General features: G+C 45.6%; 2 protein-coding genes across 4 annotated transcripts; both read left to right on the top strand.

The window, feature by feature from the left end:
• The first annotated feature begins 5,116 nt into the window (after positions 1-5,116).
• Positions 5,117-13,151, top strand: tbx3a (T-box transcription factor 3a). 2 transcript variants are annotated; one of them, XM_067258570.1, is made up of 7 exons: positions 5,117-5,508; positions 6,410-6,677; positions 7,110-7,256; positions 8,142-8,218; positions 8,655-8,812; positions 9,534-10,168; positions 11,282-13,151. In XM_067258570.1, exons 1-7 carry the CDS (start codon positions 5,117-5,119, stop codon positions 11,708-11,710), a joined length of 2,106 nt encoding a protein of 701 aa, XP_067114671.1. In that variant the 3' UTR covers positions 11,711-13,151. The 2 variants fall into 2 exon arrangements, with proteins under 2 accessions (XP_067114671.1, XP_067114670.1); XM_067258569.1 differs by having other exon boundaries at positions 6,410-6,692.
• Positions 13,152-28,461: 15,310 nt separating this feature from the next.
• On the top strand, positions 28,462-43,287 carry tbx5a (T-box transcription factor 5a). 2 transcript variants are annotated; one of them, XM_067258575.1, is made up of 8 exons: positions 28,462-28,605; positions 29,242-29,336; positions 30,905-31,024; positions 32,214-32,361; positions 36,671-36,823; positions 40,458-40,549; positions 42,237-42,454; positions 42,692-43,287. In XM_067258575.1, the coding sequence occupies exons 1-8, from the start codon at positions 28,462-28,464 to the stop codon at positions 43,285-43,287; spliced, it is 1,566 nt and encodes a 521-aa protein (XP_067114676.1). The 2 variants fall into 2 exon arrangements, with proteins under 2 accessions (XP_067114676.1, XP_067114675.1); XM_067258574.1 differs by having other exon boundaries at positions 42,234-42,454.
• Positions 43,288-52,286: the final 8,999 nt, after the last annotated feature.

Here is a 52,286-nt window from a genome sequence, read left to right as displayed (position 1 = left end):
GAGAGAGGAGAGAGGAGAGTTGTGACGTGTCGGTGTGTGTCTGCTTGCGTGTGTCTGCTGGCGTGTGTAGAAAACGGTCAGGAGAGTATGTGGCTGTTGCAGAAGATGTTTTATCAATCGTGATGATTCATGATTTGGGAATTTGCTGAACGTTGTATTATCTACTTTTGAATACTTTTGTTCAAGAGCTACTTTAGGTGTCTCAATTAGGCCTAGCAAATGGGTTAGCTACAGAGCTAAGTGTATGAGTTAAGCCTAGCTTACGGGTTAGCTAGAGAGCTAGGTGTCTCAGTTAGGCTAATGGTTTGGAGCAAGGTGTATGACAGGGGCCTAGCTAACAGACAGCGAGGGCTGGCCTCTTACACATGTTTCAGATGTGAGACATTCACCACCGGCACCCAGCTCAGTCACATCCAGGCCTGGGGCAAAACACGCTGCAGCTTAAACACTCCACCACAACGCAAGGTACAGTCTTTCAAAACACAGTTTGAACCATTTCTGATCCTTAACTTTCTGCTGAGCTTCCTATACGCACTATTTGTGTATGTCGCTTTGGATAAAAACATCTGATAAATTAAAATAAAAGTAAAAAAACAGATTGTCTCAGGGATGGTGTTTTGTTTGTGTGTGTTTACTTTACTGTGAGATGTGTATTGACTGTGTCTGATTGTTGCTACTGAAACCTGCAGTACTGTTCTAATGTGACTAAATATGCATTCAGCTCCCTTTCAGCTGAGATGGTACTTTACACCGTTTCTAGTAAATTCAGACCATTCCTTAACTCTGACCACCGAAATACTGTTACAACTTCAGATTCTTGATCTTCTGCTGTTCTTTCTTTACGCACTATTTGTATAAAATAATCAGCTAAATGAATAGCATGTAAATGTAATACACCTTTTTGGGGAATTTTACATAATTTACCATGAAAGGCTGGTGCAGTGAGTCCGTCTGCTGGAGAACAGCCTCGGCCTTTACTCTGAAACCTCGTCAATAAACACATCCCCTAATTAACTAAAATTGTTTTTCATCAATACCTGTTACAAGGCCCTGCAAGAATTGATGAGAGCAAGGGTTGACTCGCATCCAGTCATCGACAGGTAAGAGTTTATCATGCCGTCAACAGATTGACTGTGTGCTCAGGAGTGGTTTTGGAAAGTGCATGTTGCAATCTCTGCATTCGAGCCGATAGTCTAAAACAGATCCACTTTGGAAAACCGAAACATTTCTGAAACCATCCGGGTGAGCGTGAGCTTTCCTCCCAAAACCTCCTGAGTTTCAGATGTCATCAAATGAAATGTCAGTCATGGCTTAATTAGATTTTGCTAACCTTGTGATGTTTCCTTTCCCAATCAGATCCGGTTGTGGGTGATTACTTCAACACAACAGCGTTTTCCGTCCTCCTCTGGTGCCACAAAGTCTGACCCGCTTATCATTTACAATCTGCAAATAAACATGCAAGCACACATTACATCATTGGCAACCATGTGATCAATTCCAAGAATGTCTTTGAAGACAGGCTTAATGAACGTACGCAGAGAGTACACACTATTTCAAACTCACCTAGACTCTGACATTCTTCAGTATTTCGTACATATTGTCACCATTTAAGGAATAGGGTAGTGAAAGTGTTTTTGGTGAGAGACGCCTCTCCTAAATTAAATGAGGTTTGGTCCTTGTCACTCTCTGCAATTACCCAAACGTAATTTATCAATTACTTTCTTCCTGTAACGTCAGATATTTAATGTGCACACCTGAGCTGCAATACAAATCAGAGAGACCAACTAAAACCCCACATCTAATCCAGACTGGACCTGGCTGTGTCAAACAGCTCCACAGACCAGCTTCCCATCAGACACTCAGAGGGACAGCCCGACGCAGAGTCTAGACAAGTAAATGACGATTTCCCATTTTCATGCACATTATCACCGTAGATATAAAACAACAGTAAGCAAGCCTCCCTCATCCATCAGCAGTGTCAGTTGTTTTACTGCAGTCTTCTACCCTGGAAACCCCCACCCTGTAAAAGTTTATATAGTGTATTGACCGCCAGGTCTCTGAGGGTTGCTTAGCTAATGAACCCAGGGTCCTGGGGCTGGAAAGGGCTGGCCCCTGTGTCCACTCTGCCTTCTATTTGGTGACACCTTCCACTTAATTGAAATGTGCTGCTAATAGGCCGGAGTGTTTAAAGAAGAATAAGGCTGTAATCTGCTTGGGGCTTGGCCTCCCACACAGCGGCCAGGGGCCGCGGGGCTAAAGGAGAAACCATGTTCCTGCCAGAGTCTGTTTTGTTCAGCTTTCACAGAACACTGAGGGTCACAACATTACAGCCAGACATTTGACTTTTACAACTATTTTACATTGTAATATTAATTTAAATCCATACGGGCCTATCATGTTTTGTTTTATAAATGTAGCTAGATATGAATGGATGTTGATGTAAGTATGCCAGAGATGCCCGTGCCTCGGATCCTGCTCGTCGACCGTTTTAACCGTGCAGACACACCTCGCCCCCCGGTCCGTTGACAAGTATGAAAATGAGTCCCTGATACAGCGCTCATACAGCCATGTGCTCACCGGGGTTATGAACGGGTAACGGGAACTACCTACGGCACAACCTGCAATTGTAAAGGCTACTTCCACTAAACACATTTACTTCTGATGTATCTATTCTATCAAACAGGCCTAGATTACTTGGAAACTAGTCAAGAATAAATAGAACCCCCCCAAAAAAACGGTTAATATTCTCTAGTCACGAGCTGATTAGATAGTGGTCGATTCAGACATTGCGTATATTTTACAATGCACCGTAATCAGAGTTCGGTGCAAGGTTTCAACAGCTAACCCTACTGTGTGCTGAAAAAAAAACTGGCTTAAAGTCTGCCTTCGGTTAAGTGGCCAGTGTTTGACCAGCGTCGCCGGCCACCGCAAACGGCTGTGTCGTTTACCTGTGAATTAATCGTTAAATAGCCGAGACCATGTGCGGGTGCCCCCGTCTAGACGCGTCCACGAGAGGATAGGATGAGTCCATGTTTCCAGTCGCCGTGACACGATAAGGAACCTCGCTTGATAACAGTTGGCATGCTGGGCTTTACGGGCCCATAATGGCACTATGCAAATGTAGCAGAGTATTGTGGCGTTACGCAGCACATTAACCACATGTTGTGCTCTGTTTGTAGGCCTTTGTTCAGTTCCATTCATGTGTTAAAAAACGTATCGGCCCAATGTCAACCATCAATACAAAAAGAGTCAATGTATAAAATTAGACAAATGTTGTGGATGTGAACGCAAACGGCCTATATGTTCGTGGAGAAGTGCTGGGGCCGTGCCTGGACAGCGAGATGGTGCTGGGGCCGTGCCTGGACAGCGAGATGGTGCTGGGGCCGTGCCTGGACAGCAAGATGGTGCTGGGGCAGTGCACAGATAAGCTGGAGCAGCACGGAAGGTACGACCGCGCGGCTGCGTCCAGGAACACAACGACCTGCCTGCTTCCCTTTCACCCCTTCTCTCTCGCTAACTCACACTCTAGACTCGAGTGCTGTGTGTGCGTGTGTGTGCGTGAGCGTGTGTGTGCGTGTGAGCAAGAAAGAGAGGGACGCCAGCTCTCCTCGCCTTGTTGATGTGCCTCGTGTGTGAGGAAAAATAGGCTGTCTATAGACAAAACTATTTAGGTTAAAATATAACACAATCAAATCACGCAGTCCTCTCAGTAACCGTTCTGATGAGATAAAGATTGAAGACTTACTAATGTTCTATTTTATCATTTTATCTTATTTTAAATGTCATCCGACAGTCCATAGAAATATTGCGTGCAATAAAGTCAGAATCAAATACTACTATAATCTTAACAACAGTTTGGACTAGAATATCCTTTTTTTCTCCAGATCTGGATAGTTCGGCGGTCAGCTACTGTCACCGTAATTGTATTAATGTAGCTGGTTATGGTTGTGTGTTTTGACAATAACACTCCTTTCCGGTTTCGTAGAACGCTCGAACGACAAAGAAAATGCGTTTCTGTTAAACGCTTCAAATAAAACAATATCTATGTAAAATACAGTGCTACGTTTTATGAAATTATTCATGAAAGTCATTTGTGCAAAGCGTCCTTACAGCGTTTAAATCTATCTAAAGATATGCAGCCAACCCTGCCGCAGAAACAGACATTTCTTGCGGACAAAGCAATCGTGAGACAGGCTACTTTTCCTTCACGGGATCCCGTAGACCGACCGACCGATCGTGCGTCTAATGATGTTGACATATTCACACAACATTGACTGAGGCAGTGGTGGTTCACGGCACTGTTTGAGTTTCCAAACACCTTTTTATAAGTCTGAAGACTGTCCCCTCCACCCGACCTGTTAAAACCACGCCTACGAAGCCACACAATTGGTCCGAAAGCGTCAAAGAGCCAATCAACAGCGCCCTGCGTCTCCTAACATGCAACACATCCATGCAGCTTGAAGCCTATGGGGCACAGAAGCGCTAGGAATATCTTGGTGCTGGGACCTTACCACCTCTCCGCCGTCAACAGACTCCTTTCTCCGCATTTGTCTTTACTGAAATGTGTGTGTGCGTGAAAGAGAGAGGAAGACAGTGTGTGCGTGCGTGTGAGGGTGCATGTCTGGAACAAGTAAAGACAGAGGAATTATTCCGCGCTATCGAAATATTTCAACACGTCGCTTCTGCGTGAGGACCGAAGCCAGCGAGCCTTGAGTGAATTTTAACAGGAATGCCGATTTAGTAAACAGCAGCAAGAGAAGAACGCGGACAACGAATGAAATCAGTGACTCACCCTTCTTGGTTTTAATCCGAAAATTGTTTGCAAAACGCCACCCAAAAAAAGAAAAAAAAAGTGTTCGACGCGCGTCAATCTCTTTTGAAAATCTGTATCTCAACACTCCAGAAGATTAATGGAGCACATTTTTTCATTTCTTTTCGCAGACACTTGGTTAGAACTCGCACGTGAGCGACAGTAAGAGAATTCTTCCCAACTGGTCGATACCCGTTGTTGACCGTGGATTTTTCCAATAAGTTGTGAAAGACTTTACGCATATAGTAGACTACATCGTCCAACTATACCTTATTTATTTTAATAACATTTTGTACCTGGCTTTGGATGAGCTTCCTGATGCGAGATCCAGTCATACAAGGAACGAGTATGGCATACCATCCGTTTTTACCTCACCGGGGTCCGGAATTTGCCATGAGTGCAATGCTGGGCCACCAGCCTCCTTTTTTCCCGGCCCTGGCTATGCCTCCCAACGGCTCCCTGTCTCTCCCGGGCGCCCTGGGGAAGCCGATCATGGACCAGCTGATGGGCGCCGCTGAAACCGGCCTTCACTTCTCGTCGCTGGGTCACCACGCAGCCGCCGCGCATCTCAGGCCTCTGAAGAGCCTGGAGCCGGAGGAGGAGGTGGAAGACGACCCCAAAGTTCACCTGGAAGCCAAGGAGCTCTGGGAACTCTTCCACAAGCGAGGCACGGAGATGGTCATCACTAAATCTGGAAGGTAAGATCATCGTTCGTTGGCTAATCTAATAATATGATAAACTCGTCCTTGGTTCGTGTGGTGTTTCACCGCTTTGCGTTCGAATCTCCTATACTGACATTCCACACGTGCGGATTGATTTATGGACGGTTACGCGGAATCGGACCTCAGCAAAACCAGACCAACATTTCTTTGTTGTTTCTATCGACCTCATTGCTATATTTGTTGTAAATAATTCATGTAAATATACACAACACTGAAAGCAAGATGCAGTCGTATCGAACTAATCTTTATATGGCCATATTGCATGCTGATGTAATCTCTACAAGATAAAATTAAACCAAACCCAGACTATAAAATATACAACCTGTGCGGTTGTTACATTTTACCGTTGCCAACAAAAACGGCACGTAGTGATTAGCGTTAAACTCCTTGCACTTCCAAGAACTTTGCAGTACACAAACAGTCAAAAAAAGTTCAGGCCCGGCACTTCAAACCGGTCTTTAGGTAATCTAAAAGTCGTAATAATAATCTTGTTTTAGTGGTGTTAATATAGCTTAATGTAATGTAAACAAATTATGTATTTTTATCAATAGAGTTTCTTGCTGCGAAGCTCATATTTGCATTGCAACCTAGCCTAGAATTAACTCTTATTTTGCTCAGTGCATGTTATACACTGTGTGTGTATGTGTGTGTGTTGGGTTAATTAAGAGCTATGTATTTTTCAGATTGTACAAGTTCGTAATGGCATATTACACATGCAGATTGATATACTTAGTGGCCTGGTTATGGTGTATTTAAAGACAATATGATACTTTCAAACAGTTTTACAGTGTTTTCGTCACCAGCAAAGATGGCTGCTCCCTGTGCGCGTTGGGAGCAGATCTCGCTGCTTGACTGATGTTTCTATTCATTTTTACAGACGAATGTTCCCACCGTTCAAAGTGAGATGCACAGGCTTGGACAAGAAGGCAAAGTACATTCTTTTGATGGATATTGTTGCAGCCGACGACTGCAGGTATAAATTTCACAACTCGCGCTGGATGGTGGCTGGGAAGGCGGATCCCGAGATGCCAAAGAGGATGTACATCCACCCAGACAGCCCGGCTACCGGCGAACAGTGGATGTCAAAAGTCGTCAATTTTCACAAACTCAAACTGACGAATAACATCTCCGACAAGCACGGATTTGTAAGTTCATCTAATGTATGTTTTTTTCCTTATTCGCATGCTTATCAATAGGCCTATTTGCATGATATTACTGTAATTGTCAATGTGTGTATCAGTAGTCAGTTTTAATATTAATATTGTATTACTGTTATTTCTGGGGTGGTGATGCATTTCTGAAAGATTCCTGTTTATGAAAATAACTAGATAAATTAATATTACATTTTATTATATTTACAAGTCAAATGTTTGCCATAAGTTTTGAGTAAATGTTACAGTTAACTGATTAAAATTGAGAATTTCAAGTTGAGCAAAAACATTAAATTTGTGTGACCTGTGACAATGTCATTACAAAATAGCCTACTTGGCTATATTTCGACAAAGAACATTTAATAAAGCATGAATCAATGTGTGATCATGTATATTTTTTAAATTCAGAACCGTTTTCCGTTTCAGACTATCCTGAACTCCATGCATAAATACCAGCCCAGGTTTCACATCGTGCGAGCCAACGACATTCTTAAACTCCCGTACAGTACGTTCAGGACTTACGTTTTCCCTGAAACCGATTTCATTGCCGTGACTGCATATCAAAATGACAAGGTAAGAGCAAAGCGGTGCTTGTTGTGTTTGCGTGTAGGCTGTTGTGGATTGTAACTGTAGGCTACGCTGCATTCAGTTTTCATAATGTAGACAGCGCTTCATTTAGTCGTCTTCAGATATGACAGACCTCATAGTTTGATCCTTAAAACGGTGGTCCAACAGTCGCATTTCTGTCTTGGGTGTATATTAACCCCTGTGACGTTAAATTCTGAGGAATGTTTGCAGTATATAGGTTGCTGAATTATATTGAAATCACATGGACGGGATTTGGCAACCACCCAGATAATATGTGTGTGTGTGAATAAGAGAGAGAGAGAAAGATCAAACGGAAAGGGAGAGTGTGGACAGAATATTAAACTACACATGAAAGTGTCTCAGTGGTAACATTTAATCCACGTGTTTAAGCGTTCATCAAAAGAACGTCTGTTGATTCTTTGATGCACGGGAGAACCGGAAGTGTTACCTGTGGCTACTTGGGTCAAGTCACAAAAAAGCTGTAATCGTTTGGCAGCACGTGGGCTGAGAAATACTGTCAATCCTGCCAAAAGCTAAAATGTGTATAAGGAGGGGTGTAGGGGGGCAGCGAGGGGGGGGGGGGGGGGGGCATTTCATAGTTCTGCCAGGGTTGATACACTGTGCGTTGAATACTGATGTCAGATATAATTTTTGTGTACGTCTGTGTGCGACTGTGCGTGTGAATGTGTGTGTGTGTCTGTGTGTATGAATCTGCGCGAATGTGTGGGTTAAGGAATGCCTCAAAATTAATTACATTATTAATGTACTCTGTGGACGGTAAACAATGTTGAAATATTTGGGAATTCCCATCATGTTTTTATTCTTTACTAAATGTCTGGAGTATTTACCATTTTATCGTATTCATTTCAGATAACCCAATTGAAAATTGACCACAATCCGTTCGCAAAAGGATTCCGTGACACGGGCAATGGAAGACGAGAGAAGAGGTGAGAAGGACAAGTGAACTATTCCTAACAGCGCAACAAAACTTTAACGATTTCTGTACTAGATTTAATAAAGACGGCTGACAGTGATCTTGGTGAATTCCAGAAAACAGCACGACTGCATTAACTATTAGAGGGGTATTTTTTCGAGAAAAAGTTAACATTTTCTTTAGAATAGTGCGTAGACCGCAGGTCATATTACATTTGAGTTGGCAGAGGGACTTAGAGGTGGCCTATTAACGTTTTTATTCTGACCGTTCACAGATGGAAAAAATATTTACATTTCACTTTATAGATTACATTTTCTCATTTCCGAAGTACACCTATCGTCTGTCTGAAGTTTCTCGACGTGTAACTTTTACGTAACTTATCAGGCTTTTCAGGTCAGGTTTTTGACACATGGCTGAAAACAAATAGTAATAATCTGCGCGCTCCGTAGGAAACAGCTGGCGCTGCAGTCCATCCGCTCCTACGAGGAGCAACAGAAGAAGGAGCACGGGACTTCCGACGACTCCTCGGGGGAGCAGACTCCGTTCAAGTGCTTCGGCCAGGCCGCGTCTCCCGCGGTGTCTACCGTGGGGCCTCCAAACCTCAAAGGTATGCCAAGCCCACCATAACCGCTTGAAAATATACGACAGCCTTCACAGAGTCAAAACTAGCTTGGGCTAGTCGGCCCGTGTGTAGCGAGTATAAGAGGATTTGCTGCGTGGAATTTGAGTTCAGGCCTTAAATTCATTTCTGTCAACAATCAGGCATTTTATTTAAGTCGCCTACATCATGAATATTGATAGCCCATTCATCGTGATATTCGTACAATACCCGTTGTAGCTAGTTGACCACTCACCTTTAGTTAAGCTTTAGTTAAGTTCACATAATCACTACATAGAATAGCCTACATCCAGGGAATCAATGTGTTCATTGCTGCTCATTAAAAATAAGCTGTGTAGAGTCTACATTTTCACAATGAAAGTTAATTATACATGATTAAGGAAATTGTTACCTATTCAACTGAAATAATGACAGAACACAGTGAACTCCTTCTATAGGATAAAGTGTGTAGGTGTGATGCATCATACTGCCTCCAGCTGCAGACACACCCCGGGTGAAAACTGCTTGTTTACGTGTTACTAGTTACACTAATCATGTCCAGCTGTAAATTAATATCTCAACATTTTGGCCCCCTGTAGTCTTGAATATTTAAGAGTCAGTTGAGTAGAGCACTGCCTCCTAACCCCTCAGCGTGTGTGAGGTCATCAGGGGGGGACAGGCCGTGCTTAGCCTCCTCTCATGTCTCACCATGTTTTATGACCCGCTTCAGACTTCTGTGAGAGCGATGAGGACAGCGACGACGAGAGCAAGGATGGAAACCTGAAGGACCGACCGGACTCCAGTAAGATCTCCACCACCACGGACGAGGGGAAGGAGCTGGAGGCGAGCCCAGCCAAGGACCACGCGCTGGGGAGCAGGGAGCCCAGCGCCCGGGGGAGAGACGGAAGCTCCAGGACAGAGAGGAGCCAGGCAGACTCTCGGCACAGCCCCGTCACCACCATCTCCAGCACCACCCGCTCTGGGGACGACCTGAAGAGCCCCACCCAGGACCCCCCCAAACCAGATGAGTGTCGTCCCCTCATCAAGGACAGCTACATGCCCCTGACCGTACAGACTGACAGCAGCGCACACCTGAACCACGTGCACAACTTTGGATTTCCCCCGGGTTTGGCGGGACAGCAGTTTTTCAACCACTTGGGGGGCGCGCACCCCTTCCTCCTGCACCCCGGCCAGTTCAACATGGGCGGAGCCTTCTCAAACATGGCGGCAGGGATGGGGCCCCTGCTGGCTGCGGTGTCGTCCGCCGGCGTGGGAGCCCTGGACAGCAGCATGGCTCCGCCCTCCCAGAGCCTGGCAGGGACAGGTCTGCCCTTCCATCTGCAGCAGCACGTGTTGGCATCCCAGGTAAAACCAGTTCCAGTGCTGCAGCAGCCTGATCCAGCCTGTGTTAACATATGTTAGACGTGTGCTGTGAAGATATCACAGCCTACTGGCTCACTGAACCCTGCGTGTACACATGCAGGAGTTCTGGTGTCCAGCATTTGGTGAACACACGAAATTGTTCAGATCATAAATACATATTTATATATAGAAATATGTAAGATTTATTATATAGGCTATAGAGGACTAGATATATCTCTGAGCTTCATTTCTTTACTCTTTTCTTTGTTCTGACACGTTATGATAGAGGAAACAGCGGTGAAATTCTCATCAAGAGATTGTTACTATAACCAGGCCCGTTTCATGTAGGCTACCACGTTTCACTTGATGTAGGATTATGAACATAACTTGAGGCAGTTGTTTATGTTCATCCGGAGACAGGCCACCTAGACACCGTCAGCGTTGATGTCAACTCATTAAGTTGTTTTATAAGGAACTGTTGCAAAATGTTTCAAATGGTCCACTGGTTCGGGGAGGGAAAACAACTTATTTGTTAATACAGAACAGACTGGCTTTTTCCCCTCCGCTTTCACAGACGTGTTAACGACGACGGATCTGAAGTACTATTTTCTGTGTTTAATGAGCAGCATCATACATAAAGAATTTTTATTTGCATTAACAATTCATTAACTCTTTGCAAAGATGTATAAAAACAGGATATCCCGTTTCACTGAAAACAGATTGTTCTGTCAATTACACTCTCGGAAACTTTTCCCTTGTTTCCTTCAGCGCGAGGCATAGGTCCACGATAGTATAAGCAGGAAATAAATAGGTCAATATATAGGCCTCGTGGTTACACCCTAAAGTGAGCTGTACAGTTTACATGTAGCGCCATAGCATTTATGCAAGTCACCATCTCCGACGATAAAATTCCACCATTGTATGCATTAGATCACGTGTCTAGAATCTTATTGCTCACTCACGCGAAGCGTGACCTCAATTCCTCTCTCAGTTCCGCACGCTAGGGGTCTAAACACAGGGGGATCAAAAACAGACGTGTTTGTCTAAACATGGAGAATATGAAACGATCATATTTATGTTATATTCATATTCATATCCCCATTTTTCTCTCCGCAGGGCCTTGCCATGTCTCCGTTCGGGAGTCTGTTCCCGTATCCTTACACCTACATGGCGGCGGCCGCTGCCGCGTCCTCCGCAGCCTCCTCCTCGGTCCACCGACACCCGTTCCTGAACGCGGTGCGGCCGCGCCTCAGGTACAGCCCGTACTCCATCCCCATGAGCGTCCCGGACAGCACCTTGCTAACCACCGCCATCCCGTCCATGGCCGGCGGAGGCGCAGAGTTGAAGGGGGACGGCATGGCCACCAGTCCTGTCTCGGCCACCCTGGACTCAACCTCGGAAGTGACCAGTCGCTCGTCCACCATCTCCTCAATTTCCCCAAAAACTTGCTCTGAGAAAGACGCCAGTAACGAGCTGCAGAGCATCCAGCGTCTGGTCAGCGGACTCGATTCCAAACAGGACAGCGCGCGGAGCGTGTCACCGTAGACTTTCACCACTTTCATTTTTTTGCCGTTTGTTGTTGTGATGATATTGATCACGGGGGCGATAAGGACTCGGTATGACGACACCGTTCTAGAGAATGCGGGTTTAGAAAAACGGACATATTTGAACAGTTTCGATTTTTGAAAATGCACTTTGGTTAAATACACATCTGATATGTATGTTTCTCTTTTTTTGTTAATTTAAACTAAACACTTTTGAATTATCCTGTTCTTTGAATACCGTACAAGTATTGAAACTGAAAGTTTGGCATGGATGAGATTTCACAGATCTAAGAAACATTGCTGCTGTGTCTAAATGTATTACAAATGTCGAGTTGCGGAGGTAACGAAATTGGTTTGAGTTCACGTGCACTCCGAATTTGTAAAGCTATTTGAACACACTTCCCATGATGTTAGGAACACTGCTGCGTTTTGATGTTGGCCTATTAATGACATAACTAGACCATTTGAGGCGCATAGGCTATTATCCTGCTCATAAGCTGGTGACTGCATGACAGCCTGCAGCCTACAGACCGGTGTCTCGTGCAGGACTAGGTTTTACAGTTCACGCTCACCCCCTTGTTGAAGCCAGTCTAACGTCAAATTCAAATTGTGAAAAAAATTAATAAGATTAGCCTACTTACGTCTAAACTCAAATGTTCCCCAAAAATTAAAAAAAACAGATTCCAATTAACTAATTTCTTGTATTAAAAAATTAAGAATGAATCCACACATTTTGGATCCAAATGCTGGCACTTGTTTAAAGTAGACCAGACACAGCCGACGTTGTAGGCTTCTATGATGGCAACTGCCCAACTCGCATGCCGAAATCAGCGCGTTCAAAAGGGCAAAGGGAATCTGAAATAAAACTGAAAGGAAATATTGATTATAAATGTAAATAGTGATATATAAAATATTTATGTAATTATTTCATATTGATATTGCGTGTAAATAAAACGGAGTAGTTTGTTTTTAGGGATTTGTCCTTAATTTATTGTCGATATACCTGTGTAAAGATAGTTTGTGGGTTAATATCCTTGTTTTGTCATCTGCATTTTATATCCCCTTGAATATGGATTCCCCGTAACTCCCCCCCCCCCCCCCCCCCCCCTCATGCTCAGAGAAGCTCTTTTAGCAAACACTCACGTGCCATTGTATTTTACCTGTTGTCTTCGTGTGTTCACGTGCTCCTGTTCAAATGAATGAAAGCAACAGCACACTGCACCAATGGCTTGAAAATGTTGATGAATCATTTTTCTTTGAGAATAAAATTTAAAAAACTTTCGTCTAAGTGTGACAAAATTGACGAATTTTCTGTAAAAAAAAAAATACATTGCAGCCTGATAGTAGAAGTGCGCATCTTATAAAAATATGAAGGTTTCTTTTGTGTTTCTAAAGTTGTCATTGGGTTATGTTGTATTTGATTTTGTCTAGTTTACAACATCAACGACGTGTTCTTGAAAGTTTCAATAAAATATTGAAATGCAGTCTTTATACGTTTCCATTTGTCAGATTGTGTTTTCATGTGGCGGGGCTGTGGAAACATAATGGATAGTTTAGCCTGTAATGATGCCATTGCTGTCCGGGGCCGTGGTACCGCGCTTACCCATCTCTCCCTCACATTCTCCGCTCGGAAATACGGGCCTCAAGCACCCGTTGAAAGTATGTTCAAAGAGTAAAGAAATCCTGTTAAGATAAGAAGCAGCGATTCTCTCAGCCTGGAGATCCTCACCGGACACGGGGCGTGCAACTGGCCTCTTGCACGCTGTTATGGTGCGTGCTGAGTAGCCTATTGACTGATACTTTATGTCGGGGCCAACGTGAACAGTAAAGAATGTAAAATAAGATTGCCCTCTCCACTGCACCCAGTCATGGGTTTATCAACGTCATATCTTTATTTGTATATTGTACGGTTAATAAGTAGCGACTATGGCGCTATGGCAGAGGGGTAAACATGACACAAAGTATCTCAATTGCTCTGTCTATTGCTCACCTGGCGCCTTCCATATCTCACTCCGCTTTATTGCACGGAAGGCGGCGGAGCGTCTGCAATAATGTTGAACCGGATTCTCAAGTTGATATGTCAGATGCATCGCCACTCAGCGGCCGGTGACAGAACAGCATCCTCACACACCGGGGCAAGAACACACCTTAAAGGACAAACGCTAAGTCTCGTGTTCATAAAGAACCGTTCCAGACACAGCCTGTAAAAAGTATACGGGACACCACATTTGGTCAGTTGCATTTAAATATTTTATCACTAAAACATTTAAGCTCATACGTCCGTTGGTGGGTTGTTAAACGTGAGCATTTGCGCACTGGAGCTCTGCAGCCTGTAACCTAAATCGACAAATAAACAGTCGTCACTGATCCAAACAGTCCCATTTGTCACGGTCTTCTTCGCATTCTTGCTTATCAGATACTTCTGTAATGTATGATGTGGTGTATGAACAATTTGAGAATTGTTAGGGTTTTAGATCTGATAGATATTTAGGCCTACTACAGTATGTGTATATGTGTAGTCATTTTATCAAACAGCTGATATGTTTTTTAGTAGGCTTAACTGTTACTGTACACATTTTTATCTATTAGACTAAACAAAACACAGATCTAGACTATGAATCTTCTTCAACCTTAGACAGTTTTTATCTCCCTCCTCACGTCTCTCTCTCCCGCACCCAAAAGCACAACAAACAGAATGAGTGTAAAAGGTAATATTTCCAATAGGCACGGCATTAGCCGTCCATCCATATCCTAATCTTATAGCAAGGTGACGGATGTATGATTTAAATGATCAAACAATAAGGTCGCATTGCGGTTTAATTTCAAATATCCATGCACCTGCTGGTAGAACTGAAGTCCCCGTGCGCCGTACACAGCATTGTACTGATGCCTGCCTTCACACCCGTGTGCACAACCGGTGCACGCGGAGCCGGTTAGTCACACTGGATCATTGTTATGCCATTTCGTTGTTGCCGTTACTGTGGAATTATCAGTTTGGCAACCTTTCACCCGTGACAGTCTTGACCGTATGCCCTCAAAAATGTTACAAAGGAGGCCGTACAAACAACTGTTGATGAAGAGACCCATTTGAAAACAATTGGATCGATATGTAAAATAAATGAAAAGCATTTTTTATTTGATAGTCCACCGACAGTCCACCGACAGTCCACCTAAGAAATTGATTGGACAGAAGAGGCTTGGGCAACTAAACTGGGAATCTGCTACGATGTTGCAGCGCCACCTAGACTCAACATTTGGGTAGAACAACATTTTGACGATGAGCTTGTGAACTTCTTTCTATCTCAAGGGAAGCTACTTTGATCGATGAGACCCCTTATCTCATGAACATTTGATATTATGATCTGAAGGGTATTACAAATAAAACAGCCTACATATGCATGTGGTCCACAACCCTAATCCATGAGTTTTTTTGGAGAGATTTTTATATTTCTGTGAAAATAGGATGTGACCATCAACACGTTTGAGAACAGCAGCGGTCATTACACACGGAGTGTGTCGCCATCTTCTGGGCGGAATGAAAACAGAAGCAGGAACTTGACGTCGATGATGCGGCTGTGTGATGATTCTCACGTGCTCAGACAGAAAGGGTGCCTGGTTACCCTACAATTTAACTACTAGTCTGTCAGCGTGCACGGACACGATACATAAATACGTACGGTCTCCTAGATCTTTTGCACCAATATACGCAACCTCTCTCTCTCCCTCTTTATCTTTCTCTTTCACACCAACACACACACACATAAATATGTGGCCAATCTGAGATACAATAGCAGGTTCTCGCTCCTGCATGCCTGCAGGGAGTCAGGTGGCTGAGCGGTGAGGGAGTCGGGCTAGTAATCCGAAGGTTACCAGTTCGATTCCCGGTCATGCCAACTGACGTTGTGTCCTTGGGCAAGACACTTCACCCTACTTGCCTCAGGGGGAATGTCCCTGTACTTACTGTAAGTCGCTCTGGATAAGAGCGTCTGCTAAATGACTAAATGTAAATGTAAATGCAGAGGTTGCTGGATCACTCCGGTGCTCCATTATCTCCAGCAGAGTGACTAAGCTCGTTCGAGTTGATAGGAAGCAGATCAAACTAGATACCTGATGTCGAGATAAACAGGTTTATTAACCCCTTCAGCCTCCGGGCTAGTTAGAATTTCACAGTGTTTGTTTTTCAGATTTGTTTGTTTGATTTTCGACTTGGCTTCCCAGGGCGTTAGCTTGTCACGTTGTCGTTGGAGTATTGACCCGTAGACACATCTTAGGTTACATTTAGGCTTACAAAAACATTCGTTGTTTATTACACAACTTAAAAATAATAAACCAAGTTTTCTGCAAAAGTACACACACCCTTCACTCAAGTAGAAGTAGGCTACTGATACTCATGTTTAAAAAGACTCCATGGTTTTAAAAGTAACCATGATTACTACCTGTTTGGGTGTTACACTGGTAGCTGGACCTCTCAAATTAATACGTAAGATTATAGGTTATAGGCCAGCCTGGTTTGAAAATGATAATGAATAGAAGTACAGAAATTTGAGTTTTAAAAACGTTTAAAAAAAGTAAAAAGTTGTACTGATATCAGAAAAATTTCTAAGTACAGTTACGTCCCATCTCTGCAACAGTGTAACAACAGTGTAACAACAGTGTAATAACAGTGTAATAAGTGTTATTACAACGTAATAATAGTGTTATAACAACATAATAACAGTGTTATAACAACGCAATAACAATGTAAGTCAGGAAATTAAAGAATGAATGACAATAAATAATATGGATCATGCCATTAAATACAGATTAAAACTAAAGTAACAAGCCTGGCTTTAAAATGTAAGAAGTAGAAAGTACAGATATTTGTGTAAAAAATTTGTGTGTAAAACTTTTTCAGAAAAATAAATAGTGAAGTACTGATGCCAGAACAATCTACTTAAGTCCAGTAATTAAGTATTTGTACTTTGTTACTTCCCATCTCTGCATTCTACCTCCATGTACGGCTTTGGCAGCACCATTTGGGGCAGGTTGAGGCTGCGAGCTCTTGAACTGCAGAACTCTTTAGCTCTGGGCTGCAGATACACCCCCCCATGAACGCTGCCATGGTAAACAGTGTCATTAGTAACTGATGTTTCCATGAGCAACATCCCTAGCAGGTGGGTACTGGGGGACTGGGGCGGGATGTTAGGCTGAGCCCAGGGGGACTGGGGCGGGATGTTAGGGTGAGCCCAGGGGGACTGGGGCGGGATGTTAGGGTGAGCCCAGGGGGACTGGGGCGGGATGTTAGGCTGAGCCCAGGGGGACTGGGGCGGGATGTTAGGCTGAGCCCAGGGGGACTGGGGCGGGATGTTAGGGTGAGCCCAGGGGGACTGGGGCGGGATGTTAGGCTGAGCCCAGGGGGACTGGGGCGGGATGTTAGGCTGAGCCCAGGTTCAGACAGACCGACAGGTCATCTTGTTACCACTGCATGTCAGCGCGACTGCCAGTTTTGCCTGAGGAGAAATGTGAAGGGAAGAGTTGACTTTGATGACGCTGATTGACATTTGTGGGAAAATTCTGTTTGTTGATTTTGGAAGTAACAGGCTGTAATTGTCAACGTGATGAGGATAGACATGTTTTTGCATAACACATTCAGAATGTAATTATTAGGCTACTTATTGATTGTGATGTTGCTGTAGGCATATTGTCTAGGAGGGGAAGTGCCTGACATTGCGTAAATATGACATGCAGATCGTTTAAAAAATGATGAATTGCGATGCCTCTTATAATATTATTAATTCTTTGAGTGTCACATTGGAACGCTTCAGCACGCAACATTGTTTTATTTTGTTTAATCATCTCTGTTGCACCATTGCAAAAAAAGTAAGGGTGTGACAGTGAAGTACTCGTGTGACAACCTCTGAACAGGAGGCAACCTGACAGGGCATAACAAAACCAAGATATCATTATTTTATTTATTTACTAAACTTTTATTCTTCTCTGCTATAACAATTCCTCATGGTGGTGTATTGATTGAGACGCATTTTCAATTGATTAACTTTTCAGACTTAAATTATATAAAAAATCTAATAGATTAAAGACAAAGAAAACCTACAGTCAAAACTAAAAAAATCTAATGTTTCGTATCAAACACAACAAAATGCAGCAGCAGCATCCAACTGAGGAGAGAAATTCACCATCTCCCAATTCCCTGTACACGTCACAGGACAGCGTAGGCCTCGATTATATCCTCACGTAAAACCACGGATACTTTGTACACTGGTGCTAAACGGGCTCTTTACACGCTCCTCACTCATCCGCGGGATTCACAAAGTCTCGGTCTGGCCACAGACTCCTGTCCTCAGTGGACAAGGGGCTGATCTCTCCCTTCATCTCCTGCACCAGATGAGCTGTGCAGAACGAGGGACGGGAAACCGACCTGGAAACTTAATAGTCTCGTGCATCACTGACACTTCATACACAGCCAGTGGGCTGGCAGATTAGAGGGCAGCCCCACCGCACGCGCGCGAACATGCACATAATGTAGAGCATATTGTCTTGACACGGCATACAGCATCCACACACTCACACGCGATGCACACGCACGCAAAAGTCTGCTTACACTCACATAATGTGGCGAGTGTGTGGCGTGACAACAACTTTAGCTTACAAAAATTCCTAGCTCAATCTTCCCAAATAGATGACAGATTCCCTATGGTAGGTTTCCTTTTCAAAGAGCACGTGAATAATGTCTGTTGAGGTCATAGCGTCATGTTCCACCACACTGCTCTATCTCCGTGAATAATGTTAACCACTAGCATCGTAGCTGGGGTTCAGACCACTGCACATACTTTTGGTATATGTTGTTTTCATTTGCAGAAGTGATATTTTTTCTGATCAAATTGTTTTGTGTGTGAAAGTAATTCCAACGATATCATTCGGCAGTATAGTATTTAGGAGGTTTACTTATTTAGCTTAGCATAGATCTAATTTATGTTCTGTGTACTTATATTTTATGTTATGCCAGGTGCTTGCGTTGTCTTGTCTTAAGAATTTCAGTGCCCAGTCTGACCTTGTGTTGTTCTGTGCATCTGACAATAAAAGACTTAAACTAAAGTCGTCATTATCCTGGTGGTGTGGACTCGTTCTTATTATCGTTCTTGGTGTGAATGGGACTTTATACAGGTGTGTTATAGAGGTGTGTTATAAAGGTGTGTTATACAGGTGTGTTATACAGGTGTGTTATATATGTGTGTTATACAGGTATATTATACAGATGTGTTATACAGGTGTTTTATACAGGTGTGTTATACTGGTGTTATACAGGTATGTTATACAGGTGTGTTATACAGGTGTGTTATACAGGTGTGTTATACAGAAGTGTTATACAGGTGTGTTATACAGGTGTGTTATACAGAAGTGTTATACAGGTGTGTTATACAGGTCTGTTATAAAGGTGTGTTATACAGATGTGTTATACAGGTGTGTTATACAGGTGTTATATACAGTCGGGTTATACAGATGTGTTATACAGGTGTGTTATACAGATGTGTTATACAGGTTGTGTTATACAGGTGTTATATACAGTCGGGTTATACAGATGTGTTATACAGGTGTGTTATACAGTCGGGTTATACAGGTGTGTTATACAGGTGTGTTATACAGTCGGGTTATACAGATGTGTTATACAGGTGTGTTATACAGATGTGTTATACAGATGTGTTATACAGGTGTGTTATACAGGTGTGTTATACAGATGTGTTTCTCGCAGGTACAGGTGTGTTTCTAGCAGTTTCAGGTGCGTTTAGCAGGTACAGGTGGACAGTTGTGTTGTCGCCCTGAGTGTTTGTTGACATTGGAGAGCTCTGCAGCAGCCCTCAGTGTTTCCTGCTGTTTTTAGCCTGCAGGCTGGCCATGTCAAACATATCTCAACACACTGACATCCTCAAACTGTTATCAGAACAGCATCGATCATAAGGATGTTTGGAAAAGATTTGGTGTGGTGATGAATAAGTGAAGGCCTGAGGTTGTTATCTTGTGGCTGCAGAGTGCTGGTCATGTTGGGGTCGGAGGTGAGCGGAGCTTCAGAATCAGGGAATGTTCTAGAAACTCTCTTTCCCTCAGAGACGTTATCTGCTGTGACCTGGAGGCACCAGGCCTGATGTCTTCTCCTCTCTCTCTCTCTCTCTCTCTCTCTCTCTCTCTCTCTCTCTCTCTCTCTCTCTCTCTCTCTCTCTCTCTCTCTCTCTGCCTCCCTCTCTCGTGGTTATACCCATCATGCCTATCTTTCATTCTACACTTCTGAATTTACTGTCCATTTGTAGATTTGAATCATTTGGCTGTAATGAGATCAATAGACTAACTAGAAGAAGCATTCACTTTGACACTGTATTTACTGTGTTCTGATGTGTTATCCTATATGGAGGATTTTTGCATGCGTTCATATATGTTTTTACAGTAATACTCTAGGGGGCAGCACAGTCCAACACTAGGGGGCAGCACAGCCCAGCACTAGGGGACAGCACAGCCCAGCACTAGGGGGCAGCACAGCCCAGCACTAGGGGACAGCACAGCCCAGCACTAGGGGGCAGCACAGCCCAACACTAGGGGGCAGCACAGCCCAACACTAGGGGACAGCACAGCCCAGCACTAGGGGGCAGCACAGCCCAGCACTAGTGGGCAGCACAGCCCAACACTAGTGGGCAGCACAGCCCAACACTAGTGGGCAGCACAGCCCAGCACTAGGGGACAGCACAGCCCAGCACTAGGGGGCAGCACAGCCCAGCACTAGTGGGCAGCACAGCCCAGCACTAGGGGACAGCACAGCCCAGCACTAGGGGGCAGCACAGCCCAACACTAGGGGACAGCACAGCCCAGCACTAGGGGACAGCACAGCCCAGCACTAGGGGGCAGCACAGCCCAACACTAGGGGGCAGCACAGCCCAACACTAGGGGACAGCACAGCCCAGCACTAGGGGGCAGCACAGCCCAGCACTAGTGGGCAGCACAGCCCAACACTAGTGGGCAGCACAGCCCAACACTAGTGGGCAGCACAGCCCAGCACTAGGGGACAGCACAGCCCAGCACTAGGGGGCAGCACAGCCCAGCACTAGTGGGCAGCACAGCCCAGCACTAGTGGGCAGCACAGCCCAGCACTAGTGGGCAGCACAGCCCAACACTAGTGGGCAGCACAGCCCAACACTAGGGGGCAGCACAGCCCAACACTAGTGGGCAGCACAGCCCAACACTAGTGGGCAGCACAGCCCAGCACTAGTGGGCAGCACAGCCCAACACTAGGGGGCAGCACAGCCCAACACTAGTGGGCAGCACAGCCCAGCACTAGTGGGCAGCACAGCCCAGCACTAGTGGGCAGCACAGCCCAGCACTAGTGGGCAGCACAGCCCAACACTAGGGGGCAGCACAGCCCAACACTAGTGGGCAGCACAGCCCAGCACTAGTGGGCAGCACAGCCCAGCACTAGTGGGCAGCACAGCCCAACACTAGTGGGCAGCACAGCCCAGCACTAGTGGGCAGCACAGCCCAACACTAGTGGGCAGCACAGCCCAACACTAGGGGGCAGCACAGCCCAACACTAGTGGGCAGCACAGCCCAGCACTAGTGGGCAGCACAGCCCAACACTAGTGGGCAGCACAGCCCAACACTAGTGGGCAGCACAGCCCAACACTAGTGGGCAGCACAGCCCAACACTAGTGGGCAGCACAGCCCAGCACTAGGGGGCAGCACAGCCCAGCACTAGGGGGCAGCACAGCCCAACACTAGGGGGCAGCACAGCCCAACCCATGACTTGAGGTGGATGAATTTCACCCTGAAGATGAAGAGTATGTATCACCAGAGAAACGGCACTTCAGGCACAGCAGAGATATTAAAACAAAACATATAACGATAGAGCTTCATACAGTGGTTGTGGTTCAGTTAGTTGTACATTTTTTATACATTTTAACTATTAAATACACATTTACAGTATCGACAACAATACCAAAATGGATGCGATCACTTTAAGAATCACTTTATGGATCTCTGCAGGACTGACCTGTGCATATTTAGTTGCACTGGCTTTCTACGGAGGTGGTGGGGGGGTTGGGGGAGGGGGGGCTCAGGAAGTTGGAATGTGGGTCTCTGTGTGTGATGTGATTGTTAGCAGAAATGTGTCAGCCCCGCCCCCCCACCACCCCTGAGCTGAGGCCCTCACCGGGCTATGCAGAGAGGATGGAGGTGTGTGTGTGTGCGTGTGTTATGAGTGTGTGTGTTTTGAGTGTGTGTGTGTTTTGAGTGTGTGTGTGTTTTGAGTGTGTGTGTGCGTGCAGACGTCCACTGAACGTTGCAGTGCGGCTCCAGATACCTTATCTTCCCTCTCTAGAGGAACAGGAGTAGAGGGGGAGGGAGGGAGGGAGGGAGGGAGGGAGGGAGGGAGGGAGGGAGGGAGGGAGGGAGGGAGGGAGGGAGGGAGGGAGGGAGGGAGGGAGGGAGGGAGGGAGGGAGGGAGGGAGGGAGGGAGGGTGCATGGCTGAAGAGAGGGAGACGTGAGAGCGAGGTGGTGAGGTGCCTGGTTTCAGCCTGCACATCGGGCCATGTGTGGCCAGCGAGGGAGCGCCGTTCTGGGGGAAGGAGAGAGGCACCTCCCCCGGACCGCCCTGAGACAGCAGGAGCTGCCTCACCGACGCTTCTGACAGCCTCAGTGACGTTTTACATTTAATTCATTTAGCATCTGCTTCTCTCCAAGGCCACATACAAACAGTGCATGTTAAAGTCCAGCAGAAGATCAAGGATCTGCAGTGCAGAGTTCTAACAGTAGTTTGGTGGTCAGTCAAGGAACAGTCTGTATTTATCACACAGTGTAAAGTAACTACATATCCTCCTCCCATCCTCCCATCCTCCCATCCTCCCATCCTCCCATCCTCCCATCCACTCATCCTCCCATCCTCCCATCCACTCATCCACTCATCCTCCCACCCTCTCGTCCTAGGACTTGATGGAGGATTCATTTTAGTTACTGATGTTTTCATTTATTTTGTTTGATTTTGTTAAAGGATGGGACACAAGGATAGTGTAGAACACTACATACACTTTTTGTACTCGTTGTGAAATATATTATTGTTGCTTGCTTTCTACAGGTACACTCTTACACTTTTGAGGTTCATGTTGTTTAATTGTAACTTGTTTAACTGCATGCTCTTATGGTTCTTGCCTTTGGCACTTATTTGGTTTTCCACAATGTATGCTTCATGTTTGGCTACCCGCAATGTTTGGGGCTATCTTGTTGTTATGATCAGTGACCTATGCACTTTTGTAAAGCTCTCTCTTGGAAGTCGCTTTGGATAAAAGTGTCTGATAAATGAATAAATGTAAATGTACATACTCATGTTGTGTGTACTATGGTGTTGTGTACTTCCTACCAATGTTGTGTGTACTACATATAAATAAGGTGTACTGTTTACTAATGTGGGGGAGTGTGTACCTATGTGGGGTAGTGTGTACTAATGCAGTGTGTACTGTAGCGGAGGACTCACAGTCCTGATAGTGTAACCTGTTGCTGGCTCTGGGGTCAGTATACCGCCACGAGACACGCTCCCCCAAGACCTCTGCGTGCAATCTTTTATTGATTCCATCTCACTGAACTCCATCTATCCTCCAATCAATGGCCTGTTTGCAGCATGATCCGATACCTTATCACATGATCCATCTAGATTAGTCCCCGCACACATTAGGAGCGGAAGCATCTGTAACTTCTGCTACCCTCTAAATGGTAACTTATTCATATTTCAACATGGAGAATTTGTATAATATTTATAATTATAGGAAACCATAGCATGTTACATTTTGTCTTCTAATAATATTTCTGATTTATTTAAATGATGTGCCCTACTTTCTAGTTGGGTAAAAATATAATTATGAAAAATGTAATTGGTTTTCTGAAATATTCCACCTCAAACATCCGCAGCACACGGATTTAATGTGACCATTCTTTACAAAGAAAGTTAACTTTTTATTTTTATTTTATTGCGCTAGTATTAGAGAACGCTTGGAGAAGCTTGTGTGCACTTCTTGGAGTATTGATAACCTAAGGCTTCCAGCGCGTGGTCTAATTAGACCTTTCAGCCGCCGCTCTTGTAGAATAGTTTATACTAGGAATCTTACGTTCTTTTTTTAATAACAGAAAAACCTTTTTCAGAACCAAACAATTTGCATAAAAACGCTAATTCGTCACGTAGGTGCATTTTCGAAATCTTAAATAGTTCTTGGGCAAACAAATCAGAGTGAGTCTATGGAAAAGACGTGATAACGTATTTGTAATTGCTGCACATATTAAGCGGCCTTAAAATGTAAAAATTACAGGTAGAGTTTACAGTATTTACAGTTTGTTTAGGCTATTTTGACAAAATACGATTACGCACCTCAGATTTATAAACGTATTAACAGCACGTGCTTGCATTCAACAATAATTCCAAAGTCGCTGGAATCACCTGGAATAGTTTTTAGGAACGACTGCTTAACGAAATGTTTTGAAATGCTTTCAATTTAGTTTTGTGTCAACCTTGTTTAGTCGGCTTTATAATTTCTGAATTTAGAGGGATAGCCTTCATGACAGACCAAGTGAGTTTATAGCCTACTGATCCTAAACCTGCGTTCAAATGTAGCTCTAATGATTTCATGTTGCATATCATTTTATATAATGTAGCCTAATTTAGCATTTTAAACAGGCTATTCCTATACATTTTATTTAGGATAATCCAATAGTATTTTGTTTTTTTAGCCTTAGTTGGATTAGACTACTTCCTATCTATCTGATTACTTTATCTTCAGCTCTTAAATGCTGTTCTTGTTTCACCTAACTAAACATTAGCCAGGCTACTATTGCTACTATTGAACTGTCTTAATTTCCCGAATGAATTTAGTCCTGAACATTCCCTTTAGAAGTCATGTAGGCCCTCTGAGTATCCTACCTATAAATGGTCTGAAAGTGAATGTTTCATTCTATAATCTCTGACGAAGATATATTTCCTTAATATTCTGGGTATCGTTATTATGAATAAAAGGTAGGCTTCTAATTCTTTTTACTTTTTAAACTTGTTTTGCGTAAAACATATAGCCAAATTATTTTCAAAACACTTTGATATGGTGCATTATCCAATTGACCACTGCATATTTGGGTAGTTTTTGGAGATGAAATGCAAAAGTAAAGTTTTTGGGTACGGCTTGTATATCACCTACCTTCAATATGTTATATTTCTTTGTTTGAAGACACACATTTGTTCGCAACTCACATGTAGGTGCAGACTATTCTGTCGGCTTGTGATGCTGACTCCCAGAACGCACAGAGCCCACAGCACCGTTCTAGTGAACGTTTGTTCCCTGCACAAGTTGTAGAGAAGTGGTTATATTTTGTCAGTTTTTTATGGGATAACTCTACAGAAAATCTAGAACATAAAACTTTTCTTCCGTCATAAAAAAACCTAACCGCCGTAGACCTATGTATTTTAAGCAATTACTTCAGTTCTGAAATTATATTGTATTTTCAATCTTTCAGTCTAAATTCTGTCTATGCTCACGTTGAAATGACTGTTTCGTCCATCTGTGTTTTACAAAACCATGTGCTGTGAGAACCACTGTGAGTGAGCGTGTGCCCTGGGGGTAATTTAGTGCATTAAATAATCATCCTCTTTTGCCGCACTTGCGGTTCTGTGTTGATTAGCCTACAGTAGCTATACCACTCACATTCACAAGTAGAACTATTTAAAATGCGTTAACGATATTCGTGACTCGTAGTGTAGGCTATGGATATTGCACTAATAAAACAGCGTCTGCGGACTTACCCATACAGCCAATAGCTACATGGATTCAGACCCAAACAGCCAATACCTACATGGATTTAGTCCTCCGACGCACGCCGAAGGTGTTATGCCAAGTTACTCTACTCTCTCACCTATCACTACAATAGCGACTTTCTGATTAAATATATATGAAACTTTGTGTGTCGTTTGCTATAGCCTGAGCTGTTGCCCCCGGCGGTCAAATACTTTATCATGAGTTTGCTGGATTACAGTTTTATCATATAGCCTAACAGGTTCCCAAAGCCTACTCTCGTGAGAGAACTGGCGGGTTATCATTCACTATTTATAGCACAGTTATCACCGTAGGGCGCGTGTGTACCATTCGACAAGTCAGTAAAACAGTAGGCTATGCAACGCGCAGAGAGTACCATAATAAAGTTGAATAAACATAATTTTGATCATTTGTTTAAGTTGAAGACCGGCACGGCCTTCCATCTTAAATTGGCTCACAATTAGTGTTAATAACGTCTAGCCTGCCTTACTGTGGTCCATTGGGTTGTAGTAGGCCAACTTGCCTATATTTTGACACCTGTGATTAAAACGGTTATTTGTGACTCACTGTTTACCTCTAGCGGCCATCGTCACAGTTGAGGCGCGCGTGGGACCCGTGGTTTGTTTCTAAAGGGGTTATGCTAGGCTAATTAACCAAAGAACCTGATATCTGCTTAGAAGTCCAAATATTGACCTCCAAGTGGACACAGACACGGCTCGCGGTCACAGCGAGAGAGGAGAGCAGGCTTTCCGGCAGGCCTGGTCTTTACTGCCACACGGTTCTGCAACCTGTAACAATCCCGTAAACCGGATGCGGGTTTCTTACAATAGCTGCATATTAATTAAACATAATTCAACCTAATGTAGGCTACTCTATGCGGTGACATGGGCTTCAGATAGCCATAGTGAATAGGCTTCATAGCCTTGAAAAAATATATAGCCTACTATTTTTCTTTTTTATCCAAACCCCATCAGTTTTCTTTTACCAGCGTAACTTGATGAAGTTATTCCTGTCTGGGCCGTTATCGCGTAAAAGGATATTTGTCGCCTTGGGGTGTCATTCTACTCCCGGTTTTAAGGAAATGTGGGGCTGTGGAAACGTGTTACTCAGCGCACGCTACCTGCCTCGCTGTTGTTAACCCAGTCCAGTAGGCTGTTTTCATCTTGTTGTATAGTCCTGCATTCTCCTGTGTTAGAGTTTACAGCAGGGGTTATGTCTACATTAGGTTTTAAATGCACAATTAACCTGTTTCCTTATAGCTACTGCGCCAACCATTTAAACACGCATCCTATCACCCAGTAGTTTTTTAATCATAATATTACAGATTTTATTTTGTTGTTTTGGGGATGGGGTGGGATTTGACCCTGGGTTGTTTATAAAACGCATATCATACTGGGAGTTTTTTGGTCTTAATTCTGTACAACAGGTTCCTGAAGGGCCGAACAGAGAGATGCGGAGAGAGAACGGGGGGCTGGAGCACGAGGGCGGCGAACCAGAAGACCTCATTTGGGGTTTCACCAAAGCTACTCACACACTGAGCGGGAGCCGTCCAGTCGTCACAGACTTTGAGCTTCCGCCTCGCAACGCGTCCTGTTGGTGCGCGGAGGAGAGAGAGAGAGAGAGAGAGAGAGAGAGAGAGAGAGAGAGAGAGAGAGAGAGAGAGAGAGAGAGAGAGAGAGAGAGAGAGAGAGAGAGAGGGAGGGGGATAGAGAGAAGAGAGAGCGGAGGGAGGGAGGCAGGAAAGGAAGAAGGAGGTTACGGACCTGCTCCACTGGAACACATCTACACAGTTTTGTGCTGTCAGAGGGGTATGCTTACCGTATAACGTTCCTCGAGTCTAAAATGTGCAATATCGCAACATAGAGCTTCCTGGAGCTTCCTAGCAAGAACCTTCAACAAGCATTCGCGCGTGCCGTTTCGCTTTATTGCACGCTCTCGTAAATCTGGACTCGCTCTGGAGAAAAAGGGGCAACCCATGGAGACACTGGATAGCTTTGTCAGGCGACTGGTTGGGATTATACATTGAATTGTAAGGAAACTCGTTAAACCATCGAACGTTTAAAGAAGAAACGAGCAAAACGGTCCAACCGCAACTCTGAAAGTGACGTTATTGTTTACAAGGTAAATACGTTTCTGATGTTCTGAGAGCCGCGCGTTCCCGTGGGCAGAGATGTAGTTATTGTTATCCCTGTTCGTGTCAAATTCAGGCCCTCACAGCAGGCAGGGTCGTGCTTGCGGGCGCGCAGAGATACCCATATTGATTTTAATGTTGTTACTTTAGCTGAAGCATTTAATTTGCTGCAGATTGTCTTCTACTGCTTGTGTGATGGTGACCGCAGTCCCTGCATATTCTATAGGTTGCCTAAATCTATCTAGGCACATGAAAAGTATTGTTTCCTGTTCGGGTATTTTTTATTTTTGTGTTACAAACCATATAATTCTCACTTATTTCTTTCAAATTGTTTAGCTGTCCAATCCACACATGTAGACCTGTTGTAGTTGTGAGAAGTCCATCTTCAGCATGTTATCGTCATTGCCAGGATCTCACGTTCAGTAGGATGAGAAGTAGTCCTTAGTTAAGCCTCCTGACGTTTCCAACTGCTTAACAGTATACAAACTAAGATTGTGATTATCAATTACTTCAAGTGTGTGTGTGTGTGTGTGTGTGTGTGTGTGAGAGAGAGAGAGAGCGTGCGTGCATGTGTGTGTGTGTGTGTGTGTGTGTGTGAGAGAGCGTGTGTGTGATTATTTATCCTATGTTTGCACGCAGTGTGAAATCATGACCAAATTTCAGCCACAACTAATTTCAACAAGGTGAATGTTTTGATTGTTGATGCTCTAGACACGTTGTTGACATAAACTGGAGTTTATGTCGCTAAAACGCGTCTTTGTTTGTCCGTGACAGTTGGGGCCTTGGCCTCCGAAGCTCCAGACATGGCGGAGCAAGAGCAAACATTTGGGCTCCCAAGTTCGCCCAGCAATACGGATTCAAAGGAATTAAACACGGAGACTAAAGCGGAAAAACAAAATGGAACTTCGACCAAATCTCCGTCCTCCCAGACAACTTATATTCAACAGGTCAGCTTCATGTCTTCTAACCGTGATCAAATGTGGTCAGACAGTGTGTTATTGTCCCGGGGTTACAGAGACGGAACTTATAGGGCTGTAACACATACAACCTACTAACTATCGCCTTCAAATCAGAATTTGGGGAAAAGACACGCATTGTCTAACTTTTTGGGGTATTATTTGTGTCACGTGAAATTTAATTATTTATGCATGTTATTAACTTATATCCAGTAATTTTCTTGATGTATTTATTAATTCTTCAACCATTAATCAACTATTTTTTTATATTTATAATTTGTAGGCCAAAAAATGTATGTTGTGAAATCCTGTCTTCTAAGGCATTGATGTTGTGATTTGTTGAAGAATTTGCAAAAAGTTGCAAAACAAATTTAGTGAGACACGCGCGTGCTGTATTCCACGGTGTCACTCCCTGTTATGACCTAAAGCTAAAAAAACAAAAAAACAAACAAAAACTAAAGTTTATTATAAAGTGTTGATTGAGGAATCAGTTATTGGACTACCTTGTGCTGTCCGTTAATCAAAAATTCTACAACATAGCTTCCCGTCTCGTTCTACCTGTGTTGTGAAAGGCCCCTCACGGGACCAGTCTTGAGTCTCATACTTTTTTGAAATGTTACTTTGAAGGGGATGGAAGGTATCAAAGTGTACCTGCACGAGAGGGATCTGTGGGCGAAGTTCCACGAGGTGGGGACGGAGATGATCATTACCAAAGCTGGAAGGTAGGAAATAAGTTCTCAAACAAGTGTTTGCACATCTATGGATAAGAGCGTCTGCTAAATGAATAAATGTATGGAACTATTCACTAATTATATTGGAAACATATGTTGGGTGGCACCTGCACAAATATGACTTATTCGGAAGTTAGCTGAACAGTACTGATTAATTTGTATTTAAAATTGCAAGTTAAAAGATGTGTCAGAAATGTGTTCTATTGGTTTCTGTGGTAAAACATTAGTTTAAGGGCATCTAACAAATACCTGATATACACAAATAGGAATTGTATGTTTGAGTTTCTCAAATATAAAGTGACGTTATCCTAAAAGGTTGTTTTCTGCATTGGCGTGGTATTTGCTGCAGGCCTGTGGCTGTATTAAAACACTCTGTAGGCTAATTGCAATGCTTAAGCTAATTAGGTCAAGGCGAGCCAACAAGTAAAAAATATTTCTACTTGTCCATATTATTTTCAAGATTTTCTCTAGATTGTCTCAGTGGTGTAGACAAGCGATAGATAGATATGATCGAATATGATCAGTTTTCTATTTTGATGAAAGAAACAATGTGGGCATTTAGAGAGGTTATAACGACCCGTGCCCGTGCCCGTGCCCGTGCCCTCTGACCTTCTTCAGATTAGCCTACACTGCTTCTGAACCGGTGAGGAATGAATAGTCCAAATAACGGAGGGCTGAGTGTGAACGTGAATATGCATGATGGTCGGTGGTCTCACCTCGTGTTAACAAATCGTCTGGTGGCTCGCAGGTATTTCTTATTCATCGCAGCACCGTCTCCATATCCACTGTGGGTGAGCGACTCGTGTTCTCCATTCAGAGCTGCATAAAGACCTCTTTATATTCACTTCATTCATTTCCTCACTTTTGGCGTGAGAAGTTATTAGCCAGCCCAGCTCAGCCTGCTACATCTCTCCTCACCATGGCGCCGGTACTGCCGATACTGCCGATAGGCAACTGACTGCACTGCCATATCCCAACCGGAGTTCCACTATTTCTGTAACCTGGTGGGGCCAGCCTTTTATTGCTATGACTTTGAACTATCATGGTTATGTAGTGTTGCTGCATTTTATAGTTATAGCAAGCATTCTAATTATAACATTTGCGTGATAAATGGTTAGCCAGAACATAGGCAATACGGCCTTTCCTACATTTGGGATGTTTTGAATCGGGGGAAAAACTCCCAAATGAATAGGTCTGAGTCAAAATATAGCTAACGGCTTTGCGTCTGTTTTGGCAGTTAAAGATTAAACCATCAGCTTCTGTTTCAGATCATCAAGTTATTTCACCTTCTCTTTCAAATTCGCCCGTCCATTATCATGAGACATACAGTTGAGCAGAATCTTTATAGAAAAAATGTCGAACTCCAGAAAAGTTCTACGTTCCCACTGAACGTAAAAAGTATGCAAGGTTCAAGTTCAAACTATTTAAGTTGCTCCCTTCTCAGTCAAATCTACTCTTTATAAGGCAAAAAGAACATGTCACTAAATACGTATATTTCTTGAATTATTTTGTCTGTTGTCGTTTGTGATAACTACCATGTTATGTTGTTTTAATTCCAGGCGAATGTTTCCCAGCTTTAAAGTGAAGGTTACGGGACTGAACCCTAAAACTAAATACATCCTGCTCATGGACGTGGTGCCAGCTGATGACCATCGCTACAAATTCGCAGATAATAAATGGTGTGTAACTATATAAGAAAAACAACTACTTATATCCCCACTGATAATAAAATGTACATTTTTATAAATATAGCCGATTATTCTATCCAACGTGACATGTATTGCCAATGGACAGGACAGAAGCAAGACTCAGAAGGACACAGTCCTAAAAGTATTTCAGAGGTGCAATAAGCAACCTGTAGCATGTAGACAAATTGTCTTCAAGATCCCGGAAGTTTTTTATCCAAATATGTGCCTTGATTGAGCAGGCATCCCCAGTTATCTAAAAGCAACAGGCCTACTTAGTTTATAATTTTTTATAAACATTTTACATTTAGACATTTAGTCATTTAGCAGACGCTCTAACCCAGAGCGACTTAAACAGTCGTTTATGTGTCTGTTTGTGTTTTTTCTTCAGTTTTTTACGTTAATCTGGTAGGCTATTTACGTTTTACAATTCTAATGATGTTTATTCGATAGGCCATAGGCTACCCTCCCTTTCACTGCATGAGCTTTGCTTAAGTCTCCTGCGAACGTACAGAACCACTTGTTTCCTAATTAAACTGGGATGGTTATTGGAGTCCAATACCCTCAGATAGGCAAAAACACTCAAACCATTTGCTTTTTTATTCTGTTCACGAAACGCTAATTTATTTAGTGTAATGTCCACCTAAAAAATAGCGGCCAGAATGCGCGTGTGGGTCAGTGGTTCTCAATAGACAGTTAGCTTGTTTGAAGGCACATGTTAGTAACACCGATAATGACCTGTTCCGCGCATGTTCCGGAACTAATTGTGGACTTCTGTCTGACAACAATGTTGGACATTGCCAGTCTGCTACCTCTAATCTTGGCTGGGCGGAGGGCGTGCAGAAAGGGCACGATGGTGAAATTAACTGGTCTGAGTCTCAATTAGACGACTCTCAAAGATAGGAATACTGTGTCGTAAGATTATTTTTTAGTAGTTGGAATTAACTTTGCTGTGTAATACCTTGCTCACGCGGGATTTCTAATTTAAGACATTTATTTTTGGACTATATCAACCATTTTTCAATTCAAACAGTGCCAAAAACGACCCATCTGAAATGTTTTACCTATAGGCCTATTTGTAACATCTCAAAAATCCATTCGACAGTTCGTTTTGTTGTGGAAAGTGTGTTGTGTTCAGCCTGCGAGGCCTGCTGTAGTAAACTGAGTGTAATTGTTGCTTCAGGTCCGTGACGGGGAAGGCCGAGCCCGCCATGCCCGGGAGGCTGTACGTCCACCCGGACTCTCCCGCCACCGGCGCGCATTGGATGAGGCAGCTAGTCTCGTTCCAGAAATTGAAATTGACGAACAACCACCTTGATCCGTTTGGACACGTACGTTTGTGATTTTAATTGTTAATATGTAGCCTATTATTTATTTATTATTCACGGGTTCTTTTTTTCAAAGAAATAACGTCAAGCAACCGTTTAATATTTTCAATATGATAAAATGCATTTTAATAATTTATAAGGATACCGTTGAGGTAATCCACAAATCGTGGTGCCATGTGATAATGAGTGTCTATAAATGGCGTCTGGACGGAGTTATCTCCGGGTTGGGGTGTGGGTGACTTTGTGGCCAAATTAGAGCTGGCAGAGAATTTGACTAGTTTTAACTCGAGTGCCTATCCTTTGTGCAAAACAATATAAATAAAGATGCGAAAATATGTTCATTTGTGATCACGCTACATCAAACATTAGCCTATGTATTTGAAGACTTGAATTGAAAAATAAACTAGGAATGTGCATACAGATGAATAAGTAATTCTTACTTTATTAATTGAGCTGTGTGGATTTGTTTTGGCCTATCTGGTGTAGAATTGGTTTCTGGTCACTGCTGATTTCTGGTCACTGTTGGTTTCTGGTCACTGCTTGGGTGGGAACCTTAACCCAGAGAATGTGATTTAATCCCACAGTGTATGCAAATAGATCATAGAAGCTCTTTAATAGGCTTATTGATCAGTCTGTAGTAAATACTTTTGTTATTCTCTGATAAGAAAGCAGGTCACAACAGTTAGTGAGTAAAGTTCTGTACAATTCTGTATGAAAACTCCTCACATTCAGTAATGTTCAGTTTAGAATTAAATTTATTTTCTTTCTGCTAATTTGTCAATTAACAGTTAGAGGCATGCTCCTTCTGTTAAATAACAAACACACAGGCAAATACACTCACACAAACACACACGCACACACACACCCACATACAAACACACACCCACCCACCTCCCCAAGCATACACACACACACACACACCTATCTGTCCTGATGGCTCTCTTGGCTGGTGTGTTTGAGTATTGATAGTGATTGTTGCCATTGCCAAACCCAGCTGGTAGAATGAAACATGATCCTGGAATGTGAGCAGTGTTGTAAATTTCTGGCCCTGAATGCATTTTTGATTGGTTGCAGTGGTTCCTGGCCTTGCCTCCTTCGTGCTGTGAGACAGCATCGAGGGATTCATAAACGAAAAACTGGTGCCGGTCCAGAAAGTCTTTCCATGGGCTTGTTGGTCCAGCTGTTTGAAATAACTCGGAGACATTTTATAATTACAGACATGAACCTGAAACACAGCGGTGCTGTATATCCAGCCTGTTAGAGAAGGTCTGATCCAGTCTGTTAGAGAAGGTCTGATCCAGCCTGTTAGAGAAGGTCTGATCCAGCCTGTTAGAGAAGGTCTGATCCAGTCTGTTAGAGAAGGTCTGATCCAGCCTGTTAGAGAAGGTCTGATCCAGTCTGTTAGAGAAGGTCTGATCCAGCCTGTTAGAGAAGGTCTGATCCAGCCTGTTAGAGAAGGTCTGATCCAGCCTGTTAGAGAAGGTCTGATCCAGTCTGTTAGAGAAGGTCTGATCCAGCCTGTACACACTCAGCCCTCAGGGCTGCACTGCCCTCATGGTCTATAGGATGGGTATAGCTCAGTGGTAGAACATGGGGATGGGTATAGCTCAGTGGTAGAGCATGGGGATGGGTATAGCTCAGTGGTAGAACATGGGGATGGGTATAGCTCAGTGGTAGAACATGGGGATGGGTATAGCTCAGTGGTAGAACATGGGGATGGGTATAGCTCAGTGGTAGAGCATGGGGATGGGTATAGCTCAGTGGTAGAACATGGGGATGGGTATAGCTCAGCAGTAGAGCAGTTGACTCCAGATCAAGAGGTAGCAGGTTCAAAACCCCCCCTGTATGTTGCCATGGTAGTGTCTTCTAAATCAACGTATTATGACCATAAGTGCGCATGCACTTGATTTATTTACTGTTATTTACTTACTGCTTGGTAGTTTAGATAGTGAAGGGCGACCTAGAAATGAAATGCGTTATTATTATTATGATGATAAAGAATGCCAGGATGGATGATTAGAGTTATAGGTCTCAGGTCAAACCACAACCCTGGGAAGCAGGAACTCAGAACCACTGATTTGTTTTGGTTGCTCTTCAGATTCAGTTTTCGTTTTGGATTCTGGACACATTTTGCAAAATGGAATATTTTGCAATTGGAGAATGAGTGTGTCCCCTGTCAATTGTTATGCTCCTAGTAATAAAGATATATTTACCTTGATAGTCAGTTTTTTAGGTAGCAGGATATTCCCTGGGCTGCACTATGAAAGCCTCACTGACACCTCAAGTCCGCAGAAGAATCTCAAGAGTTCCCATTGCTGATTCTTGGCCCGTCGTTCCAAAACAAGCTTTGATCTCCCTCCTCTCCACTCCAGGAACGCTTGTCCGTGTTATTCGTCTTCGTCGTGGCGTTCTCCATCGGCCGGGCGGCGTGTTCCCTCCAAGAGAGGCAGCCGGTGGATGTCCCAGTGTTTACGTCTTGTTGGCAGTAGATGATGGTGTGCAAAGCCTGTTAATCCCAGGGCAGAAGGGTCGTCTCTGATGTGGGGGGGCATGAAAGCAGGGGGCACCCGGGCGGGGGCAGGGTGATCCCTCACTATCCTTAAACACTATCACAGAGGAGGGGGCTCCGAGGGGGCTCTGAGATGGGGGCCGGGGGGGCTCTGGGATGGGGGCTGGGGTTGAGGCGTGTGCTCGGGCCCCTGGGTGGTCCTCCTCTCTAGCCCCCCCCACCCTGTTCCCTCTCTCTCTCACACACACACACACACAGAGGTTAGGAAAGCAGTCTGTGGTTGGTGTTGGGAAGACTAGCCTTGCAGTTGACACCATATATCCACACACCCATACTATCACGCACACCACACACACGCACACACCACACATGCACACACACACACACACCATGTTTTGTCAGAATATACTTCTTGTGCCACACAGAATGCTCTGTAGTCTTTATAAATATTCTAAAGAAATATATATTTATACACAAAAGAAAGTAAGAGCATTTCATGCAACACAGTTTCTGTTGATATTTGATATTGTGACTATTGTGGACACACATTTTCCAGTGAATCAGAGTGGAGAGTGACCCGGCTGAGCTGGAGATGCCCCAACTGGAGGGGGCAGGTGGGGTAGGGGGGGGCAGAGTGACCTGGCTGAGCTGGAGATGCCCCAACTGGAGGGGGCAGGTGGGGTAGGGGGGGGCAGAGTGACCTGGCTGAGCTGGAGATGCCCCAACAGGAGGGGGCAGAGAATCCTCTCACTGATGTCTGCAGTGTAGGAAGGAGATATACAAACAAGCCTGCAGCTAGCCGGCAGGGGGGGCAGGGGGGGGCAGGAGGGGGCAGGAGGGGGCAGTTAGGGGCAGGAGGGGGCAAGAGGGGCAGGGGTTATTATGATTTAGGGTTAGGCTCTTGGTAGTCCAGGGCTAGGGTTAGGCTCTGGATAGTCCAGGGCTAAGGTTAGGCTCTTGGTAGTCCAGGGCTAGGGTTAGGCTCTTGGTAGTCCAGGGCTAGGGTTAGGCTCTGGATAGTCCAGGGCTAAGGTTAGGCTCTTGGTAGTCCAGGGCTAGGGTTAGGCTCTGGGTAGTCCAGGGTTAGGCTCTGGGTAGTCCAGGGTTAGGCTCTGGGTAGTCCAGGACTGGGGTTAGGCTCTGATTCGACCAGCTTCTTTAAGTCGCCAGGCTTGCCCTTGGCTGGATTCATCACTTAGCACTAACTAGGTTACCAGGGAGGAAGCAGGGAAAGGGAGGCCAGCCATGTGCTACAGTAGGAACTCATTTACTTGGTGTATTTGTAATATCGGGTAGATAGCTTTGTGATGAATACAAGAATGATCCCCTGAAGCTATGTACAATGACATAAGGCTGGTTTAATTCATACTCTGATTATATACTGTGGATGTGTCTGTATCTCTCTCTGATCTATAAGCCATGTGCAGCTTTTGATTCTAACATATTGAAGTAGAAAAGATATATACATATATATAGGCCTATCTATATATTACATGAAACTGTATTTAAGAATTGTATTTTGGCACAATTTTCTTTTCTTTCATTTTCGTCATAATATTGGTTAGATGTTGTAATTTGTAGCTAATTATTGTTAGATTGTAATATTTTCCCGTTCCTAGTTTTCATTGTTTGAATGAACCGATTTAACTCCATAAAATTAAAACCTTAATAAGTGTGAAACAGTAATATTTGAGCCCTGAATTAGGATCTCATTTATATAGGGTATTTGGTTGGGATTATGTAGCTATTTGTCAGGAATTACAAAAGTACAAAAAAACGATTAACGGTATTTTCTCACTTCAGATTATCCTGAACTCGATGCATAAATACCAGCCCCGGATTCACATCGTTAAAGCGGATGAAAACAACGGGTTTGGATCTAAAAACACCGCGTTCTGCACCCACGTCTTCCCCGAGACAGCCTTCATCGCAGTCACGTCCTATCAGAATCACAAGGTAGGCCTGCCTCCATGGTCTTTCAATCTTTTTGGACAACAAGAGGTGATTACGAATGTATGTGGACCAGAACAATTATATAATAATTTTAAACGTAGGCCAATTTGTATTGTAGCCTCCTTGCAATTCAACATTTGGTTTTAAATAATCGTAGCACTGGAAGCCATGGAGAGTGTTCATGGTTTGAGAATAGTGAAGGATTGAGACTGGTGAACAATCCAGTGTCCACAATGTAATTGCGTTCTAAATTGAGAAATGACGCTAAACTATAAACGAATCAGTCATATAAACACCCCTGCGGCTCTCTACAGTAGGCTGGCTGTGTGTCCGCTTCAGAAATAGTCTCGTACCGACGAATGAGCTCATTACCAACAATTGAATATAAAGCGGATGGAATATATCCTATCACCGCAAACTGTCTATTGCAGCGACATGTTAACGTGAGCACGAGCTATGTCTGATACCGTATCATTGACAGATGTGAGAGTTATGGGACTGAGGATAGCGCATGTCTGAAGTATTGGATAGACATGACCTCGAGACATTTAGAAGTTGGAGTGACTGTATGGTCCGCGTTCCACTTTTCCCGAGTGAACAGATTAGGCTGAAAGGGTGATCGTGCCTGGATGCTTGTGTTAAAACGCATGCAAATCAAATCAGATTTATTTGTATAGCCCTTTTTACACGCAAGCATGTCACAGAGGGCTTCACATATGCCCATAGAACTGCCCCTCAACCAACCTAAACCCTCAAGGAAGACAAGGAAAAACTCCCAGAAAAACTCCCAACAGGAGAAAAAATGGAAGAAACCTTGGGAGGAGCAATTCAGTGAGGGATCCCCTCCTCCAGAGACTCACTGTCTTACTTAAACGCTGTGTGACTTTAAAAGCTCTGTATGTCAGTCTGTAGATATTATTATATTATTAGGCTATTATTATGACACCAGTCTATTAATATTGTAGTGAGAGGTTGTTTGTTGTCTGAACTTGTATCCAAATTCCCTGACATTTTCAACAGAATCTCCGAGGTGACATGTAGGTGTTTGAGTATTTTGCAACGTCTAGGCTGTTACGAGTTTTACAGACGATTATTTGTGTATAGGTCTAGTCTGTATCAGGTTGCACAATAGTCATTACATTTAATCATTGTGCACAAAGTTAAATAGGCCCTATGCCTATTTTTCATGAATGTAGAATAATGGGTTCAAGGCCTAAAATCTTCTTCTTCGTCTTTAGGTTAATTGTGCTCGCCCTGTTGTCCCTTATTGGCAGACAGACTTGTCAGAATTATATTATTCATTAGTTTGTTGTCTCCCGATTGTTGATTTATTTTGAACTTTAAACGCATGAACAATGCTGATGAAAGTAACTTATCAGAATATATAGCTTTAATCAACAATCAGTAGGCTAGTAATTCCAAATTAGTTTCTAGTAGTATTAAGAATAACGTGCACTTGCAACTTGTTTAATCCATCATTTATTGTAGGTCCTAGCCTAGGTATGTAGCCTACTATATAGGCCTAACACAAGTGTGCTTTACATCATTTACTTTGCTTGACTAAGAAAACTAAGTCTTATTAATTTTCCTTGAATTTCGACGCTAATTTAAGTTTTGGAGGGCACTAACAATGTCTGTTTAACATCCGTCTTTAACTATGTAGATGAAAGATTCTAGAGGGAATATGGGTAAGGGCGCGAGGGCCCTTTATGTGTCCGGAGCCAATCCGAATTCTCAAAAACTCTGGGAACAGGAAGTCCAAATCACTGACTCTCTGAAGAAACCATTCATTACTTTCGAGTTTTAAGGGGCTGAGATTGCAACACTGGGCTAATTATTATTGCCAGAGCTTGCCAGACGTCCAGACAAACATCAATTTAAGATTTCTTGTTTTATCACCAGTGTCTGATCAAACAATCTTACATATGCCAAAAGGGTTATCGCGTCATGTGTTGTGGAGAACAGCGCGGCCCACTACGCTCAGGCCGGCTTCACCTGAGGGGCAGATTAATAGGAATGAGGGAGAATTTCTAATTAAACCTGGTTTGTTTCTCATTTAATTCACGAAATTGATGTTATTGCATGTGTGGAATTTTTATTTTATTTATTATATTAATAGGTTTTATAGAGAGGAAGATTAAAAACTTTTGTTCCTATAATAGCTTACAAGGTAATGCAAGATCATTTTTAGCCTAATAGTAGAATTGAACTGACTTGGTTGTAAAAAGAAAAAGTAGAGTTTGCGGGCTAAAGAAATACAGGGTCTTTGTATCAATCATTCCTAGAATCAAATCCCCTTAAATGTGTTCTGAAGGTCTACGGCAGCGTGCCACTTTAGATGACAATGTTTTACCTTGAGCAAATTAGCCTACTTGAATAAATCTATTTTGTGAATGACGTTTAATTTAAAATTCGAAAACCCAAAATACGCAGCCTAATTTTCGTTTCTTTAATGTTAATTTAACAATGCACTTAAATCCGCAAAATAATCAGGCCTCTAGGCTACCCTATTTAAAAGTGGTACTTGTGCTTGAAAAAAATATATATTACCGTAAATGCATGCTTCGAAACCAAGTGAATGTAGGCGTATAGGCTTCCTACTAACTGAAGGTATAGTTTTACATTTTTGATTCCAATGAAAATCTTTCTTTTGCCAAAAGAACCGTGCGTTAACGAGAAGCTAAGACGCGTGTGTCTCAACAAGATATATTTTACAAGGTTTAGGAGAAAGTGTGAGCCAGCGCGTGGACAAAAATCCATTTGTCAGGAGGCGGGAACCACACCAGACTCGTGAGCTAATTACCTGTCAAAACGCTCTCCTTACCAGAGGGTTATCCCCTAAACCTGGCAACCCCGATACTATTTGAAGAATCTGTTAACAGTATTATTTCTTTATTATGTTCTTTTTTATTATAGCCAACATTTTGGTGGCGCGTGGGCCATATCTGGTCGAAACCGATACTTGATTCAAGTAGGCTAGGTCTGTATGCTTATGTCCATGGGAAGGAGCGAACGATGGTTGCCACGTAGGCTGTTAGGCCACACGTCTAGCGGACCTGAAGCTATCATGGTTTGGTTGGCTGTAAATGAACCTCGTCTGCTAAAACATGCCAGTCACTCTGATGAAAACTTTCATAGACGTGATGAACGAACAATAGGCTATAGGCCACATGTCCATCGTCGATTTGCTGTAAAGAGCTGCGCTTTTTATTTAATAAATTGGAAAAGCTGCTAGGCCCATTTTAGCTGGCAGAGATTGACCCTGTCACGCAACCTATGAAATGGTCGGTTTCGAGTTCCGTAGGCCTGGTTTGTGACGGTGTCTCTCACGAGGCGGACAGCAGCGCGTTGCCTGAGATGTTACACGTGAAGATCATCAAGTCACATGTGTAATGTAAAGTTTGAAAAGTGGCAGAATTTCATAAAGAAATATTTGTTAAATGTCTTTAGAATTGTATATTATAACAAAGTAATGGGAACATGTATCACTAAATAGTTTTATTTGATCGTTTGTTTCAGAAAAAAAGACTGACATGTCCAACAGGATAATTGTTTAATTAAAAGTTGAATGGAAGGTTGAATTCACTGCAAATGTTCAACTATCTCAGCGATGATAAAGCGTTTGTCTGTTTTGCAGATAACACAGCTGAAGATTGAGAACAACCCGTTTGCCAAAGGCTTCCGTGGAAGTGATGACATGGAGCTGCACAGGATGTCTAGAATGCAAAGGTAATTACCAACCCTCATCCCTTCATCAGCCCTCATCCCTTCATCAGCCCTCATCCCTTCACAAACCCTCATCCCTTCATCAGCCCTCATCCCTTCACCAACCCTCATCCCTTCACCAACCCTCATCCCTTCACCAACCCTCCATCCTCCAGCTCCAAGATCCTCATCCATTTACCTCATCCCCCCCTGCTCATCCTTTCACCAACCTACCTTCATCCACCTCCTGCCCCAGCCCCAACCCCCCTGCCCCAACCTCCACCCCAGCTTCCACCCCCCTGCCCCAACCTCAACCCCCCTGCCCCAACCTCCACCCCAGCTTCCACCCCCCTGCCCCAGCCTCCACCCCCCTGCCCCAGCCTCCACCCCCCTGCCCCAGCCTCCACCCCCTACCCCAGCCTCCACCCCCTGCTCCAGCCTCAACCCCCCTGCCCCAGCCTCCACCCCAGCCTCCACCCCCCTGCCCCAGCCTCCACCCCCTGCCCCAGCCTCAACCCCCCTGCCCCAGCCTCCACCCCAGCCTCCACCCCCCTGCCCCAGCCGGATCGCCCTCTGGCTCTGTGATGTAAGTGTTGAGTCCAGACTCCAGTCTCCATGTGGAAGCCTTTCATGGCTTATCTGGCAAGGCCTCAGAGCTGCTTCTCTCTCTCTCTCTCTCTCTCTCTCTCTCTCTCTCTCTCTCTCTCTCTCTCTCTCTCTCTCTATCTCACTCTCTCTCTCTCTCACTCCCTCACTCTCTTTCTCTCTCTATCTCTCTCTCTCTCTTTGTGGAAAACACATTTTCAAAGAAAAAAATCTGGCCTGCACCCCCCCCTCCTCAACCCCCATCAGCCAACCAAGGCGTTGTGCTTTCTAACGGAGAAATGTTTAAATTAGAGACAAACATGGAAGAGCAGTTTTGTTTTCCACACAGCACTATTGGGATCATTTTTAGTTGTAAGACAGAGAGTAAAAACTTCTCAAATGGCTAAACTGAGGATTACGGTTAGAGCCTGCAGAGCCTGTCTCTGCTCTGCAGGTAAACTGAGGGTAGTACTTTCTGACGAGCAGGAAATTTGGCAAACTTGCAAAACAATAAAGTGGAGAAAGAAGAAATATATATATTTCCTATTTTTATTTTTCAGCTTCAAGCACTTTAATATGAGGATAGTTTTTATAGATACTCTAACAAGGATTTAACTATTCAGATGTGAGATCAGCACGGGCAAATGTTGATGAAGTAGGTGCATGTCAGAAGATTATACCAACGTGAGTCATGGAGATCTTCTACGTAGAAAATTGTAAATGAATAAAGCTGGCACAGGGCCAAACCAGCCTCATCATTCCTACGTGCCACAGCCAAGTACAGTACGCTCTGCCGGTCTGCTTGTGGTTAGGGTTTAGAAGGGAGAGCTTATTGCAAAAGCAGGTCACTGGTTCAAAAGAAACAGCCGCTAGGAATAACAGAAACACAAGAACTGTAGCAGGATGATCTACTCACGGGTTTCCATGACGACCGGCACAGGAAGACATCCCGTCTCCCCGGTAACACCTCCTCCGGTGGCATCCCCCTCACCGGGTCCTGGGGAGGGGGGGATGCAGTGTGTAACTGCAGTGTGTGTTCTGGCATGTTAGCGTAGCAGTGCTAACAGCAGTGTGTGTTCTGGCATGTTAGCATAGCTGAGCTAACCGCTCCTGTGTCCCGCAGCAGCAAGGAGTACCCGGTGGTTCCCCGCAGCACTGTGCGCCAGCGTGTGGGTCCCAGCCAGAGCCCCTTCAGCGGGGAGGCGCAGGGCCTGCCCCCCTCCCTAGGCTCCCAGTACTCCCAGTGTGAGAACGGGGTCACCAGCACCTCCCAGGACCTGCTGCCCCAGGCCAGCTCCTACCCCCAGGAGCACAGCCAGGACTACCACTGCATCAAGAGGAAAGGTGAGGCTATGCTGCATGCTAATGCTCATTTCAATACATAAAAATTAAATGTGCACACCCGGATATACTTCAGTGAAGATGATGTAGCTGCTTTCATAACTGTTCACTCAGATCACTTAAATAATTTACTTCAGTCCAGCGTGTAACGAATAGTTTAGCCCAGAGTGTGCACCATGCCCAGGCTTGGCTTGTGTGGAGGGTTCCTCCTGACTGACATAGCTGCCTGTCTGTTAGCAGTGGAGGATGACTGCCACTCAGGTGAGCACAGCTACAAGAAGGCCTACCTGGAGAGCTCCTCCAGCGAGGATGACCATTACTACCGGCCCATCAGTTACCCCCAGACCCTGGGGCTCCCCGGCGCCCCCTACAGGAGCGAGGCGGGGCCACGGCAGGCCTGCATGTACGCCAGCTCCACCCAGGGCTCGGAGCTCGTCCCCAGTCTGGAAGACATCAGCTGCAACACCTGGCCGTCCGTCTCGCCCTATGGGGGCTGCTCGGTCGCCACCATGCAGCCAATGGAGCGCCTTCCCTACCAGCACTTCTCCGCCCACTTCACCTCCGGACCCCTGGTGTCCAGACTGGGCGGGGTCACAGGCCATGCCTCCCCGCAGCTGAGTGACGCCCACCACGCCATGTACCAGGGTTCCATGTCCCATCAGGCCTTGGGGCGGCAGTGCAGTCCTGGGGGCGCGATCCAGACGCCCCCCGGCGCCGGTCTCCAGGGCAACGAGTACCTGTACTCGCACGGCCTACCTCGCACGCTGTCCCCCCACCAGCAGTATCACACCGTGCACAGCGTCAGCCTGATGCCTGACTGGAGCGAGAACAGCTAGAGGCTCTCGGAGACGTGAGGCTCTCTAGGACCAGGAACGGCACAGAGGGTCATTCTATATTTATATTTTTCGGAAGCTATTCTTGGTGGGTTGAGTGAGATTAGTGGCTGGGACTGAAACTCACAGTTGTGGATGTTGTGGCGCTCTGTAGGCAGGGACGTGTGCGGAGAGGTTGTTGCTGGACAGGATGAATCCTCCTCTGGAACCAGCAGCAGCTTCCTCTACAGACACTCAAACTATCCTGTTTTAATAGATGAGAATTTTGTATCACAACGTTCAAAAGCATATTATGTTTTCTTTCTTTTTTTGTCTGTGATAGTAGAAAGTTCCCACCCTTATTCTGTAGGTTGTATGTCTTAGATTTTGTGTAAAAAAATAATAATAAAAAAATAGATTATATCGTTTGAGGCCTGTTATACCAACCTGGAAGTTTCATATTTGAGGCCATCACCTTCTCGGGAAGATAACATCTTCTTATTTCATACTGCACCACAAAACTCCTGGCAGATTCGTTTTTTAAATTGCAGAATGTAAAGCCAGTTATCTGTCTGCCTTGTAGAGTTAAAACAAGAGAATGATAATAGACGGATCTGGGATTCAAACCCAGGCCTAAGCCAGGCCAAAGCCATACAGCTGTAGGGCTAGATCATAGGCCAAACCTGGGCCAATCCTGGGACACACTCAGGCCACACCCAGGTCAGATTCAGGCCAGGCCACACCCAGGCTAAATGTGGGCCAGATGGTCAGGAAGGTGAGAGAGGTGGTGTAGCCACACCAGGCCAGTTCTCCTGGCGACGCAGCCCTCCCAGGGACACCCCACCAGCCTGGACAGGGAAAGGAAGCAGTATTTGCATATCTTTACTTTGTTTTTGTTTCGAATATCATTTTTAAAATTGTGTATTTTACGTGTTTTACCCAGTAAATGTGTGTTGTTTCACAATCATTTCATTTCTTCACAGAATTAGGCACTTGTCCCACAGCCTCGGTCCAGCGGAATCAGAAACGTTCAGATTTATCATCTTAGATAACACTGCATAGAATGCACAAGGGGAGTGAAAAATTATTTACCATTTACAAATAACACAGAAGTCAGAATGTTCAAAACTGAGACATGGAATAAATAAAGAACAATTCAGTCCAATGCCAGTCAGCCAGTTCTGCCTCTCAAGATCAATGTTCTATAAAAAAAATGGATATGCTTGTAGATTGATAGTGTTGCTTGTCGATAGTATTTATTTCTTTCCGCTTTTGTGAATGAAACATGTTGCTGTTGTATCGAAGATGCAAACAAGTTAGTTTGTCTTGCTTCCTTTGTTATGTCTACTTTTGGTTATTTTGTTTTTATAGGCGCAATTTCTAAATAAAAAAATCATACTGCTTTAGATATCAAGAACATTAATATACATATGTGAAAAGTATTAAGAAGAGAGAAATAGGTTGCTGTTGTAAATAAACTCACATGTATAGACTACAGAAAACTGCAATAAATGTAAAAGTGCATTCTGTCTACTGTGACTGGTTGTTTTATTTTAGTCACTTCGTTTAGGTGAAATCACATGAATTCAGCTTTTTGTCTCACAGAGAACAATATGTTAATGTCTCAGGAATCAGTCTGTGTCTTCATGTGGAAGAGGATGTCCCTAGTGGACCAGAGACACCATCAGCCAGAAGGTTTCAAATCCTTTGTTTACATAAAGTATTATATTATTTATATGAGAATGGCTTATATCATGTTTTGTCATGGTAGCGCAGCAGCATCAACTGAATACTCTTAATTTACACACTCCAGTCTCCCTCCAGTCTCTCTGAAGATAATCCACAGGATTAAACGTCTGCTGTCTGCACCCCCTCCTCAAAGAACTGTCCCCTCCGTAAATCTCCTCTGTGTGTGTGTGTGTGTGTGTAGGTGTGTGTGCGTGAGAGAGAGTTGAAGTGTGTGTGTAGGTGTGTGTGTGCGTGTTTCATCTACACTATAACCTGTTTAGTCCGGAGTGCAATTTCAGGCAACATTGTTGTCACTGTGAGCAAGTTTAGCATCCCATAAAAGATACTTTTATGGGATGTAGAAAGTCAGAAGAAAATCAAGGATCTAACAATATTTTGGGGTCAAGTAACGACCTGTATTTAACAAACACAAACGCAAAGTAACAACATCTCAGCTAGCAAGCACAGAGCAGTTATCTCATCTTCCAACGTCAACGCAACCTCAACAAAGTGCAGGCGTCGTCTCTTACGAGAACCAAGACTATGTTGTTGCTGCTTAGTCTGTCTCCCTGGAGACAAGCTTGTTGCTGCTTAGTCTGTCTCCCTGGAGACAAGGGAACGTCGTCCACTCCAGCCAATCATAATGAAACGAACAGTTTACAAGACTGTATTCTGGGCTGCAGATAGTTTTCATTTACATTTAGTCATTTAGCAGACGCTCTTATCCAGAGCGACTTACAGTAAGTACAGGGACATTCCCCCGAGGCAAGTAGGGTGAAGTGCCTTGCCCAAGGACACAACGTCAGTTGGCATGACCGGGAATCGAACTGGCAACCTTCGGATTACTAGCCCGATTCCCTAACCGCTCAGCCATCTGACTCCCTAGTTTCCCTAGTTTCTGTGGGAGTGACGTGAAGCCGTGGGCTGGGAAGACCTCTGGCTCTCTGAAGATGGAGCAACCAGGAAGGGATGATGGGAAACATCATCTTGGGGGTTTTATTAATCAGACGTTTAGAATTCCTCTCCACGAGGAGGATAGAGCAAATTATTTCACATTCCTGCATGGAAATATCAATCAGTAGTGAGCCTCTTCTCCAGCTGATATGGGGTTCCCTGCTGCCCTGAACTCGGACATTGTGTGGGAACTGGAAGTTTGTCTGGTGAGTCAGACTGGACTTTTTATCTCTGCCAGGAATGCCACCCGGTCCTCACTGCGGTTGCATTGATTAGTGCAGCCCTGCGCATGTTGATGTGTAAACACGCAACGCTGATAGACAACATGAGGAGGATTTGTCTTGACAATTCACAGAGTCTCATCTGAGATACGCTTGGTTTGGGATGAATCTTTACCTTCAAAGGAACTTGGGACATGATAGAGTTGTCTGTCTCCCTCCCTCTCCCCCAGTCTCTCTCTTTCTTCTCCTCTCTCTAACCTCCTCTAACCTCCTCTAACCCCCCTTTCTCCCTCCGCCAGCCCGTCACCAAGGCCTCACTCCCCCTCTCTCCCTGCCTTCTTCCACAATCCCTCCCTCCCTCATCCTTCTCTGTCTCCCTCCCCCTCCCTCCCTCTCCCGCCCCCTCTCTGCCCCGTGCCCAGCAGACTGACCTCTGACCTCTGCTTTGATGTGAGTGATGCAACCTCTGACCCCCAGACCCCACCTGCCTACGGAGCCTTATCCTCAGTCACGCCGACCCAGACCACCCCCACCCCCACCCTCCCGCCGTCCGGCTGGCCGCACGCATGATGCATATGGAGACCCCGCCCCCCCCTCGCCCCACAACTCACCCAAACATCCATGTGTGGGCGCGGTCTGATGATGCAAGAGGCTCTTTAAACATTGGAAGAACGGGTCAGCGTTTCAAAGCGCCGGGCGCAAACCTTTGGCCACTGCACCAGTTATCACGGTTGGAGGATGAAGGCTGAGTGATGAGTTTGAGGGGGGAACGAGTGGACGTCTAACGACCTGAGAGTCTGAATGATTCATGAAGCCCTCCGCTGGTACAGAGCTCACTTGTTTAGATTATGAGTGTATGTCTCAGCCAAACCTGGAGGGAGACGATTAGATACAAGAGGAGAAAGAAGAATCTGTACTTGAACATGTCGAATGTGATAAATCCGTTTCTACAGAAAACTAAAAGCACAGAGCCTCCTCCTGTATGTAACAAGCGTTTACATACAAGGCTCTGGAATTTGCATGTATCAATACGGACGCAGAATTCCCCTCAGTATGACCTCTGATACCCTGCTAACGCGTTCTATAAAAAGAAATAAAATAGCTTAGTCAAGCAAGAATAATGATGAGTCACGGCCCCGACCAACCTCCAGTCCGCAAGCAAAACAAGCGGTCATGTGTGCCCAGAGGATGACAGGGAAAAGACAAGAACAAGAGCATTCCTCCTGGAAGAAAAACGAGGGAGCGCATTACTTTATTAAGATGTAGTGAAACGCAGCTCTGCTAAGATGGATGAGAGCTCTGAGAGGGAGGGTAAGAGTGAGGAGGGAGGAAGGGAGGGTAAGAGCGAGGAGGGAGGGAGGGGAGACAGATTCATCTGGCTGACGAGGAATCACACATCTGCTTTGAAAGTGAAGCTGGGGCCGGGACTGGCTGCTCGAGGGCCTCTGTCAGAGAGGAGCCTCTGTTCCCCGCCGCAGCGCAGACAGCAGGGCCACGGGGTCAGAGCCGCTATCTGTGGAGACGGAGGATCAGCCCTGCGCTGACCCACCCAGGGCTGTATGCTCAGAGGGAAGCCCAGGAGAGAGGCTCTGATCTGGGCTTAGAGCCACGTGGACACTGGGTGGTTGTCCTTACCTGGATGCAAGCACAAGACTCTCTGTCTCCTCTCTCTAGGGTTGAGAGGGCTCAGAGAGTTTGTACAGGAGGGCTGGAGGGCTGGAGGGCTGGAGGGCTGGAGGGCTGGAGGGCTGGAGGGCTGGAGGGCTGGAAGGCTGGAGGGCTGGAGGGCTGGAGGGCTGGAGGGCTGGAGGGCTGGAGGGCTGGAGGGCTGGAGGGCTGGAGGACTGGAGGGTTGGAGGACAGGAGGGTTGGAGGGCTGGAGGACTGGAGGAGAGGAGGACTGGAGGAGAGGAGGACTGGAGGACAGGAGGACTGGAGGACTGGAGGACTGGAGGAGAGGAGGACTGGAGGACAGGAGGACTGGAGGACTGGAGGACTGGAGGACTGGAGGGCTGGAGGGCTGGAGGACAGCAGGACTGGAGGGCTGGAGGACTGGAGGGTTGGAGGACTGGAGGACTGGAGGGCTGGAGGGCTGGAGGGCTGGAGGGTTGGAGGGCTGGAGGACTGCAGGGCTGGAGGACTGGAGGGCTGGAGGACTGGAGGACTGGAGGTCTAGAGGACTGGAGGACTGGAGGACTGGAGGGCTGGAGGGTTGGAGGGCTGGAGGGTTGGAGGGCTGGAGGACTGGAGGACTGGAGGACTGGAGGACTAGGGGGAGGAGGGCTGGAGGGTTGGAGGGTTGGAGGGCTGGAGGACTGGAGGACTGGAGGACTGGAGGGCTGGAGGGCTGCAGGGCTGGGGGACAATAGGGCTGGAGGACTGGAGGACTGGAGGACTGGGGGGGAGGAGGGCTGGAGGACTGGAGGGCTGGAGGACTGGAGGACTGGAGGGCCCTCCATCAGAGAACACATATTGTGGTTCATGTAAAGACGTCCAGCATATCAACGCAGACATGCATCACTGTGATGGGACTGCAGCATCTGCTGGCCATGTAGACCCTGCAGGCACAGATGGAGCCCTCTGCCCTCCTCTCCTCCTCCACTCTCCTTCTGCCCTCCTCTCCTTCTGCCCTCCTCTCCTCCTCCACTCCACTCCTCCACCCCTCACACTCCAGTCTTTCCGCACCAGCTCTGGATATGGCCCTGGGGGGAGGAGGTGGTGGTGGGGGGGGGAGGCGGGGGAGGCAGGCGGGGGAGGCAGGCGGGGGAGGCAGGCGGGGGAGACAGGGTGTTGAGAGGGGGAGAACCAGGTGCTGAGGGAGGGTGAGGGAGGGTGGGGGAGGGTGGGGGAGGGTGAGGGAGGGTGGGGGAGCGTGGGGGAGCGTGGGGGAGCGTGGGGGAGCGTGGGGGAGGGTGGGGGAGCGTGGGGGAGATGTTGAGTTACGCCTGAAAACAGGAGCCAGGGTGCTGCCTCACCACGGGGGGTGAACACGGTGTGTGTGTGAACACAGTGTGTGTGTGTGTGAACACGGTGTATGTGTGTGTGTACACAGTGTGTGTGTGTGTGAACACGGTGTATGTGTGTGTGTACACGGTGTGTGTGTGTGTGTGTACACGGTGTGTATGAGTGTGTGTGTTCTCGGTGTTGCTTTCTGGTCTGTGTGTGAAAAGGAATGAGGCCTTGGGGGAGTGAGACCTGGGAGACGAGGGGAGGAGGGAGAGGAGGGGAGACGAGGGGGGAGGGAGAGGGGAGGAGGGGAGACGAGGGGGGAGGGAGAGGGGAGGAGGGGAGACGAGGGGGGAGGATGAGGGAGGGGTTTTTAGCATGAGGAATCTCTGTGTGTGTCTGTGTGTGTGTGTGTGTGTGTGTGTGTGCAGGGAAACTTGTGTTCACCACCACAAATAACACTGTTGATAGACTTACACCATCTGCTCCTCAATGAAGCTTCTATGATCAGATACTCAGAGCCTAAATCTCTCGCTCATTAGTCAGCATTTCTCAGAATGATGGACTGAAACTTCATACTGTAACAACAGTCAGGTCCACCCGGACTGTAAGAACTTTACATGAGCAATGACAACATTGATACGCCTCAATTCATCATCAACTCACTGACATCTAAAACGACGACTCTTTTTCAATTACAGCCGACATGAGTCATTACTTCAATCCAAAGATGCTTTCATCTCAGGAGAGGAAACCGTGACATGTCATTTTTTACAGGGTACCCGAAGAATGGGAGCAGTTGGACATAGAGATAACCGGGAGAGAGAGAGGCTGTGTGCGCCGGTGCTCCTGTCCATGGCTAGCGTAGCAGAGCTCTCGTTCGTCTTTGTCAGGAGGAGAGAGTGGGAAAATGGTATCCAGCTGTTCATCATTATTACTGATAAGACACCCTGGCTCCCTCTCTCTCCCCCTCTCTCCCCCTCTCTCTTTCCCCCTCTCTCTCTATCTCTCTCTCCCCCTCTCTCTTTCCCCCTCTCCCTCTATCTCTCTCTCCCCCTCTCTCTTTCCCCCTCTCCCTCTATCTCTCTCTCCCCCTCTCTCTTTCCCCCTCTCCCTCTATCTCTCTCTCCCCCTCTCTCTTTCCCCCTCTCCCTCTATCTCTCTCTCCCCCTCTCTCTTTCCCCCTCTCTCTCTATCTCTCTCCCCCTCTCTCTCCCCCCTCTCTCTCTCTCTCTCTCCTCCCTATGTCTCCTATGTCTCTCCCTCCCCCTTCTCTCCTCTCTCTCTCCCCATCTGAGGTAGCTCACATCGCTCCCCCCTGCACATCGCCGTGGATACAAGCCGCTGCTAAATGAACACCTTACTGTGTGTGGAGCCCCCCCCTCTCCCCCGGAACTTCCTGTCTTCCTTCTGGTGGACGCTGGTCCTGTCAGCCATCCTGATGCACACACACACACACACAGACACACACACAGATACATACACACAAACATACGCTAGCCTACCCTGAACCTGGTGACTGCGTTTGTGTGTGTGTGTGAGAGAGTGTGTGTGTGTGTGTGTGTGTGAGAGAGTGTGGGTGTGTGTGTGAGAGAGTGTGCGTGTGTGAGTGTGGGGGGGGGAGGGTTGGGGGAATTCGATCCTGGATCCTGGTATCGGGAAGCTCTCCCCTGGAGGGACAGGCCCTGAGCGCTGATCGTGCCTAATCTGAGGCCAGCGTGGGGGCAGGGGGGGCAGAGGCCGGGGGGCAGGGGGGGCCTGGGGGGGCAAGAGGGGCAGGTAGGGCAGACCTTGTCTCCCTGGCAGGGTCTGTAGGAGATACCCTGGGCCGCCGGGCACAGCTGTCTGGGAGCAGCTCCACGGGGGGGGGAGGGGGGGGGTCGATCAGGGGCCTGCTTGGGGGGCAGGGCCCCATGGGGAGAGGAGGCGAGGGTTCAGCCCTAGATGACCCCCCACCAGCACCAGAGCCCAGATATGGTCAATATGTCTGGGGGGCAGCAGAGTGGGGTCCTGGGCCTCCAGGTCCCGCTCCTCGGGCTGTTCAGGTCTCCTCAGGTCGGGACGTCTGAGGAACACTTAGTAGAGTTAGCATTAGCAATGTTAGCATTGGAAGTGTTAGCATTGGTACTGTTAGCATTAGTACTGTTAGCATTAGTACTGTTAGCATTAGAAGTGTTAGCATTCATAATGTTAGCATTAGTACTGCTAGCATTAGAAGTGTTAGTTTTGAACTGGAACACAGTCATATGAGATTCTGCAAACAATAAAAGGAAGTGAATGTGTGTGTTTACACGTGTGTCTGAGTATTTGCGTGCACCCGGGAACATGTGTGTGTACCTGTGTGCAGATTGTTGGGATATTAGATAGCAAACTTGCCTTTCTTGCACTTTCTCACGACGCAGAATGCACCGCTACACTGAGGTGATTCAACAAGCTACTGTATTGCACACTGCCTGGTCACTCGCGCACGGTTTTTCTTGAGTTTTATTGGGCACTGGTCACTCGCGCTGTGTTTATTGAGTGAATTTTGACAGGAGTCAGTGTAATACTGTGTGTGATATTTCCTGCCATAAAGTCAACATTTCTGTGTATTGCCAACCTGTTATTGAATGAATATGGTAACTTGTGATATTTACGATTACAGGTAAGAACGATATATAAATGTATCGACCCCCCCGACCTGTGGTTTTTACCTCTTTTGGGGGGGTCCGAGCCTTAATTGGGGGGGTCAGACCCCCCCAAACCCCCCCGTAATTCGCACAAGAGCGTCTGTCGTAGAAGAGCAGAGTGGACCGTATGAGGACTGTCTGTTCCAGCACCAGACCACAGAAGAGCAGAGTGGACCGTATGAGGACTGTCTGTTGCCAGCACCAGACCACAGAAGAGCAGAGTGGACCGTATGAGGACTGTCTGTTCCAGCACCAGACAGTCCTCATACAGTCAACAGCTGCAGGTCTCCAGAGAGGCAGGGGCTTGTTGATGGTATTGATCTCCCTAAATGGGGGCTGGGGGGCTGGGGGCTGGAGGCTGGGGGGCTGGAGGCTGGGGGGCTGGAGGCTGGGGGGGCTGGGGCACTGGAGGCTGGAGGCTGGGGGGGGCTGGAGGCTGGGGGTGGGCTTGGAGGCTGGGGACTGGAGACTGGAGGCTGGGGGGCTGAGGGGCTAGGGGGGCTGG

Source organism: Osmerus mordax, chromosome 20, assembly GCF_038355195.1.
Source record: "Osmerus mordax isolate fOsmMor3 chromosome 20, fOsmMor3.pri, whole genome shotgun sequence".
NCBI classification, from domain to species: domain Eukaryota; kingdom Metazoa; phylum Chordata; class Actinopteri; order Osmeriformes; family Osmeridae; genus Osmerus; species Osmerus mordax.
The sequence above is the reverse complement of the archived record's forward strand: the minus strand, read 5'-3'. Positions and strand labels throughout refer to the sequence as shown.

Bases quoted from the DNA above. Each gene is read 5' to 3' on its own strand.
- tbx3a (XM_067258569.1), top strand. From the start codon at position 5,117: ATGAGCTTCCTGATGCGAGATCCAGTCATACAAGGAACGAGTATGGCA. The intron at 8,813-9,533 runs GTATGCCAAGCC...GACCCGCTTCAG, and splicing joins GGGGCCTCCAAACCTCAAAG to ACTTCTGTGAGAGCGATGAG. The intron at 10,169-11,281 runs GTAAAACCAGTT...TTCTCTCCGCAG, and splicing joins AGCACGTGTTGGCATCCCAG to GGCCTTGCCATGTCTCCGTT.
- tbx5a (XM_067258574.1), top strand. From the start codon at position 28,462: ATGGCGGAGCAAGAGCAAACATTTGGGCTCCCAAGTTCGCCCAGCAAT. The intron at 28,606-29,241 runs GTCAGCTTCATG...GTTACTTTGAAG, and splicing joins AGACAACTTATATTCAACAG to GGGATGGAAGGTATCAAAGT. The intron at 32,362-36,670 runs GTACGTTTGTGA...TTCTCACTTCAG, and splicing joins ACCTTGATCCGTTTGGACAC to ATTATCCTGAACTCGATGCA.